Raw genomic sequence first — 72,089 nt, 5'->3', positions numbered from 1 at the left:
TCTAGAAAAATCTAAAAGACAACGCTCACAACACCGTGAAACAACATGAGGTTGGCCGTATCTATTATACAACTCACGCCACACCATACTGTACGCTCGAGACTTGTTTCGTTCACTGGCAAGATGCTTCACCTTTTCATATACAGATTTACTGCAATGTTGGAACAGATAAACCAATCGAAGATCATCATCATACACTTTATTTGCCACATGGACCTCAAATCGATTTACAAAGGCCCAATAGTCCATGGGGTCACCTTCGAATTTCTCCACAGAGGGTTTGGGGAGAAATCGATCTCCAACTTCAATATGACGACACTGAGGTACAACCGGATCCATGTGATGAGACTGAGGCACAACAGGATCGATATGGGGAGACTGAGATACGACAGGATCAATGTGAGAAGACTTCTTACTCTTTGATTGATAGCAGTCTAGGGTGACATAACTACTCCTTTGAGACATGCTATCCCACAATTCAGCCTCAGCTTCTGCCATTTCTATATTTCTTTTTATCTGATTTCTTTGCATTTCCAATCCTTCTCTTTTCTCAGCTTCTTCCTCATCGAGGTGCTTCAAAGCGAGTTTGGCCAATTCAACTTTTATGCGGCCTTCTTTACGTTTAATACTAATTGAACTATGACTAGAATGATGGCTTTTGATTGAGTGAGCCTGAGAAACACCCTCAACCGAGATTTTGGATTTTGAAGCCCTCCCTGTGGAATGCACCGCTACCTCCGAACCAGGCCCATCTGTCCTACCCAACACTTCCCCCGAACCACGCTCTTTTTCAGTCATTTGATCAGCCATGGCGCCCAAACAGATAAATTACACAAAATACACAATAAGCTACCAAAAGCGCAAGAGTATCAATATAAAGGCACAAGAATAAATTATTGTTCAATCCGCAAGAGAAAGATACCTCTTCGTTTTTGATGAAAAGTTTGTACACTGAACGAAGGACACCTCTTCTTATCGACCAAGGTTGTAAACTGAGCGAAGGACACCTCTTCGTCTCGATAAAAAAGTTTGTAAACTGTATCAGCTTCGCGCACAGCGCCGTGGAGCGTCACGCTCGCGTTCTGATAAGATTCTCTTTTTTGTGAGTAAACGCAACCTGGCAACACCGGACACACTCAGTAGATTTTTGCAGGACGGTTTACTGTGGAATAATAATACAACGAACATAAATACATAAAACAACGAATTAAGCGGTTACCACCAAACATGCCAGTGCACTTACCAAACTTTTATGTGCTCCACACGTACTGATCACAATCATTGAATCACATGACAATTCACAGCCTAATTGTCTTGAAAAACATGAATACAAAATAATTAGGCTAACTGTGCAGTGCACTGAAACCGAACACACACGGATTTCACTAACAAAAACTACTGTACAATAAGTTCACTATAAACTTAAGAATTCCCTTACTACCTCAAATCGGCTGCTGATATTTACAGATAAAAAACTGCACATAAAAATATTAGCTAACTTGCTTACAAAACAATTCTGTCATGGTAAACTTCGGAAGGTTTCGCAGCAGCAAACGACGACTAAAATGTGGTAACCGCAACTACGGAACAATAATAAAAAATAAAGGGCGTAAAATCTCATACAAATGTTGTAATATGGCGGCTCGTTTCATCCAACATTATCTGATGAAAGTCCCATTTTAAATCCAACTTACTGAAAACAGTACTACCATTGAGTTGATACAACAGTTCTTCAACAGTGGGAATTGGATGTCTCTCTCTAACTATAGCCTGATTGGCTTGTCGCATATCAACACAAATGCGAATGTCACCATCACTCTTAGGTATGACTACCAATGGAGAGATCCAACTTGATGGTCCTTCTGGGACTTCTTCTATAATATCAGCATCAAGCAGTTTATTTAACGTTACATCTACCTTTTCTCTCATCGGAAATGGTATTCTTCGAACAGGTTGAGCTACTGGCTTAAGAGAATCATCAATATGCAATTTTAACTCATAATCTTTTAACAAGCCAACACCAGTAAATAAACCATCATACTTAGACACAATGTCATTATCAACTTGAGGTTCAACATTATTAGCACCAGATTTAACACCATTTACATGTATTGGACCAACATGCAACAAACCTAAAGTCTCTGCAGTGTCTTTGCCCAATAGTCTGTGTCCATCGGTATCTGCTACAACAAAATCAGCAACACATACTTTTTGTGTAACTTTTGATTCAACTTTTGCCGTAAATGTTCCTAATGTTGGAATTGGCTTCTTACTTCCATACGTGTACAATGTTTTAGCAGATTTCCTTGTTGTTGCATTAATATAACATGTCTTCAGCCATTCCCAAGTTTGCTTGTTCACAATGTTGCATGATGCACCGGAATCAACTAACATGTCTCCCACAGACACACCACCAATGTTTAAACTTACACTGCACAGCCCATGTGTTGAAATTTTCATTGAAAAGACATTAGTTGATGCTCCAAATTCATTTTCACCCAATCCTGAATTATCTATTTGATCGGCATTAGATTTTAAAAAGGTTTTAGATTTTGCATTTCTTTGTTGATAAAACTGTGTTGTATTCCTTACTTTTGATCTGCATTTCTTTTGAAAATGTCCCAGATTTCCACATTTGTGGCACTTCTTCCCTCTTGCAGGGCACTGCCTGTCAAGTTTGAAATGACCAAATAATCCACATGCAAAACACTCTTGTGTGTCTTTTCCCTGTTTTGACTTAATGTTACTCTTTCTTTGTATAGGAACTGAATTTACTTCATGCTGCATGCTTGGTTCTAATGATTTTCTTTCCATCATCTTAACCTGTGAATTAACTGCTTCATGTGCTCTAGCAATAGCTAATATATCATTTAACTGCACATCTCCTTTTTCCAAAAACTTTCGTCGTATATAAATGATTGGAATGACATTTATCAATTACTTGATCACGAAGTTGGGTATCCAATGAATCACCAAATTCACACATAGCTGCCTGTTGTCGCAGTCTGCAAACAAATTTGTTCACCGGCTCATCATGTTTTTGCATCAATTGCAAAAACATGATGAGCATGATGATGAGCAAAACATGATGAGCAAAAACATGCAAAAACAAAAACATGGCGTTCAAAAGGTACATTAGCCTTAGGAAGAAAATGATCATCCAACAATGTTAAAGTCTCTTGAAGAGTTTTACCTTCATTGTCTGGAACCAAAGAAAAATAAATTTCTTCCACATCCACACCAGCAGTGTGCAGCAGCAGAGCCTGTTTTTGTTCATCACTGGTGACACCTTTTCCAGTGATATACAATGAAAACGCCCGTTTCCATCGCTTCCAACGTTGTCCCTGGCTTTGTGCATCACCATTGACATCAAAGGGTAATACAGCTGACACCTCGCAGGTAACTGCAGCTCAATTCATGATGCTCACTAGTAGTTTGGACAACACGATAAGAACAATTCACTGTCTGCTTGGACCTCTTGAACTAATAGGCTACAGATTTAAATATTTTCCTCGTCGCCAAATGTCATATTCTGTCTGTTTACTGGTGTATTATATACAGAAACAACATGCACTTCCACTTTGATTAATTACTCACAACAGAATGTACCAGGGTTGCCAGATCCAAAATAGCTTTGCCTGCCAAATGTTTCATAAAAACTGCCAAAAAACTGCCAAATTTTTCAGGGTTTCAAAAAAAACTGCCAAAAAAAATGCCAAACTGTTAGTGTTAGAAGTTACTTGTCCTGTTAGTCAGAAAGGTCATACACCATACTATTTGGTGCTACATATAGCTCTGTCTGATGGTATAGGCCTACTGTCTCAATTTACCTTGATAAACCACTTAGTATGAATAATAAAACACAAACTGCATGTATCAAGCTAAATTAAAACAAACTTTCAAAGGTTGTACGCGGCCACATAGTTGGAGGTGGAGCTATCAAGCATCAACCAAGCGCAATCAGAGGAAGGTGATAAAGACCAAGTGGCCTTGTAGTGGATGTTTTTACAAGTGGATTTGGAGCTATTCTGGCATCCGATGGGTTTTCACATGCATTTATAATATCAAACAGCTGTCTGAAACTTTTGTATTGCAAATATTCTGTTTGAATAAGCTTAACTGAAGGTGATCTACAGTGGCGTATCTAGGGGGGGTGGGGGGACAGACCACCCCGGGCGGCACGTCTGGGGGCGGCACTTGCAGACTAAAATTTTAGATTTTGATTATAATCTGATAAAAAAACGCATTTCATTTACATCTGCTTTTTCACATGCCATATATAATAGACTGCATGTACGGTACTGGTGAGGAACTTCCGGTACCAATTCAGCAGCTCAAGTCAACGAAATTCCTGGTAGGTTGCACAGTGACCGTGTGCTCTTTGAGACAGTAGCCTCCCGTATAGGTTTATAGCCTACTGCCTATCTGTATGTCGACATGTTCAGCCCAGCCAGCCATTCATACACAGTACCGTACAGCATACCGGTAGGCCAAATACGTTCCGGTTCAAATTTCTACAAGACCTCTGACCTAAGCTATGCTTTCAACTCATACGGTCCGACTGCGCATCATTAACCATACCCTGTTAACACTTACTATTGGCAAGAAAATAAATGTCAAATCCGCATCCCTCCAGCTGCCCAGTCCAACTCCAACTTTGGTTGGTGAATGGTGACTGGTGTGACTGGCCAGTGGCCTCTGGTCTGGAGCTTCCATTTCAATAAATTAGGAATCGGAGTTTCCAGTCCATAAATTAAAGTTTTTTGATGGACTTTCATTAATAAAAGTTTTTTAAAAAACTGTAGTGGTGAGTTGTACCGGTACCGTAATAATTACAAAAAAATGCCAGACACAAAAATAAAAAATGCCAAAAAAATGCCAAACTGCCAAACGTAATTTTCTCCTGCCAAACGCTTTCAAAAAACGCCAAATTTGTGAAATTTGGCAGGAAAAACGCCAATATGGCAACCCTGGAATGTACTTCCGGGATACTTGCCAGGGTTGCCAAAAGATATTCTGGTAACCGGTCATAAGCATAACATAATAATCACATTTCAATACACTACACATGGCACTAAAACTGCGTTCAGCATTGATCGAGATGAGCGCGATTGTTCGATAAATGCACAAAAGTTTGTGTATTTCCGAAAGATATGTCTTTGCTGCTTGTTTAGAACAGGGCCGTAAATACTTGTTTGCGCGACCGTGAATCTTCGCGGCCCAAACGTTTCAGAAGCATATAATTTTGCGCAAAATACTTTGCAATTTAATATCAATTTCAATACGATCGTCCCCGCTTATTAAGCTCACATAGGGACCGGACAATTTTGGGCTTATTGAGCGTGGAGAATTTTCTACCACTCCTGTACCTTCAGTATATCAGGAATGGACCAAATTGGGCTTAATAAGCGAGTGGACTTATTAACCGTGGGCTTTGTCGTCGTGTGAGCCTCTGGGACCGAGGGTCTATCCTTTTACCACCCAAAATCCATGATGTTCCCGGACTACACCGGAAGGCTACTAGAGAGCAGCCAGTCTTTGGTTTCATCATCCAAGACGCGTAGAGCTTCCACTCCATTAGGTGTCTTGGTAGCCTGCAGTCATTGATGATGTGGTCTGCGGTCTGTTCCTCGGCACCACATTCACAGGAGGAGGAAGAGGCCATTCACCATTGGTGCATGGTTGAGCGGAAAAGCCCGACGCCCGCACGAAGACTGTTGAGGCGCACCCATGCCTGTCTTTGTAGTGTCAGGCTTATGGAGCATGTGTCGGCGTAGGAAATGAACGAATGGTTTCTGGTGCTAGCCTACTTGACTTCCGTTCAGAATTCCATTTATGGTCCGCCCAAGTGGCCGCAGAGATGTTTTTTCATCAGCTTCGTTGATCAGAAGTTCTGGCACGATTAATTATCTTGATTTCAGTCGACGGGGTGCTCGTTTGGGAGATCAGAGATCTTGTGGTGGAGAAGATGATTATGGCTTCAAGATCAAGCGGCGCTGGTTCGACTCTCGGGGTGTGCGCTTGAGCAACGCACGTTAAGGACTGCTCTCCATTCAGCGGCATTTAATGGATGGAATAGTTCCACGGCAACAAGACTTCAACAATCGGAAACTTCACTCTGTCAATCTCGGTGACCGGGCCTGCGTCAGTGATTCAAAGCCTCTACAAGTATGCGAAACTGCCAGGATTAAGTTCTGCAAGAAGCTTTCCCAGTCCGAGGATAAAGATTCAATCAATCAATCAGTGCCCGTCGACCGAGAGACAGAATGGTTTATTCGCCACAAAGCTCAGTCGGTTGGATGCCAGCAAGAACGGGGAGATTGTTCAATGGTGTGGGGCGCAGGCATCCGGTCACTGTGCGCAGGCAGTGGCGTAACTACCCATTGGATCTTGTGGATAAATCCAGGGGCGGCACGTTGCTAGAGGGCGGCAAAATGTGATAACGTTTTAAAGTTTAAACGAACAAAGACAGTCACATTAATTTATTCTCGGAGAGACTCAGATTTAAACGACATAAGTTAACCCTGATCTAAGTGAAGCCAAAAAATTAAACAAGTTATGCCTATAGGCCTAAACTAATTTGCAACTTTTTTAGATTGAGCCTCACCATGTGGTAGCCTATTTGTGATGGTTTAATGATACGGTACTCATGCTGTTGAAGTAATGATAAAATGTCGGTTGTAACTTGTAAGGTATAGCATTGTTCAGTCAATTTAGCTTTGGTCGGTAGTTAAGTTCAGATTAGTTTTAAGTTTATTTCAGTTTCGTGCAAAAATCCAAGGACGGTATATTGCGTTGCTACGCCACTGTGCGCAGGGCGCTGTTTATGGCAATGTTGTGGCAGTGAGCACTGCAGCACCAAACAGGTGCACAGTACTCTGCTGAAGAGTAGACAAGGGCTAAGGCTGCTATACGCAAAGTGTCATCTCTCGTCCCCCAGCTGGATCCTGCCAGGCACTTGAGTACTGAGTAGCCCAGCGCAGTTTGTCAGTTTCTTGCGCAGCGACACCAAATGGTGGTGGTAGGTGCGCGATCTGTCTAGTGACACTCCAAGAATTTTTGGTTCGCGGCAGAAGGACAGAGGTTTTCCATTGTTCTGAACATGTAGCTTACGATCAGCTTACCGATTGTTTAGGTGGAAAGCTGCTGCCACAGTTTTGGTTTCGCTGAGTTTCAGCCGCCAATTCTGGAGATAAGCTGAGAGAGTTTTCATGTCATGGATCAAGGTGTCTTCTAGGCTTTATAACTGTGGGCTTAATAAGAGAGGACTAGGCTACTGTAGGCTACTACTTTGGAAAGTAGAAATTTTCTTGTACAAAATTGTACGAAACTCAGCACGTCAAAGAGTAGGCCTATATGATTGTAGGCCTATTTATTTTTGACATACAAGTTATATTTATAGTAAGTTTAAACCCTTTTGCGACCCACTGTGGATGGTCTCGCGACCCAAATTTGGGTGGCGACCCACTATTTGCAGATCCCTGGTTTAGAACCTCGCATATCGTAGACAATTTAGGCTAAAAGCGAATAACAGAAATCGTTACCGGTATATTGCAATATGTAGCCTATTTATTTAGTTTGTTTTTGTAATGTTGACAATTTGAAGTTTGTTTTGTTTGTTGGTTTATATAATTATTATGTACTGCCAGAGATGTACGTATACGCCGCATACTTGCGGCGTAGACTTTTTAATTACGCTAACGCTTGCGGCCACATTTTTTTGGATAGTTTGCACTTGAGGCTACGCCGTAAAGTTTTCGCGGTTTTTTAGCGCATAACGTCAACGCATACTTTTTAATATATTTTTTTTTCGCTACAACACGCCAATACCTTCCAGCGCTGCAGTTGAAAAAATGTTTTCAATGGGCAAAGACATATTGGAACCAAAACACAGCAAAATGTCAGATGAACACTTTCAGATGCTTGTGTTTCTTCGTGGAAATTCAAAATAAAACTTGTTTGTTTCGAGTGGTTTATAGCGTGTGAATGTTTGAAACCTAGCAAACAAAATTAGTTTACGCTAGTATATGCGCTGACGCCGACTCCGCCAACTTTTTTTTACAAGTTACGTTGACGCATACGGCGTATACTTTTTCGAACGTTTGCGTTTACGCTGACGGCGTCAATATTTTTTGTATGCGCGTACATCACTGTGTACTGCTTCTTCCTATGTTTTGATTGCTTGCTTGTGGACACGCCAAGAAGAAAGTGTTATCAAAAAGTCCATATTTTTGGATTTGGGAACCCCCCCTTGAAAATGTCTGGCTACGGGCCTGGGGGAGATACATTCAAAAGTCATTTTGGCAAGTTAATTAAATTATAACCTGGTGAGACGAAGCACCATTGTTTCGATTCAGTGGGCACGTTTCAACATCTGTTCACGATTATATCGCACACAAAACGCACTTATGTCAATAATTCAACTGTATTTGCGAAACGACCACAGAAAGACAAGTAAAAAAATCCATGCTTTTATCAAGTCTGAGCTGTATCAAAAATGACCTTAACTTGCAATTGAGAATTGAATGATTGCAAAGTTTGCTTGTGAACTTTAGAACTTTATTAACGAATTTGAATATATTTATCCTTAATTTAGTGTTAATAAAATTGTGGATTCACAAAACACATAGTTTTGTTTTTGTAGAAAATGAACCTCACATCCAAAAAACAAACAGAATTCATATTTTAGAAAGAATGCGTTTGAGATAAGCACAACCTTTCCGCGTTATTCCACTAGCTCTGTTCATGACATCACGTAGTCCTCGTTAGTATAGTGGTAAGTATCCCCGCCTGTCACGCGGGAGACCGGGGTTCGATTTCCCGACGGGGAGATACATTCAAAAGTCAATTTGTCAATTCTGATTGAATTTTTTAGGTATATAGGCTACTGCTAAATTAAATTGTTTTTATAGCTCAATTAACTTTAACACTAGAATTACCAGGATTTTTTACACCCTAGAATTACCACGGTGTCCCATAGGACACCTTCAGTAATGCAGCGTTTTTCTGTCTAACTGCTAACTTTGTAACTATTATTATGCATTCTAAATGAAAGCAGGTTTCCCAGAAACACATTTGCATCCAACTTGTATTGTTGAAAACCTATTTCCAACAAAAAAAGCATAAGAAACAATCACTTTATGGGACACGGCTTAGCAATCTTAGACTAGTCTACAGTCTACATATACTACATAGTCTACAGTCTACAGATCATAGTATCATTTGCAACACCCGCTGAATTTTACAAAAACAACTTTTAAATCATTTTGCGAACACTTTCCGGTTTCCACAGGTAGGATTCTGACACTTGGAACAAGTAACTGTTGTTGCATTGTCACAGCCTCTTCTATAGCATTTCCTGCGTTTTCTTGACCCAGGTGTCATGACAATAGTTGTGTTGTTTTGTAGTTGGTAGCACAAACATTCAATGAGCTCGAGTATAAAGTATCTTCGTGATATATGGTTATCAGTCGACTTTATAAAAAGAGCACATGCGTTGATTGCCGCTATATCGAGCATGTTACCCTATACAGCTAATGGCAAGTTTGCCACCTCCGGGAAACTGATCGCGTACTGTACAAACGAGCCATTTGATCAAAAACGGCGACGCCGACTTTTGCTCTCATTGTAGAGACCGATCACACATGGCTTTTTACCTTAGCAGCCATGGTGGTGTCCACATCTGGCGTAGAATGCATGGTGGATAACCAGTGGCGCCGCCAGACCTTCAACAATGGGGGAGCAAAATATTGACAGTGCAAGACAGTAGCGTAGTCGAAAATTTTGAAAGGGTGGAGTGTTGACAGCCGGCGGGCGAAGCCCGATGGCGTGTTTGCCGAAGGCGACACTTAGCGGCGGGGGGTCTGGGGGGCCTCCCCCAGAAAATTTTGAAAAAATACTTTCAGTTTGGTGCATTCTGAGAGCATTTTCAACAAAATTGTGGGTATGAATATTTCTGTAAAATGGTGCTGTCCGGTGGCATAGCAAAAAGATAAGATCATGTTTTCTTCGGCATTTTTCGGATATAAAGCTAAAGCTAAGTCTTTTCTATGTTTTCTTGTTGCTAATTCCAGACTGAGATATTTGAATGTTTGGTATTGGAAAAACTCGCTCTTTTAATGCAGTTTCGTTTAAAATTAGGCAAACTTTGTCTTAGAGACATAGGTTGATTCATGGTTGATTGCTTTTTTTGCGAGGTTTTACAGTTTTATTATTTATCAATTTTCTCCTTGGTTGATTCAAAAAGCGATCTTATTCCGGTAAGACACTAACTTTTATGCTCTGAAGTCAACCCAAAGTTTAGAAAATGTAACGTCATAGAGGTCATACATCTTGATGAGTGTCAAACAAAAAGCTTTGAGACAATGAAGTTACTTTAGGCTATTTCTGATATATTCAAGTTTTGTATAACGAATAGCAGTTTAGATGTTAATCTAGATCGAACAAGCGATCTCAGCAGTTGCAGATGGCTTGCATCCTTGCACAGTTTGACGAGAAATTACATCATAGGCTGAAGCTTTTCTTGCAAACAATGTATTAACATCCGTAAATTCAATTTGAAAGGTTGAAACCCCCGATCCCCCCTCCCTTGGCTACGCCACTGGTGCAAGACAGTGGTACATTATTTAATTTCTCTTATTTTCTACCAGGCTGGAAAAAATGTTTAGCTTTCCGGGAATTTGTTTTTTAGAGAAAAAATTTCCCGCGGCTTACAATCACGATAATGAGAACCTTATATTTTACTGATCTCCAGAGCTGACGTAAACCTTAAAAGTCATGTCGACATATTCTTGATGCCCCCCTTATCGAAAATTGTTCTTTGTAATACCGCTTTGAAGGAGGATTACGACTATGAACAAAAGAATAAATTTTAAACTTAATTTTGAATTGAAAAGACATGACGTAATGTCTTCCAACCTTAGTTATATATTTTTTCATTACGTAACGTCTTGTAGGAATAAATTGAAAATCAGTATGATCACTCAAAATGAAAGCAATGGGACTACGAATCCTCACTAAACCAATCAATCAATGGTTTTGTTGCACCGAAGATGACAACCTTATATTTTACTGATCTCCGGAACTGACGTAAACCTTAAGGCATAGATCTGTTGACTCAATGCAAACCCTTTAAAGGTTGCGGTGGCTGTCAATTCAACTTTTTTGTATCAACAGTTGTATCTCTAAAACCACTGAGGCTGCGACTACGAGATTTCTTGACTTTTACTAACTTTTATTCACCTCTATTGAGCTGAAATTTTGAGCGAATAAAGGTTATAAATTGAAAGATATAAGGCATTTCTCAGCACATCCTCTGAAATATTTCATATTCTATTGTGAAACATTTTCCCACCAGCTGGATGAAAGTAATTAATTTGGCCCATGTCTCGTTAATCCTAACTGTTTCACAGCGTGAAGGGCATTGGCTGTATGTAAAATAATGCAAAAAAAATTAATCACAACGTTACAATGCACGTTAATCATTACTCTACCCAAAAAATAATGTGTAAACTCACGCTACAAATTACACTCATAAGTGACCTCAACATTTCAACGTATATGAGCAGTTCTAAAATTCACATAGTTTTAATTTTCGGATTTGCTCAGGGTGAATAATTTTACAAAGTGAATCCCAAACTTTGAAACCGTGCCAACATAACAGAGATATCACTCCTAAAGCATAAGAAGAATCGACAGCCCCCCTCTCCCCAAACTGAGCAAGACTCCAGGAGCCCAACCTTCTAAGGGTTAAAAGTCATGTCGACTTATTCTTGATGCCCCCCTTATCGAAAACTATTTTTTGTTGTACCGCTTTGAAGGTGGATTACGACTATGAACAAAAGAATAAATTTTAAACTTCAATTTTTATTGAAAATACATGACGTCATGTCTTCCAACCTTATCCCATTTTTTTCATTACGTAATATTTACCACCACCAAACCACTTTTGACGATCGAATTTGTTAATTTATTATTCGGTAAAATGTTTAGATGATATCACGTCATTACGCCGATTTAGGATATAATTTCATTCATGACGTCGTATGGATGAAAAACTTTTACAAGTTTTATACTCTGCTGAGATTAAAGAAGAAACATAAATGATAAATATTGGAGAAATTGAATCTCCTTTACAACTTAAGAATCGAACAACTCAAAACTGCTGAAACAAAACGTTTTGTTTAAGAGAAAGAATCACCGCAAGCAACCAATGCCAAAATGCGCGCGGAAGAAGTCATGGGAGTGTTTTTTTTTTTTTGGGAGTGAGGTATCAAAAATTTAAATGGGAGTGTGAGTGTAAAAAAAAAAATGGGAGTGTAAAAAGGTATCAAAAATTTAACAGGTTGTTATTTTTGTACATCAATGTGACTTTAGTTAAAACTTTAAAAAGTCTATATCTTTGCTTCAGTAGAAAATCTTTTTATCTACTGTACAATTTAGTCATCAAGGTTTTCCATACTTTTTTTTAAAGAGAGTGCTTTTACCCCCCCTTCTTGCAACTTGAGTTGACTTACTTGAGGTTGGGATCCAAATATTAAAAAAAAATATTAATATGTATTAATAAAAAAAAAAATTAAAAAGATGATGCCCAAAACATTGGAGGGGCAGCAACTAAAATTTTATTGCCTTTTGCCACGACCTACATGTGTGAGACAGCATTTTTAGCTCTTACCAACATGAAGACAAAATACAGGTCCAGACTTTCCGTGGACCCTGACTTACGAGTTTGTCTTTCACAAATAACTCCGAAAATTTATGACTTAGGGAACGTTCAAATATTATGTAACGCTTTTTTTCCGAATTTTTTACCCCCCCCTCCCCCATGTAACGCCAACGTAACGTTTTTTTTTAAACCCCCCTCTTCCATGTAACGCTTTTTCACTACGAATTCAGCACAAAAAACTACCATTCCGTACTCGAAAGCGTGCGCTACGTAACGTTTTGCTTGAACCCCCTCCCCCCCGGTGTGACGCTAACGTTGCATAAACTTTGCATAAACCCTCCCTTCCCCTAGAAGGAGTTACGTAATATTTGAACGTTCCCTTATGCAATAAGAAGCAATCTCATCCGTGCCATTGATGTTGTCAGTTTTTTAATTAAACAAAATTCGGTTTTATTCATTTTAACTTTTGTATTGGGGGTCCGCGAATAAACAGATTTACAAATAGTGGTCCGTGGCCCAAAACAGTTTGGGAAACCCTGCTATAGGACACCTTGGTAATTCTAGTGTTAAATTTGTATTTCACACTAAAATGCAAAAATAACAAAAAGAGATTAAATATCAGTTATTTTGTTTGTCTTTTCTCAATACGATATTTGTTGCTGGTTTATTGATAAAATTCGCTCAAACGTTGGTTCGATTATATTCAAGGCAACAAGTAAATTATCTTCCAGTTGCAGACTATTTCTGTACTTATTCTTGATAGGCTATACATCATGGTGGAAAAGCCACTTTCATAGTGATAAGTTGTTGAGAAGGAAATTAACACTGGCATGACTTGTTTGTTTGTTTATCTTTATCCTGCATTGCGGGAAAGCGGACTTGAGCGCTATGCATCGGTGTACGCCTTCTGACGTACAACTGACCCACGCTGCAGCCGACGGCAATGTCTGTTTCCAGTTGTCTACTCTATTTATGACTTAACCCTTACGAGGTTGGGCTCCCTGGAGTCTTGCTCAGTTTGGGGGGGGGCTGTCGATTCTTCTTATGCTTTAGGAGTGATATCTCTGTTATTTTTTAAGGTACGGTTTCAAACTTTGGGATTCACTTTGTAAAATTATTTACGCTGAGCATATCCGAAAATTAAACCTATGTGAATTTTAGAACTGCTCATAGACGTTGAAATGTTGAGGTGACTTATGACTTTTGGATTATTTTGCGATTAAAGCGATTGTAGCGTGAGTTTACACATTATTTTTTGATAGAGTAATGAAGAACATGCATTGCAATGTTGTGATTAAATTTTTTTTACATAATCTCAATTTGAATCTATATTTTTCATGCAAAATAATAACTTTTCCCACGCTCAAAATAAACCTCGCTACTTGACTAAAAGAACAATGCTTCATCTATTACATGCAGTAATGAGATTTCTGAACGCGTGTCACACCAATTTGGATTATGATCTTGTGACCTCGGTTCCAAGAACAGCAACTCCTACGCTTTATTAACAAATGTAGACCAGCTGAAGAAGCAGGGTCGCGTTTATCAAATACTATTATGTAATCCACGAAACGAATGGAAGATCATGCAACAAAAAACGCGGTTTAAATGCAATGTATTGTAGTTGCAACAGCGTCTCTCAATGTAAGTTCAATGTAAACTCGGCTACATACAAGGCTAGTACTAGGAGTAAGATTACCCGATAAAGTCGATGATGCTCTACGTAAACAGAAGTCAGAAAGAAATTCAAAATAAAACAGTTACGGTTCATTAATAAACAGAACGTCACAACGCTTTTCACCAAAAGGAAAATCTGTAATGCCTCGGGTCATTTTCTTGTGGATTCAATAAGCTCTCTAAGATTTATATGCCACACACTAAAATCCAAACAATATTTCGATTTATTCAAAGTAGTATTTATTATGCGTCAAATCATTGTGAACCTGGAGAAATACTTTACAAAGAATTAGCTGCCTAATGGGCGTTTATGCGATAAAAATGTCAGTTTGGCAGCAAAATATTGATAAGTATTTTGATTTGGTTACAGCAATACCGGACTGCAGCAATTGGCACAAGGCTCTTGCAGCAACGTTTTTCAACTTGATTCAATGGTAAAGCAACCTGTGTTCTGTCAGGTTATGTACACACAAGTTCAGAAATATTTAGGAATATGCAATGAGGCACATTGAAATTACAAGTGACTGCACATTTACAGTTCGATAATACGAGCAATTGAATACAAGCTAATACAATCATTTCGACGTGGATTCAACATTGCAAGACAATGTGAACATGCGCGGGTTTGCAATTAGATTACTTCTCTTCTATCCTTGTTTGTATAAAAGTCATAAAATCAGTCGTTGTATCCGTGCTAAAATTCAGCTATGTTCAAACCGCATTATATTGATATTTTCTAAATAGAAAATGGATTTATAAAATATGAATACAATACTGTTTCAGCATATAAAAATGCTGAATTTTACATCCAGTATTACGATTAGTTTTATGACCCACTTTTTATACAAAGAAGGATAGATGATTTTGATAAGCAATCAAATTGCAAAACCGCGCATGTTTACAAATATTCAACGTCTTGATATGTTGAATCAACCTAAAAATAGCTATCTGTCTAATGAAAGGAAAAACTTTCATTGAGCTCCGCGTTTTATTTAGGCTGTGGTTGAAGCCAATGTTTATAAAACCGCAATCATTCAAATAGTTTATTCTGCCCAAAAGCAAGCTTGACATACTCGTGTGGAATGTGCAGGGCATAAAGGCTTTTCACAGCACTGACATTGGCCACGGTTTTTTGGTAGTTTATTTTTTCTGGCTTTGGCACCTTCTCCCATAATAGCGTGTTTGCATACGTCGCATCTACGTCGTGTCGACGATAGTTGGGGCAGAGTGGCCCTTCTGCCGCTTGGAGTTGTTGTTGAAGGTTGTTTCCCTATTACTGCTTCAATCTTATGTATGGTGTGATAGTTCAGGCCCTGGAGAGATCGCGACTTTATGAATGGCTTCACGAGTTCCATGGCCAGTTCCCAACCGAAGTCGAAGGATTTTCGCTTGCGTGGATCAGTCCCTTCATTTAGTGCTAAAACTGTAGATGCGTTGACGCGGCAAGTATCCAAAAAATAAGCAAACGCAGTAGTTGTCCACCGTGGGGACTTCGCTTTGCACGTGAATGAACCCATCCTTTGGTCGATGATATCGGTGCCACCCTTTGTGAAGTCGTAAAGCTTATACAAGCCTGGCTTCTTTTTGCCGTCATCCTTGGTAATCCCCAATAGAGGTTGCATGGTCGTCAACATCAAAACATTCCGCATGCCAGAACTCTTCGTTTTTACTACATAAGAATGTAGACTAAGATCAGCCCCACTCGTCTGCCAATAAATTTCGTACGTAAATTTCTCCCTACCACTCACTTGCTTCACTTCCAGGGGTATTCCTCTACGTATAGCGTTGAGGGTTCCCACTGACGTTATACCCCTGTCAAGCAACCACTGCGCGAGTGGTATGGAGGTGTACAAGCGGTCATACGAAATATTCCGACCTTGAAGGTCACCGTGTTGTTCCAGGCTCATCACCATTCCTTTTACCACTTCTTCTGTTCCACGAACGTAAAAATGAAATGGCTCTTCCTTCGGTTTACCTGAATAGACCGATGCCGTAAATGTGTATGGGAATCTGCTGGCGTTTACCGACTTGAACAGAAGGCCATATTTCGCAGGCTTGTTTGGATTATATTGCTTGAAGGCAATTTGTGTCCTCATGGGGTATAGCGTTTCGTCCAACGACAAGTAGTCACCTGGAATGACATGTTTGCCGCAGTTTTCGTTAAACATTTCGAAAATGACTCGAAATGCGGCAAACCGGTCATTCTTCCAACGTTGCGGCCTAGTATTTTGGTCGTCAAACGAAATGTTCGAAAATAAAAATTTAAAGCGGTTCTTGCTCATTGTTGCACTAAACACGGGATGCCCTTGCAGTTGATTGAACAATACATCCGTGGAATGACCAGCCTGTCCTAAAAGCCCCCGAAAATACCCCAATCCAACAAAGGCCAGCATCTCCTCGCTGTTGGTTGGGCCAAAATAGCAGTACCTGCTGTCATGTAAAATTCTCTCTGGCAATTGAGAAATGAGTGTGGCAATTTTTCTATTTGTTTCTTGAACAATAATGTTCAAAATGTTTAAAGAAAAAAATAGTTCCCATGCTTGCCGAGGAGTCTTGGCTTCTTTGGCTTCTCCTCTAACACCAGTCGGGCCAGATATAATGTTAGCCCGGCCCCTTCTCCCATTGTGCACCGGTCTCGCATTAGACCAAGTAATGCTGACGCCGCCCTCTTGTCTGTTCTTTGGCTTTTCTACAAAAGTTGTATAAGACTTCAGTGTGTCGGGAAACTCAACAGCATCGTAGTTGTTCATGTCGAGAGAGGAATCTATGCTGTTCACCAGTCTTTTCGATGTTATAATCCGTCGTGGTGGCGCAAACTCCGGTTGAACATCGCCCATGGAAGGTAACTGGTCGTCAATCTCGATCGGAATCGCTGTTGCGGAAGTTGACGGAGAAGAATCCGCTTCTTCATCTGAATCGGAGTGCCATAAATCCTCCAAATCATCCGCCTGGCTTTCGTCGTCAGAATCCAGTAAAACATGTTGCAATATTTCTTCAGCACTGAATCCTTGCCTTGCCATGTTTTATTTAAAAGTGAAAAGGACGTAATTTTTTTAATAATGGCGTTGAAATACTAAAGAAAATGTATAATGAAACAAATTGTTAGTCACGTAGAAACTAGTTAGAAAAAAACTTTTACACAGAATTATAAAAGTCAAGAATAAACCAAAACTTTGCAATATAATAAATTCTCAGACCGTTGTCAAAAATTGTGAAGTGCACTTTACATATTTACTGATGATGAAACTATATGAATGCTATGGTTATCTATGATGATTCAGATTAGCTTCTTGAGCAATGCTTCACGTTTATGATAAACTACACGTAGAAGGGAAATCCAACAGGCGTTTGCACAATTTCGTCGTTTAGCGACGTAGATTCGACGAAAGCGGCGTAATAATTATTAGGCCTACCTGGTATCAATATTGGCTGTTTCTGCAATGTTGCGTTATGACCATGAACGCCACGTGGCTTGAAAAACAACATTATAACGCTGAATGAAACCATGTGCATGAAGCTGATAATTTATCTAATAAAATAATCTCTGATGTAAATTCAACGATTGGGCAATGGTATGTCTCAACAAAATTACCAAATATTCCATCATTTTGACGGCTAGAATGCATTGTTGAACCTAAACCGAAAAATATAGATGCGCTGTTCATCCATAATTTTTGATATTTTTTTATATGTTTAGTGAAAATAAGCTGTCATTCTTGTTATTATATTGAAAATTAAAAAAAAGTTTGCAAAACGTCTATATTACCATGAATGCGGTTTCATCTATTTTGATTGTCCCTTGCTGTAGGCGTACTTAGGCAAGTTGTAATTATCACAATCTAACTTTTCCCAACTATGAGCACTATATCTCGATGCGCATTTGTGTATTGTGTAAAATTTTGATGGTGTCCAAAAATCAAATATTATTTACAAAATAACTCGATCTCTTAGAATATCCTCATATGTCACATCAACAAATACTTTCCTGACTTACAAATAGGCCTAACTAAGGTAATAAAGAAACATTCTACTAACGGACAATTCAGTGATAAAAAAAATCCAAAAGTTTGATATTTCTTGCAAATGCAAACAATATAAGTTTTTCATAACAAGATGAAGTTCAATAGCATTACAAGAATTCCATCACCATAATTCAAAAAGAACCTTTCCATTACTTGGGTTGACCCTTGCAATTAATCCGCATATGGGTTATGTTATGTACCACTATGGTTCACCATACTGCCGATTGCCTAAAGCAGGGGTCACCAACCTTTTTTGCATGCGGGCCACTTTGGCACTAAGGAGAGCTGTGGCGGGCCGCACTAATAAAATGTTAGGTAAGTTGACTTTTATGCTAGAAAAGAACGCATTTCGCACCCAGTATCCAGCGTTACATGTTGTTCATATTTATGTTAGAATACCGCAGCAATAAAATTAATCGAACAACGCTACTGCCAGGCCAAGCTCCTTTTACAACACTTTTGACTTTTTTAACAATGCCTAATAAACGAGGCCACTTGTTTTGTGCACTTATAGCGAGGCGAGCGGTTTCATCAGAATATACATCGCCAAGCAAGAGTGGTGTTGTTACTTCGCTTCGCAAAAGATATCTTGCAATTAACAGTTTCAGTAAACAAGGAAATGTTTGACACATCGCAATACAGGCAACAATAGTGACCTGCAAACGTATCAGCGAAAAATAGGCTGCAATAACAGGGAAAAAGAAACCAGGTACCATGAAACAAACGCTTGTGGAAATCACCGAAAAATCGTAATTCTATCGTAATTCATGAACAGTCTTCCCTCTAAAAAAGCAATGAGTTGGTTTTTCATTCTTTTTGTGAGAGTCTATAAAACCGTCTTTCTTTGATTACTAGACAACTGTCACTTGCGGTGCTTATCAGCGTGGCAAGAATTTGTTGATTAACAACATTTTGCAATACTTGCTTTGGCAGTAGCCTACATATACTATAATTGGAACGATACACAGAAGATTAGCATGGCTTCTGCGCAAGGATGACACGCAAAATCGTGAAGCGTTCCATATTTCTTAAAAAAAAAACGTTTTGCAGTAGAAGCTAAATATTTTCATAATACAACCAGAAAAAGTCTCTAAATTTATATATAATATTTTGCCAATTTATTATAAATTGAGTTGGCACACCGACCTATTTTGCAAACAAAAACTTGCATAAAGAGAACACTGCTCGTGAAGCACAATAACGGTGAAACTCGCACTAGTGTTTACATGACATTTGCAAACTTAAAATAAGCAACCCTATGCTCACAGACAATTTCGAAGTTCAAAAACAGACGTTTTAATCAACCACTGGGACAGTGTGGCTGGACATCGCATTGGAATAACTTTAAGCAATCCCCACCTAGCTAGAACTAAGTTATAATCTGATTGGTTGGTCGGTGGAATCGTATGCAATGCGAATTTATGCTTCCCGGAAAGTATTTTTTGCCTTCGTGCTCTTTAACTCCTCAAGAAAAGTATTTTTGGTTATACTGGTACGCTGATACCTTCCGCGGGCCGCAGCGATACAGCGTGGCGGGCCGCATGCGGCCCGCGGGCCGCCATTTGGTGACCCCTGGCCTAAAGCATGAAAAAAGTTGCATCTGTCTGCGGTTATAAGTTATATTTTTTTCTAAATTGAACTAAAACAGCTATTCGCATTATGAAACAGTTGGATAAGTGCCATAAATCAAACTATGGAATAAGTTTGTTTCCCTATAAAAACGCCTGCCTGCAAGATGATACCATGTTCATAAAAATTACTCGATGTAGCCTGCATAACGCAATATACTTTATGATATTATATTTTCTGATTATACATTTCCAGTCCTTGTCACAGACTGCATAATGCTCACTCATTCACTTTCAATGTAACTGAAAATAGTTGTTAGATAAAACCTATATATCACACGCGCTATCAAGTAAAAGCGTTCTATTTTACATTGATTCGATTGGCTCAATATGAGATGGCTACTTCTAAACTACACTTATGAAGGCAGAGTCTGCAATTACTTGAATTTTTGCAGGTGTGACCTACAATAAATAATGCGATTAATCGAATACAATTCTCACACAACTCGTGAATATGTCTAGTCAATCAGCGCTGACATAATGCTGGATGATGCATTATTGTTTATTGAATAATTTAGTAAATATGCGTAACTTCATCTGTTTGTTATTGTGAGACGAAACTAGGAAGAATGGAAATAGAAATGGATAAAATAAAGGTATTTTTATTCAATGTAAACGCGCTGCCGCGTGTCATTATCTAACTAAAATATCTCTCGCCGCTAGCCTATCTCGATTCACCGTTTTCTGACGTCACGTCCATTCGACAACAAACGATTTCTTTCATGCATTCTCAGTTCAGGTTGGCAGTTACCCGCCTTTCCGTCGATTCAACATTGCAAGACGTCGCATAAGTTCATATCTTTAGTTTGGTAAACAGAGATAATATTTCATTGTGACATTGCTATGTAAACTTATATTTCACATGAGACAACTTGACAAGTAAATATACAAGTTTTCACAATTTACGACGAGTTATAGCACATGGAAATGTTACGCTACAATTGCTTTGGGAGGTACTGCATTGTGGTTTAGTTTATCAGTGACAGTGAACCTGGTACAAGAAGCCTCGAATATATTGATTCAACTAAGCTGCATCACGTATAAACGTGGTGGAACGATCGTCCTTTTCACAAAAGCGTGATGTTCTGGTTTATCCTACACAAATGAGAAGCGTATTGCATTTCAAATCTTTACATGTCGACTTGGAAATAAATGTTTACAAGTATATGTGAGAAGCTTTGGGAACATCGACGCCTTTTCTGCTTTTGATAGTGTGTCGGACAAAAGGAAAGATTTGAAACCAAAATCATGATATGTTACAGCGCAGCTTCTACAGTAGCTAAATTTCTAATTATTCAAAAAAGCGTTGTGGCCCAAACAGTACAATCTAAAACCAGTCCACAACGTTGAATATGTCACGAGAAAGGAAAATGCAATCAAAAGAAACCAGCCAATCACTTTCAATACTTATCTCACATTTTATATCAAATCTACTCCAAATGACGCTGAGTCATTGCAATAACGTTGTAGCCTATGCTTTGTTTGATTGAAAGGACATCATTTTCTGCGAAAAACAATTGTCGCGCTAGATGTATTGTCACCAAGTCTTATGTTTAATTTTACGCAATTTCAACCGCAAGCGACGGTAAATCATCGTATCAAAGTTGAAGCTTTTCCTGTATCGACGTCGCTTATAAGCCGTGGTGAGAACAAAAGATCCACGCATTCTGCCAATTTCCTTCACGCTGTGAAGCAGTTAGGATTAACGAGACATGGACCAAATTAATTACTTTCATCCAACTGGTGGGAAAGTTTTGAACAATAGAATATGAAATATTTCAGAGGATGTGCTGAGAAATGCCTTATATCTCTCAATTTATAACCTTTATTCGCTCAAAATTTCAGCTCAATAGAGGTGAATGAAAGTTAGGAAAAGTCAAGAAATCTCGTAGTCGCAGCCTCAGTGGTTTTAGAGATACAACTGTTGATGCAAAAAAGTTGAATTGACAGCCCCCCCCCCAACCTTCAAACAGTTAAATTTGGTACTACCCATTACTCGAAATCGATCACTGGGTAAAGACAATTATCGTAAAGTTTCTTGCCCAGAGGAACAACAGCAAGTGCGGGTGGCTGGAGTCGAACATGCAGGCTCTCGACTGCGAGCCCAACGCGCTAACCACTCGGCCATTGCTGCCGACTTCCACAGCAAGACTTGGAAAGGCTTTCATAACAACACACCAAAAATCTTACAAGTTTGATCTGGTCAAATAGCAGTTTAAATTTTTGACAGCGTTACATTTTGATGACGTTTTCCTTCAAATTATCATCATCCGACATTTTTGATCAGAAAGAAATGGATTTATAATCCAATGCTGGAAATAATTCAATTCACCAGCAGAAAAGTAACTATCGAAGGAATCAACCAGCATCTTTAAATGGGAAATTGATAGAAATTGGTCTAAACTTGTAAAAATATTTTTCTAAACATTTTATCCAAGAATAAAATTAGGCTATCATATTTGAGATTTTTTCTATTGTAGACTTAATGTCTAAACTTGTTTCGTAAATGGTTTGGTCACTGCGTCCTGACGCACAGCCGATTTCTGTGCCCAAACACTGTATTTTACACTTTAGTTCTAGAGGTGGATAGTAGACCGTTTGTAGCAGATTTACAGCAAGACTACATTGAATGATCTACATTTTACATAAAGGTGTTGCAACCGCGCCATATTTTAAACTGATAGTTCTGCTTAAAAGCTTTAGTATCATGCACGTTATAACGTCCGCGTTTTGTCGCTTCTGCCTTTTTCTAAACCTCTGCTATGTTTGGCACGTATTGTTTTTCGTTGTGATGCTCAGAAATAAAAACAAACTGAACTGAATGCCTCCTTTACCTGTGTATTTTTTTCTTAACTTTGTGCTTTTTTATGTATTGCTGGCAGCAGCAAGTAAAAAAATACATATTAGGCCGATTATGAGACAATGAGGCTTCTCACTAAAGAACAACAATTATTTGTGGATAATCGTTTTTTTTATCAAAGCAAAGACCGTAATAGCATAATAACATTTACAATTCCAAAATAAACTGTACTGTGAAATCTGTTTGAAAAGCTGCTCTGTGGCCCAAGGTTCTTCGCACGCCTAGATGTTCAATCTCGTACCCCCAATGGGTACGAGTATTCCCGGTTGGAAACCCCTGGTCTAATCAGTTGTTTACATAAATCTTATGTTGTGCTCAGATATTTTTTCCAAATGAAAATTGTATGAAAACTGTTTGATGCAAGTCAGCAGCATTGAGAAATATTAAAGCTTCGGAGTTCCTCAGGCATCGAGATCTCGTAACGCATCAGTTTTTTTGAGACGCATCTTCTATTGACGAGTGACTCCCCATTGTCAAGCTGCATCAAAATTAAAGTTTAACGTGTTTGAATGTAACATTAACAACCATACTTAAAAAACTTCGAAACTTTGTAGCCGTTTATGAATTGCAGTTCATTGTTTACTGGCATACATTGCCAACCTCTGCCAGTTCATGAAGTTCAACCCAGCTCTCGCTGTACCGTTCCTTCCTCGACTCCTCTTGCTAGTGGACCTACTAAGGAACGTGCACTTTGCAAATCACTTGCAATAAGTTCAGTTTAGCCTGAAATATCACGCATGGACCAAGAAGCGTTTCACAGTAGAACAAAAATATAGTGTTCATTAAGTGCTTGCTTGATTAAAAGAACCGTACTCCTTGGACAGAACGTTTGCTTAGATGTTGGATATACTCATGGAGGTCTAATGACTTTTTTGGATGTTTTAAGGTTTATCACAATGCTTGTATTTACTACCAATATTGCATAGGTTATCCAAACTTCATTTTTACTGCTGTAAGTACAGAGATGTGCGTATACGCCGCAAATTCTACGTCGTAGACTTGCGGCGTAGACTTTTTGTTCACGTTAACGCTTACGGCCACATTGTTTTGGATAGTTGTCGCTTGAGGCTACGCCGTAAAGTTTTCGCGGTTTTTTAGCGTATAGCGTCAACAAATACTTTTAATGTATATTTTTCACTACAACACGCCAATACAGTACCTTCCAGCGCTGCAGTTGAAAAAATGTTTTCAATGGGCAAAGACATATTGGAACCAAAACACAGCAAAACGTCAGATGAACACTTTCAGATGCTTGTGTTTCTTCGTGGAAATTCAAAATAAAACTTGTTTGTTTCGAGTGGTTTATACCGTGTGAATGTTTAGCACCTAGCAAACAAAATTAGTTTACGATAGTGTATGCGCTGACGCTGACGCCGCCAACTTTTTTACAAGTTACGTTGACGCATACGGCGTATGGGTTTTCGAACGTTTGCGTTTACGCTGACGGCGTAAATATCTTTTATATGCGCGTACACTGTGTAAGTATATGAAAGTAAAGTAGAGTAGTCCAGAATTTCTTTTATTCATTTCTGTAATAAAAAAAAACTGTGTAAGTATATGAAAGTAAAGTAGAGTAGTCCAGAATTTCTTTTATTCATTTCTGTAATAAAAAAAAAACTCTTAATGAGCTCAAAATGCCGCTTGATAAGCCTAATTTTCGATATTATTTTCTTGAAACGGTAAAAACGCATTACAATTGGCCAGTAGCGTAGCCAGGAATTTTGAAAGGGGGGGGTTTGACCTGGTTTGACCACCCAGCGGCGGGGGGTCTGGGGGGCTTCCCCCAGAAAATTTTAAAAAATTGCTTTGAATTTGGTGCATTCTGAGAGCATTTTCAACAAAAATGTGGGTACGAATATTCCTGTAAAATGGTGCTGTCGGGTAGCATAGCAAAAGGATAAGATCATGTTTTCTTCGGCATTTTTCGGAAATAAAACTAAGTCTCTGTGTTTTCTTGTTGCTAATTCCTGGCTGAGATGTTTGAATGTTTGGTATTGGCAAAACTCGCTCTTTTAATGCAATTTTGTTTAAAATTAGGCAATTTTTTTTAGACTGAAAGCATCATTCTCAATATCGTGACGTCACACGCATGCCAAAGGGGGGGTTGTAACCACCAAAACCCCCCCTTGGCTACGCCACTGCAATTGGCTATTTATGCCTATGAGAGTGGCAGAAATTCGTCCCCGCTTAATATGCCCACCCGCTTAATCAGCCCAAAATCAGCCGATCTGTCAAAATCGCCTTTGAAACTGATAGTTAGCGCAGCAGAACACTACTGACAGAAGAAAATCACTTTCGCAGAACTACTTTTGTTCATGCATTTAAGAGCTTATGTAATTTTACTTGAAGTAAACTCCTTTTAAATCCAATAATTCGTCATGAGTTCCAATCTCCACAACTGCTCCATCATCAATGACAGCGATCTGATCAGCGTTTATGATTGTGGAAAGACGATGAGCGATGATGATGCTTGTCCGTCCTCGTCTAGCCACATCTAGTGCTTCTTGGACGACCTTGATTAAATAAAAACATGGAAGTGAGAAATTGATTTTGTCTGCAATATGACAACCTTTTGTCTTTGAAAGTTGGAAAGAGTCTTTCCTGCTTTTTAATTTAAGGAATTTTAAAAGCAAACAAACTTATAAGCGTCTACTTAGCAATCTAACTGCATTCTTTGCAATGAAAACGGGAAGGAAAACTGCTGTTGCTATAAGAAAATTAATATAAATAAACCAAACACCTTTTCGCTTTCTGTGTCAAGAGCAGATGTAGCTTCATCAAGAAGAAGTATCTTTGGGTTTCTTAGAAGAGCTCTTGCGATTGCAATTCGTTGTTTTTGGCCACCAGATAATTTTCCACCTTTTTCACCAACAATTGTGTCATATCCCTGGGTCACAAAGCAACATAGCATTGAATGAAATTGTTTACCAAAGATCATATATAAAAATATGACGCTCTATTGAGATCAAAATCAGAAAATGTATCAGGCAATGAAGCATGGGTTCTCAATGAAACTCTGTTAGGTTAAACTTTATATGTGACGTAAGTAATTTCAGTAAAATAATAAAAACAGTTCAGTTTGTTTTTATTTCTGACCAACACAGCGAAAAATGATATATGCAAAACATAACAGAGGTTAAGAATAAGGTAGAAGCGACAAAACGCGGACGTTATAACGTGACCTTTTTGGGTTAGCCTACGCATAATTTGTTTCGTAAATAATATTGAAATGAAATACCAGGAAGCAAAGAATCGGTTTAAACTAATACGCAGAAGATAACGTGCTTCAAGAACTTACTTGAGGCAAGTCAGATACAAAATCATGAATATTTGCATTCATTGCAGCATCCACTACATCTGAGGTGGCTGATGTTTTGCTACCTTCGCCATAACTAAACACAAAAATGAGTCAGTTGAAGCACATATAAAAGAAAACAACGAATAAAATAAACTAATCCAGTTGGTGGCGATCTAAATTGAATGCATTTATGACAAAGAATCACTTTTCAGATTGAAAGAAAATAATTTGGTTTTATTGCACTACAACTAGAAAATAGTCTTATGTAGATCAGAGAGCAATGCTTCTCTGGCCAGGGTTCGAATTTAAAACAACCATGTTTCTTAATTACATTGACAAGCTTACATATTTACAAAATTAGAAGTCGTATATAGGTAGTCGAACAAATGCATGGAAATGAATTCAAAGGTGTGAAAAACTAACTGGAAAAAGCGATCTGGTAGTAAAACACTTCCTCAAATGGGCGATCTACCTAATAATCAGAAGCAATCACTGCGAAAACAAATCAATAATTTTTTTTTTAACTCTACTCGAAACCTTAAAATCTTTTGGCCAGGCTATCACTCACAACAGTATTTCAATAAAAAAAAATTATGTTGCAGACCATTAAAGCTGTCGTCCATTAGGATCAGTACAGTGCTCATCAGTAGGCCTACAACTGGATTGAAACGAAAAAAAATTGCAATTTAAATTGGTAACATATCAGTGCAACTATACTTTGCCTTTCCATGGAGAAAAAGCCTCACAAAACTACGATAGTCAAACTCTAACACCGCTCGTCATAGCACATGACTAGGGAATGGTGTTCTGAAAGCTAGTGCAAACCGCTACTACCTCAGTACCCCAGTGAACCCGCAGAATCAGGCTAAAACAAGTCGTATGTATCTACACATGTGCAATACTTAGCAAGACACGGCTAGTTGTTCATTCGAATTGGGATACTCACCGTATGTTTTCTTGAATTGTCTGGTCAAACAAATCCGGCTCCTGAGACACTAATCCGATCTGTTCACGCAGCCATGCAACGTTTAGTTCCTTTACGTCAACATCATCTAAAGTCTGTTGAAAATAATTATACAGTAGCCTACGTGAAAAGGTGATGTAGTTTTTAGTTAATTTTTAACATTTACCCTATTCTACCAAAATGACAGGCACGGAGTGAAGAATGTTGTTGAGTGTGATGCAACAAATTATGAGTCTAACTTGGTTTTCAAGTTGTTTTTTGCAACTCAAAAGTTTATGAATCGGTTTTGTTATCTCCTGACTTGCTTGTTATGTAAACTATACTTGAAAAGTTTACATTTACTTGTCCACATGCACCAACTCTAAAATGTACCAACATAAAAAATATCAGACAACATACAATTTTTCCATTTTGTGGGTCATAGAATCTTTCAATCAATTGAACGGTCGTAGACTTTCCACTTCCTGACTGACCAACCAAAGCCAAGGTTTGTCCTGGCTTGACAACAATATCAACATTCTTCAGCACAGGACAATCCGGACGAGTTGGATAAGAGAATTTTACATCTTTAAATGAAATTGCTCCTTTGCAGGAGTCCTGTAAATTTCATTTGTTTGAAAAAGTCAAAAACATGTCTTATTATAGGTTCGGGAGAGAGTTTGCTTTTTTGTACCAAAGACAGACAACACATAACAATACAACATTAAACTATCAGATGATAATTTAACTTAGTTTGCACCAGAAGAACATCTTGTTAACTTATCAAATAAACTGTTAAAATTTATGTTATGAACCTGAAAAAAATATTTAAAATCATAAATGTGAAGAGCAACGTTTGAGAAAACTTTTTGGAAAGTTTCAAAAAGCACATTTGACAAACTAATGTTGTTGTGCACGTGCTGATACAACGTGCACCTAGAAAAGGTTTTGTCCCAAAATAGTTTTCAACATCAGTGCTATCTATAACTTTTTACCAGCAGCAATTTTATGTGTCTCTTGTATTTACTTATAAATGCAACGAATGCGACCAAAAACATAATACTAGTAAACTTAACAAAGAAACGAAACGCACGAGCAACTCAGCGTTTATAATAAAGAAAAAAAATTATTGCTTGCTATTACTGTAGTATAGAAATATTGAGTAAGAACCTTACTGGTGAAGCGCCCTTTTCGCTGTAAGAGTCGATTCGTGAAATCCTGTCCAGCAACGCAAATATCCTACGTGTAGATATTTTAGCTTCTGCGTAATTCGGAAGCAAATATCCATTTCGACTTAAAGCTGTCCCGCCGTGTAGGACAGTGGCGACAACACTAGAAAAATAAATGTTAGTACAGTAGCCTATGTCAGCGAGCAAATATTATCGCCTGGGATTGCTGCATGGTGGGAAATAATCGACAACTGCAGGCTTTCATCGAGAGATTACATTACTGGACGAGCAACTCCAACTTTACTATTGGCTTGCTTCCAACTAAAAACCTTAAATTACTTCAAACCAACTTCCCATCTCTCATATAACCAATAAAAGGTACAATATTTGTGAATCAGAATAAACTTAACATTTCTAGTGTGGCGGATAAGCCAAAAGAAGATGTAGTTTCGCATTCCTATGATGTAACTTTATACTTTCACCGCACATTGCCCACAGAACCATTGTGTGGGACAACATTCAGGATTTTGTGACGATATTTGGTGCTCATTGTTACGTTCCTTCAATTAATCAGCTTAATCATTTAACGTGAAAAATTTATCTGAGGTAAAAACTCTACTAATATATCATATAACACCAACACTGGAGTTTATATATCACAGGGAATCTGAATTTAACAAGATGTTCTTATGTCTTGCTTGCAGCATGAATCGGTGCTTTGCATAATTCTATGAACCAACCAAATATACTCTATATTGGTTTGTAGGAAGTGGCTGATCACTTTTAGACAATCCTTGCATATTTGTTCCAAGAAATTCATTGTGACAGATAAAATAGACTTTGCTTGTTTTGAACTTTGCAAGTTTTTCTAGATCGAAGTTCAGGAAACAATCTCTTTAAACAAGAGTCACGGATTTGGAAGAACAGTTTACTCATTTGTCAATTTTAGAACGTAGCCTATATGTACAACGACGTTTAACCTTTTATAAGACGACTACACATCGCATAGATATGTGTATTGCTTACACAAACATATCTCTGAAATATACTTGTCCACGCGCGATCATGAATACTCCCAAGGCATTGGTCAAAGCAATTGCGAATATTAACGAACACCTGTGGAATGCGTATATCAAGGCCTTGACAACAGCTTTGCGTATTTCTGACCTGCAATTAAAAAGATTTAGAACTGGGTGAAAAAAAGTGTCAAACACAAGCTATAACATTGCTTTACTCCCTTGAGGTTTTCTTACTAGAAAATTAAAAAGTCTTAATTTAACACCATTTACAGTTGCCTGCAATGCAAAACAAAAATCTTCATGCAAGCTATATGCAAAATCAACTGCATACAACAAAATCGTTTGGAATGTGTATAAATAAGTTGGATTATACTTGAAGAGTTGTTTGGTGGTAAAAAACTTGAACATTGAGAGTAGAATGTTGTTCCTATAGCTCGAAGCCGCAGTTCTTCGTTTGAAGGAATTCGTTTATGTCTTATATAAAGCTCTTTCTTTAATTTGAATTCTTCTCATTAGCCAAATTTAAATTTCGTTTTTTTTTTCTACTATAAACACTTTACCACATTTAGGTTTATTTTATTCTGACGATACCAGCTCAGTGGCCGAGCGAATTCGCCTTCGGCTTTAGTGCTGGTAGATCTGAAGTCGATTTCAGGTCGGGTCAAACCGAAGAAGTTACAAACGGTACCGATTGTGTTTTTTCTTGCATACGGCAGTAAGAATTAATCGGGCAATAATGTGATGACGTCGTAAACCTCATATGAAATTAAAAACGAGCTATGTCACTAAAAGACCTTAGCTGTTGTAAAGCGACAATAAATGAAAGTAAAACCACAACATTATTAATATTATTTTAACGATAACTCCCGAAGGGAGTCAGACGAAAAAGTTCAACTTCGAGCGATGATAACACTCTTTTCGCAATTTTGGATTATTCTGTACAGTACAGTAGGCTACATGTTGCATTTGATAGAAATCAATTTTAACAGAGGCCCTACACATTTACACAATCAATCTTTCTTGTACTTACTTGTCATTCTTATGTAACTCATCCCCATAAAGCTCGAGAATTTTATATTCCTTTGTCAACGAAGCAACTGTACGGATATTGCTGATTGATTCGAGGGCTGTTGTAGCTAAATAAAAGTTTGATTTAAAATTAATTGAATCAGTTTACAGCTTAGACCTATATTAAGTACTCAATAAAAATAAACATGTATTTTAACGAGTCAGTATTTTCAATTACAACAATGTGCTGCACAAACGAGCTTTGCATTTCAGTCATGGCAACATAGCCTACATTTTTATGGGGTGCCATAGGGAATTACGTCACTAGTTGTACCAGCATAATTTTGACAAAAAATATTTCCTTGAAAACAAAAATAAACATTTGAAAATTGTATAACTTTGGATAAAAGGTGATTATATTTTAATCTATAAGTCACAAATGATCGACAAATTAATGTTAAATTTGATTGAATAAAATAATTCAAAATCAAAAGAAGATAGACTGTAGTGTTTTTAACTCATTCAACAAGAGTCAAACAAAAATGTTTCTACTTGTATTTAAAATCGCAAGAATCCTTTCAAAATGCGTGCAACCAAATATATTGCGAAACTAAACGAGAAGCGCTGATGAACAAAAACGCAAAAGAGAAGACCTAAGGAGAACGAAAGCAAGGTGCATTTTTTCAACGAAAACAAACCAAAATACACAATAGAAACAAAAATATTTTAGAACTCCTTTGACGAAACACTGTGTATTCGTCAAGTAAATACACAACAGATAAAATTAGTGAATTTGAAATAAGCATGAGCCAGTTCCAGCACTCATGAACAATACTCAATTATTTTCTATTGTACAAGATAGGCTATGCCTACCATTCAAAACAAGACTTCGCAAGAACACTGTCACATCACATCGATGCCTTTTTTCCAACACTGTAGTTAAGAAACTAACTTAGAAATGGGGCAATTAATATAATAGGAGAAATTACAACAAGAAAAAATTTAATCACCAGTTGCACGTGCCCTTAGTTCTTCAAGTGCAAATGCACTGGTTAAAAATTAATTGCAATTTTGAAAAAGATTGAACTTGGCAAGAAACTTGCTTTATGATGCAGTAAATAGCTAAATTGAAATTAAAATCGCACATATCCAGCTTTCGGAAAATCCTCAAGGCTCCATGAAATTATAAGGTGTTTTACAGTATTTTATACAATTTGGCGGGTTGATTATGTTTATATTATATATAGCCTACTGTAAGTCAGTGACGATCGGTGAGGGAAAGCAAGGAAAGCAGTGCTTACCTGAGCGAAAACTATGCAAAATATAATGACTGAATTCTAGGTTTAACTTCTTATTATTTTTATCACGTCTATTTTAACTTGAAAATTACTGTATTCGTGACTAGAATTACTCGTAACGCTTGTGAGTAGTCTAAGTCCTCACCAAACCGCATGTCTTGCCTATAAATGCCAATTAACGCAAACGCTCCTGTCAGAAACAACCACTGAGGCTCCAAGGGAAGCAACTATCAAAGTTGCTTTTCCCAGGTTTAAAAATGTCAAAAAACGCCTTCGTTTTGTCCAATCCTCACTCGTTTTGCTTTGCAAAACGTCACCAGCTGCTTAGCCAATCAGATGTGTTATGGTTAGTTTTGCTTTCCCAGTGACGTCAATGCGTACATTAGCCAGACTACCTAGTCAGAATGGTCTCTCGTCACGGTACACAGCACAGCATCATAATGCCGAAAAGATTGTTGCTGTTTTTTTATGTCTCCTCGCCATGTACTTTAGCCTACTTGCTTTCATAGTCATGCCTTTTCCCTTTTTATAGCGCTGATATAACGTTACTTCGCCAATGAACGTTCAGGTGCGGATGCAATATTTAGTTCGTTAAGCTTCTATACGAAGGAGGCAAACTTATCCAGCTTTTTGTACAAATTGCTTGCGGTTGTAATGTTTAGGCCTAAGTGTTAGTTTTTGTAGTGTAGGCCTAACTGAATATCTAAGAATGAACATTCATGACGAATTAAATATTTTAAACCATAAACAGACATACCTAAGCAACAACACTACATTTAACATTATAAAAACAAAAAACAACAAGCGAACGTTTTTGGCTAGTCATATAGCCCTTTTCAAGCCTATAAGAAAAATACATTATTGAAAGAAATGCTAAAGAATCATATAGTATCACAGCAAAAAATATGGTCAAATCTAAACATTTGAGACAAATCTATTGGTCAAATCTAAACGTCAAATCTAAACATTGCTTCTGTCTTTCTTGCGTAATCTGCCTGAGTCCTTGTCTGAACAATCAATTATTTTTACCTCTGAAATACTTGACCCGTTGCGCTGTGTAATTTTCAGTTATCATTTTGTGTGAGTGAGGCAGTTTCTCAAATGTTTAGATTTGACCATATTTTTTGCTGTGATACTATATGATTCTTTAGCATTTCTTTCAATAATGTATTTTTCTTATAGGCTTGAAAAGGGCTATATGACTAGCCGAAAACGTTCGCTTGTTGTTTTTTGTTTTTATAATGTTAAATGTAGTGTTGTTGCTTAGTTATGTTTGTTTATGGTTTAAAAGAGTTACCTCTCTACCCAAATTGAATTAAATATTTAGACAACTATTATTCCATGTCTAACACAGGATTTTGGTCCTGCAACGTTAAAATTAAGATTGTTCATGACTTCTAAACATTAAGTGGATGTATGGTCACGACATAGACGAAGCACAATTTGACAGATTTTTATTTTTGATTTGTTTTGGAAATGCTCTCAGAGCGCACCAAATTGGAAGTGTTTTTCAAAAACTTCTGGGGGAGGCTCCCCAGACCCCCCGCTGGGAGTGTTGCCTTCCGCAACACGCCTTCGGGCTTCGCCCGACGGTTACGCCCTTCGTGCCTACTACCTTGCTGCAGCATATTTCCAAGTTGCTTTCCCAACGGTTTAAGCCACCGAACGTCACTGTTGTAATTGTACTTTACGTATTTTATTTACTGTTGCCGGGCTAGGTTGCCGATGATGTAACTTGTTTATGATACACTTTAGTGCAAAGTATCGTAATATCTTTGTTATGTTTAATTATAATGATGGTAAACTTGATAACCTAATGTAGCATGCTTTTGCACTAGAAGAGTGTAATTTGAAAAGTGCCTCAGACCAAAATTCAAAAATTAAGTTTTCTAATGTGAGACAAGATTTAATTCCTTTTCAAACGAAAATTTTGCATGGAGTGAAATCTGTGAAATTTAGAAGAGGTCGTCGACATTTTCTCGTGCTGACATTTTGCAACAATGTTTATGTAACTACCAAAAGCACTTGTCCGAAGCTAACTCTAATTTAGCAAATTATGACTGAGGCACTTTTAAAACTACGCTCTAACATTATTTCTCATTCCTCCAGTGACAACTGCAAACTAAAATCAGTAGCAGAGCAGCAGTACAAAACTCAGAAAACAAGTATCAATCAATCAATTAAACAAGTTCATTTTGAAGTAGCTCCACATTCATTTCAAGGCACAATAGTAGCCTAAATATAACACATTAATTCTATTCATATGAAACCTACAGTACACCATGGAGGCATCGCAAAAACCTGAGATTATCCCAGTAAAGGTGCCCTTACTAAAGTAATTACCTACTCATCAAGCAGAGCAAACAAAGTAGCAGCAATAAAGCACACCTTACAAACATTGCTTGCTCTACAGTGCAGTAGTGGGACAGTTTTACGTGATATTGTGAATGGTCATGTTTATAATAAAGCCGGACATACATGCAAAACGATTGTCAAATAACGATAGGGGAGATGTGGGATTCTTGAACCAAAAATTGGGTTTAACAAGGCTAAAAAGTTTGTTTCTTGAAAAAACTCTAAAAAAATTACATTTAAGCTTACTTTACATAATTATGGTAAGCATGACCTTGAATGTTTTACTTTTGCTTTTATTTGTAATGAATTTGGAAGGATTGTAATATCTTGAGAAAATTGGTTTAAAGAGCCGTGGAACCTTCAAATCTCCCGTCTGGGACGTTTGAACTACGTTAGTGAAAACACATTTACAATAAATAATAAACCCAAAAGATGCATTTGTTTATAGTATAAGTACATTTCAAGCAACATTTTTAAAAAAATGTTTGTTGTGACATTGCTTCAATTCAAACCTGTAGAATTGTTATTTTAATTATCAACCAATATTTCCCTTACTTAGGGTACAGCTAGATTATTTTAGTAAAAGATGTTGTAGAATTTGCTAAGGATAGGCTATGTATATGTACCGCTTACCTGCTGTTTCTCTATGAAGTTTACCTTTTACTTCTATCTGGGAATTAACCTTTCTAAATATAATCTTGAAAACCATCTCTAGAGGTACAAAAGCAATGTTTGCCAAAGTCAGTTGCCAACTGTGTGCCAGTGCAATTCCAACTGCAGTAACTAAACACATAAACAATCAAGCAAGTTTACAGTCTCGAACGACATTAACAATAGTCGTACGAGGCAGATTCTCTCAATATGCGCAACACGACTTAGATCGTTTTCACAACCGCAATCTTTCATGAGACATTTAATTTCGCTTCATGCTCTTCGCTTTTGCCTTGGCTTTTGGCTCTTGTCGCTTTAGCGGCGCTATAAAGAAATCAAGGGACATTTTTTTGTCCAATGACAATTGCAGTCTTACAGAAATAATGCAGTAATAATGCGATTACATCAGGAAACAATATTCCAGCATAGTATTCTCCAGAATAGTCAAAACGACAAAAGGAAGTAAGAGCTACGAAATAATGTGAAACAAAAGCTTATTGGGCTGCTGGATGGGGACTCTAACACTCTAAAACAACGGTTCTCAACCGGGGTCCGCAAAACGTCTTTCAGGGGGTCAGTGAAAGTTTCCGAATTTGCAGCCTGATTGATATATTACGACATTCAAAAACTATTAGTGATTTACAAATGTAGATTCAAACGAACTGTTATAGGCTGATGCTGCGGGTTCGCTGCGGTAGCAGTAGCTAGCATTAGTATTCGGAACACAGTTCCCTAGTCATGTCCAATGACAAATGATGTTAGAGTTATTGTGTTCTGGAACCTGTGTTCCGAAGCTAATACAAACCCCTGCTACCGCAGCATCAGCCTTATGAAGTAAATAACGATCATGCTGCAAAACGCGAAACTCAATTTATTGTTTTTATTTGCGTATTTACAATAATTCTCAAACAACTATGCGTCGTGACGCGCTGGTGCGTGTTGTGAATTTCAAAGGGTATCACACAAAGGTTTAGTTTCCTGATGAAGAAAACGTCATGTGAAAGAGTGAAAACTTCTCATTAGGCTATGTGTATGTTTATGTGTATGTTCAATTCCTTTGAGACAGTAGATTGTTGATCAATGCTTAACTTTGTAATCTTTGTAACTTTGTAACATTTGTAATCAACAAATTATTGATTACAAATGAAAAAAATGATAAATTCTTTGTAAAGGTCACAAACTTTCCATTAATTTTTCATAAAATTTATGAAAAAACATTATATCATCATATAAATAAGCCAACATTTTGCTCATAACATAACTTCGAACCAGTCTGCATCGGCTCCTGCGCGTCATCGTGACGTGTTCGGCTTTCTTTAACTTTTGTCGGACTGGGTTTTTCCATGGGCTGGCGGGCTCATGTGAAGCCACTTCAAATAGCAGATCTTGTACTTCAAACAGTAAATCAGCCTCTTTTACATAGATTCAACGTATTTGAGCCTTCAATCATTATAAAACGACTTCTTTAAAAACTAGTTATGAACCAACAAAATTTTGCCCGCTTTTGAGACTTCTTCAAGGCATATGTGAACTGATGTGAAACGAATTCAGCTTGGCAATTCAACCGGCATCGAGTAATCAGCTTCTGTTACATGGATTCAATGTGTCCAGGCCTTGAATCAGTTTGAACAGACTTTTCTCAAAACTGCTTGTAAACAGACCTGCTTTTCGTTGATAAAGCAGCAACATGACAATGATTTATCGAAGCCAAACTATTTCTAGTTAGTAACAGAAGTTTTAGGTATTTCTCTGAAGTAATACAAGCTGTATGCGACCATAAAGGCTTTTCCGAAGTTAAGCAACAATAAATTGCGTCTGCACACGCTTGCCGATGCTGGGCACGCAAACGCGTAAAGTCATCAATCGTCATAAGTGCGTCGCGAGTTCAGAAAATTCTTTTCAAGAAGTGTGTCGCTTTGAAACTTATGAAACACTTGTTTCCGTTCGGAGTAGAGATGTACTGAAATCGCAGATGAAATTTTTGTAGAGGTCTGCGACTGGTGCAGGGCACCAAGAAGGGTCCACCAAGATTGAAAGGTTAAGAACCACTGCTCTAGACAGCAATAACGAGACAATAAAGTCGCCAAATTAAATACACACTTTTCTTTTCAAGTTGAAATTTCCAAAGGGAGAGTAGACTAAGTTTATAAATACCATTACATTGATAATGTATTTCTCGTATTTGGCCGACACATAAAAAACTATCTTCTGGATCCAAACAATCGCATAAAAAAACGAAACGATTGCAACCGTTATCGGAAACAAAGGACCATTGAAGAAAACACTTACATGGGTACAGTGTAGCGTTTACAAAGCATGGTCACAGAGTCTGCCGTCAGGCAGATGCGAATGCTACAAACATTGTGGCACTAAATTTCACCTTTCCAATAAACACCCTTCTAAAAGTTTTTCTTCAGAGATAGCTTGAAACCTTGCAACCAAACAAACCCCGGAACCTGATTTTAACCAACCCGGGTGATTTACCTTTAGGTAGAGGAACCTAACACCATCAACAGCCAGGATTTAAAAATAACCCCTGCGCCCTGAAAACTTCTATTAACGGTACTGATGAGAGATAGGTTCCCCATATACAAATCCCATATCGAAAAACTAAGAGTTAAAGTGGCTTTTCGAAATAATATCTTACAGAAACTGGAAAACTCTGATTAGGGTGCCCTTCCAGATACAATGCGGTCAACACTGCTTTAGCCTTATGCTATTCGATTGCAGAATAATTATGCCTGTCCAGTGTGGGAACGCTCGGCACATGCCAAGAAAATCAATCCCATGTTGAACCAAAGCTGCTGTTTGATTACAGGCTGTCTCAAACCTACCAACATCACGTTGCTACTCATTCTGTCTGGAATTGCTCCTCCCAACATTAGAAGAAGCGTGACCATCAGAAAAGAAAGATCTTGTCAGGACATGGATTGAGACACCCACTACATGGCCAAACCCCAGCACGCAGACGATTGAAGTCAATAAAATGTTTCCTTGCTTCAGTTGTCCCACTGGGTCAAGATGAGGTTGCCACCAACGTGCAGGTTCAACTGTAGGAGGAGCTGGAAGCCGGGCTGACACCGGCCAATATGGAGTTTTCTCCCACAGAAGGCCTTCCTCTCTGAAAGCACGAACCCTGGAAGTATTGGCGATGCCTTTATGGTAACATTTATTTTAGGTCTATTTTATTTAAGGTATAAAAATGCTTCAGAGCCACCTGCAACCGACTCTATAGCGCCTCATAGCGAATGCAAAAAGCCGAATGCCAAAAATTAAATGTTATGACAACGTCAATGATCCCCAGCTGCGATGATGGCGGTGATCTCTAGCAAACAAAAAGCAAGACAAGGCTACATTTGCATCAAGTCAATCGGCATGGTCTGCTTTTCAACAGAAAAAGTCAGACAAACAATGAATGCCTGCTATGGTTTGCAACGGTGCTCACAAACAAAACAACGAATTCTTTATGCGGTGGACTCTTCTATTACGGCACAAACTCAGACATTCTTTTTCGGAAGGCGGTAGAACAACGCAGAATCACGTCGCGACACGATACCACAGACACAACACCGCATCATTATCACAAACACTCAACATACTTATTTTGTACGATATCATTCAGTACCGTTTTTAACTCCTTAAATTTGAATTAAACCTGGTAGGCTACCCTTGGTTCCAATTTAGCCCAAATTTGGGGGGCTTCTGTAGCGATCGATTATTTCATCATATAAGTTTCCCTTTCTTTTACTATTGTAAACTAGTTTAACTTAAATTTATTTCCTAAACATTCTGTAATTTTCCATGCAACTGCTCCCGAAGAAAATAGGAAAAAGGGAACAGAAAATAAAGTGATTTGTTCGCATTTGGCGAGAGCTCAATCAGACCAGCTCAAGCTGAGGTCAGTTCCGAAAAGGGAAAATAGATTATGTAGTATGTAACAATTTGGACGACTGTTGAAATGTGAAAATTCGTAACCTTTGTTACGTTATTCTACAATGTTTAAATTCATTTTTGCTATAAACCTACAACATTATATGAACACCTTCTGATAACTAAAAATTATAATTCGAATACCGATAATAATTGTGTGGAAATTAGTTCATGGAGTCAGATAGCTAAATTAGATAAGTTAGATAGAATATTTATTAGGTAGTCAGACAGCCTTAATATTAATTCAAATATAAACAAAATATCCTTATACGTTAAATATAACCTAAATAAATTGTTACCACACCTTAACCACTTAAGCACTGGCATTGGAAGATGTAGGCCTAACACGATAATGCGACACTAGGGGTATTCCTTAAGAAGTACAAGATTTAAATGTGGATAGAGGTAAACAGTGCAACATCTCTTAGAATTCCCTGTTCTAAAAGCAAGCTGCTCTACACATGATTTAGGCGAGTTCAACGATAGAGCAAGAGCTTGCGTGATGCTCTGAGCTACAGCCGTTGTCCATGTGACACACGAAGAAGAAGATCAGAGATATGTTTTTCTGTCTACAAATTATGGCTAGTTGCCTTAGTTTTATAGCAAGTTTAGATAGCAACCTACAAAATTACAGTTTTCATTTTAACTCTGATTATTTTTCAAATTTTCCTTTTATTCCACTAACCGAATGATGAGATGTTGATCACAACTAAGCCCAGCCTTGTCCCCGTTGCGCCTTTTACCAGTGATGCGTCTCTGCTCATTCTTGCACTGAGAGCGCCAGATGTGTTCCTCGGATCGTCAAAGAAAGCCATTTCTTGTCGCAAGATTGTTTCCAAAATTCGTTTTCGCATTCTTATAGTCAATTCAACTCCAGATTTAGCAAAAAGAACTGCCTGCCAACATTGAAAAGCAAAAACATGCAAGCCAGAATGAGCATCAGTCAATCTGTCATTTAGTAGGTTAAATTAGGGCATGATGGTCTTTCGTAGAACAAAAAGAAGTTAAGAATAAAAATATAGATAAAATATAGACACATTAAAGTATTGTTTATAGTGGCTAGAACATTAAATCATTTATTGTATGATTGTTTCTCTGAATGGAGAAAATCTCTTTCCACAACACAACCTTCCCTAAGTGCTTTAGAAAGATTACATTATCATCAGCTCTGTATTAACAGAGATGTCTCTATAGGCTATCCGTTTAAGGAAACCTGCCTGAAACCTGAAAACAGTTTCGTATAGACAGTAAAAGTTTTACAAACAAAGGTGTGAAAAGTATAAAGTTTTATCCATATACTTTCAATCAATCAACAATAAATTTGCTGTCTAAGTAAAGATTAAAGAACAATAGCCTAAGCTAAGGTATTAAAACAAACATAATCTAAGTTTTCTCAGTTATGTTTGTTTAATAGTTTGAAAAAGTAACCTCTCTACCCAAACTGTATAGTAAGATATTACCTTGACAGGAAAACCAAAAAATGATCCAAATGCTAATGCAACCATTATTTGGAACAGGAATGTCCCTTGCCTGAGTTGTTCTTGAGGAGAAGCAATGGCGAAGTAACCAATGAATTGCGCGTGTATCCAACCGCTTATAGGAAGTATAGAACCATTCAGGAATGCCAACACACAGCCACCTATAAGAGACAATAAAGTTTGATGTTGATGTGGTTTCACACTTAAAATAGTTAATTTTATTGAGTAAACGGTTTATCACACATTTCAAAATGATAAAAATAAATAAATCAAACAACAAAAATATTTTTCTATATTATAACCTAGCCTACTGCTTTTGCATTAATACAGTGGGCTAAACTCTTTGATGTTGTTTGATTTGATTGAATCTTTATCCTCTTAGTTACTGAGAAAGGTTCTTGCAGAGCTAAATCCTGGTAGTTTCGCATACTTCTAGAGCAGTGGCTCCCAACTTTTTTTTTTTGGCGGACCCCTTTGGTACCTTCGAAGTAGTTGCGGACCCTTAAAAAAAATTATCTGAAATTTTGGTATATCGCTTCTCCTATAATGGAATCAAATGTTTCATAAGTTTCGAGGCGATACACTTAGAAAAAGTTGCTGAATTCGCAACGCACTTATGACGATTGATGACATTGACGAAGTTATGTTATGAGTAAGGCAACCAATTTTTTGACATAAAACCTTGAAATTTTGACTTTTTAATTTACAAATTTTGACCGAATTTTGACCAATATCTTTCCGCGTTTGCAACTCAAATGCGAAATTTCAAAGCATATTAGACACCACCATCATGGAAGCCTTCCACAATATCTCTTACTTTTGGTAGACTTCTTGAATAATAGAAAGAAGCTTTCAACCAAGTGCCCCATCTAGTTACAGTTGGCTGTGGAGGTTGGCCAATGGTAGTAAAACTAGCTCTTCTTGACCTGTTTTTAATGGTCACTGCTTTAACCATGGCAACCAACTCATCAACAGTAGGGTAGTTGGCTAATATTCAATCGCCAGTAGTGGGCGAAACAAGATTATTACCGCAGAAATTGCAACAAATGGATTATTACGTCAAAAAACAACAGAATTTGCAACACAAAATCAGTACCTGTGTAACTTCAATAAAATATCAATAGAGAGAAGAAACACTATGGTACGTTAAAAGAAAATTTTGACCTAACCATAAAATTTGACTTTTTTTTTACTTAATAACTTTGAAACCTCTCTTCGTGTCAGCCTGAAATTTAGTTTATGGACGTTTTATAAAGTTTGAACAAGGCAAAAAAATTTTGACTTTATTGACTTTTGGTTGCCCTAGTTATGAGCTATTTGTTGGCACACAGCACCAAGAATCAGTAATTTATATGTTGATTAGACGTTTTTCAATAAATTTTATCAAAAATCAATAGAATTTTGCGACCGTTACAAACAATTTCTCCCTGTTTTCATTTCTAATCAATATTAATTCGTTATAATCTTTGTCATTGCAAAACTGTAAGTGGTGATAAACTGCTGACTAACGTTTGCATTTCTAAGTTAAGCATTAATCAATAGACTGCTGTCTCAAAATAATTAAGTTGAACAAAGCCTTATTAAAATATTAATTCATTTATATGATATTTTTTTCGTTAAGAAACCAAACCTTTAAACTTTTAAACGGACATCGCACAAGTTCGTTGGGAAGTACAATTTGAAAATAACGGTAATAAACAAATAAAGCGCAACCAACCAATTTTTAAATTTCGTAATTTATCAATCATACTGCAAATTCGGAAACTTTCACGGACCCCCTGAAATCGCTTCGCTGACCCACGGTTAAGAACCACTGCTCTAGAGGCTTTGATGCACTGACGCAGGCCCGGCTACCGAGATTGACCGAGTGAAGTTTCCGATTGTTGAAGTCTTGTTACCGGGGAATTATTCCATCCATTGGATGCCGCTGAATGGAGAGCAGTCCTTAGAATGCGTTGCTCAAGCGCACAACCCGAGAGTCGAACCGGCGCAGCTTGATCTTGAAGCTTGTTCGTTCCGGAAGTCACGCGCTAACCAACTGAGCTATCAGGCGGAGTTTCTCTTTTCTGTAATTTTTTTGCCTTAACCTATACGGTTTGCTGTTTGCACTTGAACCAAATTACTGCATATTCATCAAAGATCTTCTTTCTCCAACATAGATGTTTAAAAGCTTAGAACCGTATGAGGGATACATGAAGAGATACTTCCACATGAGTTGAAGTAAATTAAAACATTGAATAGCCTACTAAAACACATTTTAACTGTGGGATTGGTTCTTACTTTAGAACTGTTTTCATGTAAGTAAATGTATTTACTTGCTATGTACAACCATTCTGGCTTATTCATTGACATTACTCTTGAAAATGAAAACTTTGGTAGATTTTTAAGTTCTTGCTGCAATTGCGATTCCACTTTAATTGTTTGCTTCGTTGAGTAAATCGGGATTTCATGTTGGGTTTCTAAGAAAATATTCCTTGTATAAAGATATGTAAATCTATAGAATTAGCTGTAAACTAATTGAGCAATTTACGTGACATTAACTTTTCGTTGGAGAAGATACGTGTCTTTGGCTGTTGTATAATGTTGGCAGTTGCACTGCCTTACAAACGATTGCAATCGCTAGTGTGGGTTTATCAACGAAAATAACATTGTACAGTGTCCATTTGTAGTTAAAATAGTGTTTTGTACAAAGCAATCCATTTATAACAATTATAACAATTATAACAATCCAATTATAACAACAATCAACGAAGAAAATGTATCAACTGTTAAAGTAAAATAACAAGGGGCCTTGTATCTTGATTTCAAAGCTAAGCCTAGAATGAAACGTTGCAACATTCATGCAAACTTTACAGTAGAACCACACAAGCCCACTAGTAAGTATTTGATTCCTACCAAAGCTTAACAGTCTGCTAGTTATTTGTAGCCATAATCGCACCTCGTTTATCCAAAATTCTAAAAACTGGAAATTCTATCGAAACTACTGTAGAACTGATAGCTACAAATTTATTTCCATTATTATAGCCCTTTAGGTCGGACACATTCATGTTTTAATCCGGCAGAAAAATTTATTAATCCTAATTCTGTAAAAGAAGTCATTTTATAATAGCAATAACAGATAGGGGAAGGTTTGGTTAGTTGAGCCGGCTAACGGTTGATCCATCCGGTTTTATCGCAACGTCGTGCATGATTAGTCAACCGTTTCATAACGAAAATATGGAAAAACTTGAAGTCCATCAGCACATGTAGTTTTAGGGATTTTCTTCAAGCAGAAAAATTGTGAATCAGTTAAATGTAAAATGGTAGGTAAAAGTAGTTTTGAGAAAAATAGGAAATGTGTTATTTTTTCCTACGATGTTTCATCGTTGTCTTAATGGAAATACTGGGATAGGTGAGGGTAACTTACTCTTTGTTTTAATAGTTCTCGTTGCTTGATTAGCCAGTTGGTTCTTGGCAATTTTTCATGAATTTTGAAAATGGCGGCGATGTTAACAGTTGAGCCACTTGCAATGTTCACGGTTGAGCCATGCCTTTATCATAAGGAATGTAGTTTATGAGCCGATGGTCCTTACGTACTGCCCTAATTTTGTTGTACTGTAATGTAATTGATGCGTAGAACTGGTGTCTTAGCCGGGGGCGGTCCACTACCCCCCTTAAACTTCCATAAGAGTAGTTTTTTCTGTAAAGCGCCAGTTTGAGGGTAATTTTTTTAGCACTCCCCCCCTTATATTTTTCTCGATAGCAACGCCACTGGTTGCTAATGTTCGTTTTCTTCACAAAGTTCGCGAAATCGTTTCAGAAAGGTAAAAGCACCTTCGTGCAAAGTTTCCTATTCAATGATTCTCGGTGTTTTCAGAAATATAAATTTCTGTTCGTTCAGTGTTCACTGTTCTTTCATTTTAAGACACTAGACACAATACACAGTTTAAACTTTTTTTGATTGTTTATTTGCAAGATGTTCAAGAGAAGAGTTTATTGTGTTTGATGCAGATTGAGCTCTGTTTTGGGATATCTTTTCGAAGTGAAATAATGGTGGATCAACCGTGAACAACGGGTGGCTCAACCGTGAAATTTAGGGTATCATTTGAGCCGGCTAAATTTCAATTTTAAAATGCCGATAAATGATATAAATCGGGGTCAGTCGCAAACACAAACTTGTTCACAAGAACCGCATAAGACTGAAATTTATCATGATGGATTCGGATTTTTGGTAAAGTTTGTCGTTAAATTTTTATTGCAGAAAAATCGATTTCTGGCTCAACTAACTAGACCTTCCCCTAACATACTTTTTTATGAGTGTAGGCTACTGTACTGTAGAATAAGTTTCAGTGATGATGTCGATCTTTATCAATTTAGTCATCACCGAGTTTTCAGGTTGTTGGAGCTAGAATTTTGCCGAAAACATTTGAACTTTCCTTATTTGTTAGCTTTGTATTGTTGAAATAACGTTATTCAATCCCGTTAGTTGTCTACTATCTGTTTGTTTCTTTGCTTTTAAGATCTGTTTGTAACCTTAATCTTTTTACAAAATTAAAACGAGATTCAAAGCTTGAAAATGAACCATGATAACTTATGATTTTCAATCGTCTTGTTTGTTCGGACTGCTTTTTATATCTTGAGAAAAATGATGCCAATTGTTTCGGTTAGTTATTTTAGATACCGGTACCTTGGTAAAATGACCATCGTGACAAAACAAAGTAATCTAGATGAACCAGATGACAATATATATGAAGCTTGCTTCAACGAAGGAAAGAAAGCATTCGAAAAAATACCTGACTTGTGTCGGTGTCTATCAATGACGTCATCTTTTGCAGCATCACTCTCTTGATCAACTTTAGACTGGGCGCTATAGAGAGAAAAATAAACACCATTTTTGTTCTTCATAAGCTCATCATGAGATCCTACTTCCACTACTTGTCCCCTTCGCATGGCAATTATGTTGTCAGCTCCTCTAATAGTTGACAAGCGATGAGCTACTATGATCGTTGTACGTCCTGTTGATCAAATATCTTACAATCAAGCACATGTCAAAGTTTAATTGTAATTTCAAATTAACCTCGAAAGATTTATTCATTCCCTTGCTCATTTGTGTTATAATGTTGCCACCCAATGCAATGATATTTGAAATGAAATCAGTTTGAAAACGTAATCAGTCGGCATAACAAAAACTAGGTTATACAACATTAAAAAACAGCAATAATAAACGTATATTATATAATAATAATATAAACAAATAATCAATAAAATCAACATTCTGTCACCGGCTTAAAACAGCCAGAAAACCGTTGAGTGGTGGCCAATCGTCCATATCAACGCAAGTGCAGTAAAGAATACCTTTGTTATAAAATCTGCCTTGGCAAAATTACAATATATCCTTGACGTCCACTAAACACTTGCTAATTTTCTGGTCAATGAAGTTTACCTAAAACAGGTATTTTGCGGAAAGAGATTGCATGTTTGACAGACTGAAAACTTATGCCAAAACAAGGATGTTGATCAGAATGATCACCTCAACAATACTTCAGAGAAATGAAGTTAATTAAAGTACAAGAATATGAAAAAGATAAAAGGACATTCACTAGCTAGCCTATTAAAGAAAGATTTTTGCGATTGATCAGACTTTTAATGAAACAGTTCTCTTGTATCAGCTACTCACCCGTGGCGGCCTTTTCTAAAGCTGCTTGAACCAATGACTCGCTTTCTCTATCCAACGCTGATGTAGCTTCATCCAGGAGCAAGATTTTTGGATTTCTAGCGATCGCCCTTGCAATTGCTATTCTCTGTTTCTGTCCTCCACTTAACTGTCCTCCACCTTCACCCACCAGTGTGTTGAATTTCTGTAAGAAAAAATTAATGTAAATCTAAAAGTTCGTGATGAAATCAAATAAGCAGACGACATTGCCGAAAAAAGCTTGCAATGGAACTTTCATCATTTTGGCAAGAAGTAAAGTTCACCCTTGTTTGAGATCATCAGTGGTAAAGATCCATGTTGTCTTGAGCAGGAATCGAATGCCGACTTGATGGAAATAGTTTCGTTAGATTCCAGCCAAACAATTTCCATCAAGTCGGCATTCGATTCCTGCTCAAGACAACATGAATATGCATCACTGATGATCCCAAGCTAGGTTGAAACTCGAGTATGGCGTCTTGCATATTCGTTCGATCGGGACATTTATGATGTTATCACATTTGGAAGTAATTGTAATTGAAGCTGTAATTTGAAAACTTCAGAACAATGTAATTATAATTAAAAAAATTGATATTTTAATTGTTATGTAATTGAACTGAAAACTGTGTAATTGATCCAACTCTGCTTGAGATGAGAGTTTTTGCGCAGTGACACCCAAATGATGGCGGTACATTAGCAATTTTGTGATGACCTGAAGTCCTGTAGTTTGGAGCAGAAAAATATTGACAAAGTAATAACATAAAAAGATTTAGGCTGCAATGACTAAATTACAGAATTTAGGCAATTTTTTCCCTTGTCATCATGGGATGTAAAAACTTTTGATCAGTCATATGTCACGAGCGAAGGAAATCCTTGCACATCAAAAATAATTATAGGCCTAAATGAATATATTGTGCGAAACTTTGAAACAGATTAGGATTATCTAATAAAGTTGCCTACTTTGGGATAAGTTGTTTTTCTGCAGTGTGATATAAGAACGCACCGTGCATTAAATTTTAAGGATACTATACATTTTAGAAGTTTGGAAGACAATGATTGCCAACGTCTGTATCAGATCAGGCGCATAATCATCATAATACATTTCAAGTACAGTACACAACCGCAGTGAGTGTGAGATCTTGTGTAAGCAGTGAGCTGACCGACAATAGCCTTAGCCATTACGCCACGACGACAAATTTACAAAATGTTTTAGGCTACCTTAGGAAATTTCATGATGAAGTTATAAGCGTTTGCTTGTTTTGAAGCTTCGACTACTTCTTCATCAGTTATTCCTTCACGTCCCCAACGAATGTTTTCTGCAATCGTTGTAGCAAAAAGCACAGGCTCCTGAGAGACAACTCCAATTGTATCCCGATATTTTCGTAGATGCAACTTCCTTATGTCTTGGCCACCAATTGTTATTTCTCCACTCTAATGAAACAATTTTTTTCATTAAACGTTGCGAACGAGTGACTTATGATGTAGCATGTAGATTTAACAGAGTAAACCTGAACTAAAGGTTTTTTTTCTTTCACTTTCATTTTATCAATCAAGCCCATACTCTTGAATCTTGATGGTTTCATAAATGCAGGTCACGGCAATGCATTATCACATCACTGCCTCTTTTGTTATTGAATAAAGTTAACATATGAATGTAAAATAATTATCCTACTTAGGCCATGTTATTTGATTTCATTTATATTTACGTGCTTCAAAATGTAGATACTAACAACCTATTTTAACCATCGATGACTTACTAACTACCTGTTTACATTTACTTGATTTGGTGTTATACAATACAAAGCAACTTGGAAGAAAAATGTTAGGTTTGTTAAAATACAAATAAGCTTATAACCACGAAACCAAGGGAAAACTCTTGTAACCACGAATAATAACTATATTTTCCAATAACTACTTACGAATAGCCTACTTAGCCTTATAATAGCTGAGTCAAACAAAAGTCATGAAATACCAATGGATTCCAACATTTTGCAAAATAAGCCAGAATCAAGTTTTCTAAAAACGGATATCCTACAGTTTGACATTTTGTACGTACAGATGCATCTAACCGCAATAATGAAATACGGCTACAGCCATTAGCATAGCGTGACTCATTTGATTGTGGGGAGGGGCACTACGAAAGCACAAATATTTAACTTGACATGAAAATTTAGCCACAGACAATTTTGGTTGTTTAATATTCCAAATTTTATGTGTATAATACTCCAGCACTTATATGCAACATGTTTCGTTGCGCCACATGCTGACGATCAGTGTGACTACTAGTACTACCGGTACCTTTCCAGCAATTTTAAAACTTTGAAGTGGTTGTATTTCAGAAACTGATTTTATCTATTTGTAGCTGGCTAGCTTGTAAGAGGTTGGGCAGGCTCTGACTTGATAATTAACTTACAGTAGCCCAACGTTTCTCAAAGTGGGCGAAATCGCCCCCCTGGGGGCGATTTCGAGCGCCATGGGGGCGAAAAAATCAAAGGGGGTCAATCGGGGGGCGAAAATACTCGAATGGGGCGAATTTATTAAACCACCAATAACAGTCCAACGCGCAAACCATTTACTACAAATAGATGAATTAAAAGAATAACAATCTTCTTGCATCTTTTACATTTAAAACCATCTCCGGATCTGCATGTCACTTTCTTCATCTTTGCACATCTTTCATAAATGAATGTAAAACATAAAAACAGTAACAATGATGATGATGGCGTATGAGCGATCTTTCCAGGCTAGATTGGAGGGCAGGAAATCTTCAGCCAATCAGCAGTCTCGTCGTCCAGGACCCTCAGACCATGCGCACCGTGTGGAGGCCGGTGGGTTAGGCAGTGGTGGATGACATGGTCTGCGGTCTGTTCAGTGGCACCACACTCGCATTCTGATGAAGGAGCCAGGCCCCACTTGTGCATGTCCGAACGAAAGCGGCCGACGCCAGTTCGCAGGCGGTTAAGCCTGACCCACGCAAGCCTTGCGAGAGACATCCCTGGTGGACGGGGATCGGCGTCGGGTATGAAGTCACGGAGCGTGAAGGTGTGATTTTGCCACTCCGTGTTCCACATATGGTTCGTCCAGTGTGCCGCACTTAAACCAAGTTCTTCTGCATTCTTAAGTAGTTGTTGTGCGGCAGGCACAAAGGGGCGTCTTGATTTCAGCCGCTGCTTTATAGGTGGTGGTCTCTTGAATGTTGCATGGAGGAGATGGTCGGGGTCTAAAGCTCGGCGAGCGAGAGAAATCGTGGCTCCTTTACGGCGTAGCTCAGCGGGTTGGATGCCTGCTAGGATGGGTAGGCAGTCCGTTGCAGTGGGACGCAGGCATCCAGTCACAGTAACAATAAAAACAGGTGATAAAAGATCTACCATCCTCTTCAACGAAATGCGTAAGCTGCTTGGTTATGACAATGCTCACAATATTACAGCTAATGCCAATCTTAAAAATTTATTCTTGGAGAGTATGCCTTCACAGAATATTCATCCAACTTGACCGACAATGTATCGCTGCTGCTGCTTGGATAGTGCGTTTTGTTCGTAATATGAAAACAATAAGAAATGATTTTTGCGCTCAATCTTTCTACAGATATTCGGGAATCAAGCATCTTTAATGCAGTGAAAAACTTCTACGAAGAGAAGGGGATTCCACTGAAGAAAATTCTACAATGCACAACTGATGGTGCTCCGGCAATGGTTGGAAAGCATCGAGGGTTCATTGCACTGATGAAAAGAGCAATTCCTGGACTTATTGCAATACATTGTGTAACTTATCGTTGCGCGAAAAAAAAAAATTCACCGTCAGTATTTGGTTGCCCGTAATCTAGTCCTGAGCTGCATGAATCACTGAATATTGTGATAAAATGCGTCAATAAAATAAAAGCGCATGCTCTCAACGACAGATTATTTCGTTTACTTTGTTGCCAAAATGATGAACAATTTGAATGTTTTTTATTGCATTGTATAGTATTGCATACCGCGGTAAGATGGCTTTCAAAAGGTGCTTGTTTGAGCCGCTTTTGTGCCCTTTTTGTGTTAGTTACCGTATCGAATTCCTATCAAGCACTGACGCTACATTAGCTAAAGATGTGATACCCTTAAAGAATGACATCGCATATTTGGCGGACATTTTCAATGCCATAAACGAAAGTTGGCCTAAGCAAAAAGGCCTAAGCTTCAGGCAGAAATGATAACTCTCATCAAGTGCAAAAGCGTGATTATAGCCTACCTCATTTATTTCAAAGCTATCTTTATTCAAACAAAATTTGGTCAAAATGTCTTAACTCAGTTTCCCAATTTGAGCGAGAATGTTATTACAAAAGAACAACGGCAAAAATACTGCTCACATTTAGACATGCTTCATAAAGACATGAAACTTCGCTTTGCAGATCTCGTGGACCTCCATGTTCCAAACTGGGGGGTACAACTATTTTCTACCGAACCCACAGATACTGTAGAAGTGGAACTTCAAGAGCAGTTCATTGATATGCAAACAGATGATGAGTCAAGAGTGAAATTCAGAAATGATCGATACGATTTGTTGTGGTGCCAGGTTGCTGGAAAATATGAGCTTCTCTGGAAACGGGGACGCTCTCTAAGTCCCCGTCTGGAAAGAAGCTAGAATGTCGATTTTGTCGTTTCCTACTTCATACATATGGTTGAAAAGAGGTTTTCGGCTGTAACATTAATGATTTCAAAGCAAAGAAATCACTTGCTAGTTCATAAACGGGATGATCTTCGACTCTATCTTACGAAGATGTCGCCAAACATTTCAAAACTTTATAAAAGTTGGCAAGCTCATCCATCCCATTGAACATTATCATGTTACTGTCAATTTCGTTGATTAAATTCCCAAAACTAAATTTGTCTATCACTTTATTATCAATGTTTATTTTACTTGACAGAATTAGGGGGGCAAAATTTTATTTCAATAACGAAAAGGGGGCGATGAACTAAAAAAGTTTGAGAAACACTGCAGTAGCCTATATTATTACCACCAAGATAATGATGAGATGTTATCTCCGTGGTAACGGTAGAACTGCGAGCATTACGTTTTGCAAACCATACCGGTGTAGCCTTCGCGTTAGCCGTTAAGACTTTTTCAATGGTGTGCACTTTGCACCGTTGTGTCTAACGGTGGTACACTTCAACTCACAGTTGTTTGTTTTTTTGAGTTTATGATTAAGTTTATATTTTTCTAAGTTTATATAGGCCGAGTAAGAGTTTATTTCATGTAAGTTAGAATGCTTTTAAAGGATTAATACTGGTACCGGTACCCTACGCATTGCTATTGGAATCGATTGACTGTTCCCGTGAACTTTGAGCCTAAAAACACTTTATCTTTTCATGCAATACCAATAGACGTGTAGCCTACCAATCCTTGAGCTAAAAGTTTCATTTGAAATAAGCCTTACGGTCGATAAGAAATTAATAAATCACCGTATTGTCCTTTTCAATTATACATTAAACAATAATGAAAGAGAGCGAGATAAAAGATAACCTTAACTGGCCACCGAAGTGGAAATTGCTCACACAGTACTTTCTAAGTAGAAAGTTATAAGATGATTTTATATTATCCTACTCCAATAAACTCACTGAGCTGTTGTAGAACCTCTGAATCAATTGAACAATTGTACTTTTTCCAGCTCCGCTCTCTCCAATTATGGCGACACGTTGTCCACATTTCACATTAAAAGAAACTTCTTTTAGTGCCTGAAAGAGTTGGCGTTATTAAGCTCGTTTTCAATCATATTGGCTAAACATTATAACTATGAAAAGTTAATCAATCGTCCTGTTGAAATTAATTCACATAGGCACACAAAAGTTACATACCGTTGCACCAGGACGTGTCGGGTATTCAAAATTAACATGATCAAAGACTATGTCTCCACTTTTTGGATTTGGCTCGGCGCCATCCTCAGAGAAAATGTCAATGTCTGGCTTTCGATCAATGCATTGAAACACTTTGAAAGCAGCAACTTTTGCGTCAATTGTATGTTGAAAGATACTGATTGCCTGTTAATTAAAATTGTACTGTTATAAGTAATGGAAATATATTTTGGTTGAAGGCTATTGATTGTTTTCCAGGTTTTCCATATAGCCTACATTAATAAAATGTGCTTTGTTATTGTAGGCTACGCATACTTAGCATCCAGACTTTTTTAGGCTTGTACACTTAGTAGGCTACTTAGTAGCCTACTTAGTGGATTGTCACATCTACCATCTTGGTTTGTGATTGGAAATTATTAGACGTTAAGAAAACCTTTCAATTTTATTTTTTTGAATATGAATATATATGTAGGGATTAAAAAATTAGGTTGCTTAAACGGAAAGGCAACATTCGCATACAATTTCCAGCAACATCATGAGTCACGATCCAGCAAGACTGGCCGAGTTCAACGATGGAGCAAGAGTTTGCGTGAGGTTGTGTATTAGGCTGTGTGATACACAAAGATGTTGCTTGCTCATACCAAACCGCGCTTTCACACATTGAATTGACGCTCATAGTAATCAGCCCTTTGGCAGAACTGTGAACTATTGATACTAGTGAGCGAGAGATCTAATAATTTGCATATATTGTATCATATTTTGCAAAAGCATCTTCAAATGTCTTCAAGAGCTTTTTCCAAATTACGCAAATTTTGTAACACTTTTCCGTTTTACAACACACCATTGTGAAACGGCGCATACTTTGAAAACCCAGCTACGACTAAAGTGACTTATCCAAAGATGCAACAACTTTATGAAAGGGCGGTTAGAATAATAGTTGGACCTACATATTGCAACCAGAATCAGCTTTTAAACGACGCTTCAATTTCCCAGCTATTCTCCCTATACTGTATTGTAGGGTTTAGGCTGTAAGAGAGGAACAAAATCCAAAATCAGTTGTAAGAGGAATGCATTAATAAGGTTAGGAACCACTGTTCCAAGCATTTCAAAGATCTGAGCTCAATATATTTAGAGCAAAATTGCCCAGCATGAAATTGTTTTCAGCGGTGGATTACGTAAGGAGTTAGCTTCAGTAATATAACAAGTACCTGACCAATAGCTGCTGAAGCCAACATGACACCAGAAAAAGATGTAACAAAATCTGAAAGTCGAATCTCTTGAGCAATTACTAGTCTGCTGCCAAACCAATACACCACTCCCCAGACCAAAATGGTTAAAGAATTAATGGTTCCGACGAAACAACCGAACAAGAATCCTCGTTTGATTTCGATTGGTCTGACAGAGTTTAAGTTTTTTGAATATCTGAAATAATTATACCAAACAATATGTTTTCAAACTGCGCATTATCAACAAAAATGTGTCAGAATAAACATGTTCATGATCAAGATAACTTTTTATGGTCAAGTACTTTTGTAATTTTCATTGCGGAACTGTTTTACTCAACCTTTGAAAACTGATTAAACTATGTCAGGATTCAGCAGACGTATGGAAAGCAATTGATAGTTTTACACATGCCTACTCTTGTTATGTACGGCATAGCCTACATTATTCTAATCTTTATTCTGTTCATTCAAAGTCCTATCACATTCCAATGTTTTCTCATAATTTCTTTTATGCTATAATTTGCTAGATCGCAATTATAGTGTATATGTAGAACTCCATAATATTCGTCATTAGAGACTTAGCCTACTTTTACAGCCCTTGACTAAAAGTTTTTAGAAACGTTTTCACAAATTTATCAAATTCTCACTCACCTTTTCATTTCTTTTTTCTGACAACCGAAAGCAGTTACTGTTTTTATGGATGATAATATTTCTTTTGAAATTGAACCTGCTTTTGCATAAGCTTGTCTTTCCTTCTTTGCATAGACAAACGTAACCTAATGCAACACCTCTATCAATTCATCACACACTTAGTCGAGAATATAATAGGGTAGGTACAAATAGTTTCTCTCTTTTTTAATAGTCTATAATATCCTTATTGTCACACACAAACCCACCACACTCCCCCAATCATGATTATTGTATGGCCAGAGATTTGATATTATAGCCTAGGCTACTTATTTCGAAGACAATGAAGTAGCGCTATTTTTGTAAGTTAATTGACTTTAGTTCAAATTGTACCGCTACGACAACAGTAGCCTACTGTAGCCTGCAGTAGTCTTCTAATGTAGCTTGTAGCAGTGGCGGATTTAGAACGTAAATTATGGGTGGGCCTAGGAAATATCTTGGTGGGCCTTCACCAATAATGCCACGGCGGGCCAGCATACAAAAACTTAGTGTTACCGGAGCTTCTACACAAGGCGGAGTCTCCTAGGTTTCGAGTTAAAAAAGTTGATTATATCATCATCATCCGAACTGTCAATGAGTTGTCTCTCAAAAGACAAAAGTGTCAAGTTGTTAAGGCGTCCAGTCAGCGTAGATGATCTCAAGCGCGTTTGGACCCTGTTTGTTGAGGAGAAAAGTCTCTCAACGCTGTAGGACGTTGAAGGCAGTGTTATGATGGTCCTTAAAACACTGTTCGACTTAGGGTGATTCATAAATTGAAATTTTTTTTAATTCAATGGGGCACCCTCTTGTATCGTGTCAATACCTGAAAAAATAATCCTGTCAAATTTTTAGAGCAATAGAAAGCATTTTTAAGGTTGCCACCGACTTTGAAAGCTGCACATAATACGCACATGGGTCATTCCATGTCAACTCAACAGGGTGTGCAAGCTCGATTCTCTTAAGATTTTCTTGAAATTTACACTAAAGTTTTATATTGATGTATAATGAACACAAAAAAAATTTCAGCTTATTATTTCAAGACGTTTAGAAATTACAGCCCTTCAAAGTCACCAAGGTCCCTCAAAATGCGTTCGCATGTAAATTTTCCTCCATGTTTGGGTCTTCATAACTTTTAATCTAAAGCATTTACAAAGCTGAAATTTGGTATTCTGATTAAGAAGCAGCCCTAGTATTCATATCTACCACCAAAATTGCTACTTTCAAATTAGTTTTAGATATAGAACCTTTCAAAAATTGAAATTTTTTACATTTGAAAATTTTTTATCAATTTTTGATGTCTGCTATCTCCCAAACCAATAGTCACAGAACTACCATTTTGCATATCATTTATCTATGCTAGTTGATAATTAGCCCCCATGAGACTGACACCAAACAAATGTGAAATTATTGAAGTTTGGAGGGTGTAAAGATGGTTCGGGCTTCATTTTTGCACCCTCCAAACTTCAATAATTTCACATTTGTTTAGTATCAGTCTCATGGGGGTTAATTATCAACTAGTATAGATTAATGATATGCAAAATGGTAGTTCTGTGACTATTGGTTTGGGAGATAGCGGACATCAAAAATTGATAAAAAAAATTCAAATGTAAAAAATTTCAATTTTTAAAAGGTTCTATATCTAAAACTAATTGGAAAGTAGCAATGTTGGTAATAGATATGAAAACTAGGGCTGCTTCTTAATCAGAATATCAAATTTCAGCTTTGTAAATGCTTTAGATTAAAAGTTATGAAGACCCAAACATGGAGGAAAATTTACATGCGAACGCATTTTGAGGGACCTTGGTGACTTTGAAGAGCTATAATTTTTAAACGTCTTGAGATAATGAGCTGAAATTTTTTTTGTGTTCGTTATACATCAATATGAAACTGTAGTGTAAATTTCAAGAAAATCGAAAAGGGTCGAGCTTGCACACCCTGTTGAGTTGACATGGAATGACCCATTTGTGTATTATGTGCATTGTGCAGCTTTCAAAGTCGGTAGCAACCTTAAAAATGCTTTCGATTGCCCTAAAAATTTGACAGAATTATTTTTTCAGGTATTGACACGATACAAGAGGGTGCCCCATTGAATTAAAAAAAAAATCAATTTATGAATCACCCTAGACTGTTCGTGTTCGGAAAATGTCACCAGGCTGTCCAGTACTTCTATTAATGTAAGAAAGTTTCCCCCATCCATTTTCCGTCTGATGTGTTGAATAAACACAGCATGTTCAGCATCTGCGATCTCAATGCCATACACCGCACACGGACCATTTAGAATGTTGTTTTTTTCGCCGAAAGTGGCAGATCCAGGTGCGAAAAAGGCCGTTGCTCTCATTAATCCATATGTGTCGTCCATAAAGCGGCAGTTTAACTCCGTTATCTGCCTGTCAAGAATACAGTTCCACAGCGCCCTTAAATCCTCATTGCTCTTGACAGCCGACGTTTTTCCCAGCGTTGGGTGACAACAGACTTGTGAAACTTCGAAGGCGGCTTGCGTTCACGAGAAGCAACCACTCCCCAGTTAGTTATCTCATGTTTTACCATCAGTTTGAGCACGTCACCAAAGTCACCCTTCGAATCCTCGCGGAAAGTTGCATATGTAGCCTACTTGGTTGTTCTAGTGTTAAACAGTAATACAGTATATTTTTTTTCATGAATCTGATTTTGGGTGGGCCCACTGTGAATCTGGGTGGGCCTGTACCAATCAGGCCCACCCGGTAGATCCGCCCCTGGCTTGTAGTAAGCTACGCTACGCACGAACTGTAGCCTTTCTTCACCCATGAGCCATCCAAATAAAGATAATTTGCCCAATTTGTAAAAGCAGTAGGTAGCCTATATGACCATTGACCAATGTGAACCACATTGTTAAACCATAAACAGTTGACCATATAATTTTAGACTGGGTTTAGATTACTCGGTGTCTATAATACATTACACCAATGCGGTTATCCCACCATGCAAAAACAGGCTTCAAAATTATGAGATGAATGCATGAGAATGTGTCAATCAAAATGTCTACCAGGAATAATTCAACTTCCTTTGTTATTCCGTAAATTATCCAGTCTCACCTTATTGAGTAAAACGGTAGAAACACCGATTGCAGGAGCTATGCTCAGAACGACTAATCCAATCTTCCAAGTATATACCAAAGCTATTGTCAGTCCCACAATGCTTCGGACTATATGTTGAAAAATTAAGGAAAGATTTGACCCGATGCCATCCTTGATAATGGCCACATTGCTGGGGATATAAAACATATATTGTTCTCAAACTTTTAAAGTAAAATTTCACTTGCATATAGGTACTCAAAAAAGTATGGAACTGACAAAGTTATATTGAAATTTAAAGATAGCTGTATGTGCTATATACTTGCACATAAAAGCTTTCAAAAAAGACTATAAGACTATGCAGAAATAAAATCTTTGGATTAGAAAAAAGCGTTTAGCACAACATAGCCTAGCCTAGAGTAAGCCTATGTAGTTTCATCCGTTTTTGATTTAGAGCCTGCTGGTGTTTATCGCAATTGAATATAGTTGTAGTCTACCACAGACAAACAAAGCACAACAACATAATAGAGTTGAGCAGGGCTGTGTGAGCACCATCTTGCTCCCTCCCAAAATCCACTACTGGGCCACCTATATTTAGTGATGGCTTTCAAAAATAGGACAGGAAAGCGTTAGATTATGGCCGCAAACTCTTTCAAGAAAAAATCAACACTCATCATTTCAGCAAAGAGTAAAAAACTTTCGGATTTTTTAGAAAAAGTGGTAGCCTAAATATGCTGAAAATGCAGTAGCGGATCTGAAAAAAGTTGAGGAAGGACCAAAATTTTACAAATCAAAATTGATAAAATAAATAAAAAATGCAAAACTTAATGTTATCAAACCAAATGATAAGTTTAAGTTACCTCCATACATGAAATTTGTTTAAATTATTTTGCATTGTGATTTTGAAAATTATTTTACAACACCTGTCACCTGGCACTAACAAAATTCTAAAAAAATGCGTTTAATGACAAATCTAATCTTGGTTTAGTTGCTTTTTAGCAGTGATGTACGCGCATACAAAAACGCCGTCATTGACATTGTACTGACGCCGCCAGCATAAACGCAAACGTTCGAAAAACCATACGCCGTATGCGTCAACGTAACTGGTAAAAAAAGTTGGCGGCATCAGTGTCAGCGCATACACTTGCGTAAACTAATTTTGTTTGCTAGGTGCCAAACATTCACACGGTATAAACCACTGGAAACAAACAAGTTTTATTTTGAATTTCCACGAAGAAACACAAGCATCTGAAAGTGTTCATCTGACATTTTGCTGTGTTTTGGTTCCAATATGTCTTTGGTTCCAATATGTTTTAGTTCCAATATGTTCCAATTAGAAAGTAGGCCTATGCGTTGACGCTATGCGCTAAAAAACCGCGAAAACTTTACGGCGTAGCCTCAAGCGCAAAATATCCACAAAAATGTGGCCGCAAGCGTTAGCGCAAACAAAAAGTCTACGCCGCAAGTATGCGGCGTAGAATTTGCGGCGTATACGTACATCTCTGCTTTTTAGCATAATGTTTTTTTTAGATGCACACTTTCTAAAACCAATAAATAAATACCATATAAACACCAGTAAATAGGCACCAGTAAAATACCATAGAAATACCGTGGCTGTAACTAAAAGTCATGTTGTAAGCTATGTCGCCAATTCATCAAATTACAATTGGATTTTGGTAGAAGGTTTGGTTCAAAATTTAAGTTAGGCCTGGTATTTAAACAAAATCAGTCATGACCACAGCATAGGCGTAGCCAGGGGGGGGCGAACGGGGCCATGGCCCCCCCCAAATTTTCAAAGTTTGGATTCCGAAGTTGAACCCTTTGTTGAAAATATAATATAATTTGTATAAATTTATATTGTTTTCCAAGACATCTGGCTATTAACACCCCCCAGGACTTGTTTTAGACACACAGAAAGACACCAATAAATTTTGCAAATCGTAAATCGCGCAAAGTTTACGCGATTTACGCTTATTTTAACTAATCTGTGGAAGCAATTTCAGAATCGCTTACTCTGTAGGGTTTTTGTGTAGCTGAGTTTTTTGTGTTCTCTAATTTTAGCCGCAGTTTTTGCCCGTTTGTGTGTAGATAAGAGCTACCTTTAATAAGTTAATAGCTGTTTATCTGCTAATAAGTTTCATACAAATATTACCCTGAAAGTGTTTCCAGAAAGCGTTATAATCCATTATTTAAGTGTAATTTTGCAAAAATTTTCCGGGGGAGCATGCCCCCGGACCCCCCTAGAATACGCGTGCCTTTGGCACGCTCTAACCCCCACCAGCTTTATTGCTTTCCTTGCTTAACCCACCAGGATGCACCACTGCACATCAGGTGGCGATGTCTTAAATCAAACATTTTGTCGTTCTCTTCAATTCATCAAATATTTGGCCCCCCCCAAAAATTTTTTCTGGCTACGCCACTGGACCACAGAGAGATTTCAATAATTTACTTCTTGAAAATTTTATAGCTTAGTAAGGCGTAGCCTTTCAGTAGACCAGAATTTCAAAAATCTGTCTAAGTGTCCCCACCTTCACCTATAGTATTTTCAGGGCACATGTTACTTTATAGTCTATCTCAAACAACATGGAAATTTATCAATTTATTTGTTTATTAACTGGGATATTTGTTTCTTTCGGAAAGTTGCATAATTTTGTTAGTTTTCAATGGGACAGAAAAACTCTTTAGGCGACTCCCTTAATCCACTTTTGAAACTGCACATGCTCATCATCGCTGATTATACAAATGAAATGTGGTTGAGAGAGCAAAGCGAGAAAAGTTTGCAAAAATGGAAAAAAATGAATTAATAATTATAAAATAAAAATAAAAATAAATTAAAAATGTTAGCTTACAAGTGAAATTAAAAGCCGAAAAACGCTCCACTTAATATGCGTGGGCCCCGAGGCGGAGGTGGGCCCCCAACCGAGTGTTTACGAAGCAGTTAATACGGCCTTGCATGATTTAAGCGTTTGATTATCGAGGTTCTGTAGAAATTTTTTTCTTTTTTAAGCAGTCAAAATAAAATTAAGCAGACTAAACTGAGTAGGCCCCTAAACAGCCGGCAGGCACGGGGGGCGGTTAACATGGCCCTGGAGTTGAGCATTCCTATTGTACATCACACGTATTTACAAATAGTTTTCACAGTCGAACGTTTTCGGCTTAATCTAAGTCCTCATTAGAAATTTGAAAATATTTGTAACAAATGCAATAAATTTTAACTTTCAACGTAGCTATAGTAGCTAACAGAATATACAATGAGAAATACGCAGAGATCGAATACCAGCACAAAAAGAAAAACAACTATTGAGAAAATAAAGAGACAGAGGAAAACCACATTAAGTTACATTATGGCTGACACAATAAACTACAAGTGGATGTGCAACACATTTTTCCAGCATTCCTATGGGAGAGTGAGAGAAACTACATATTTTACCTCATTAGCATTGTTTTTAATTGGTTGGCAGATTCCATGTCATGATATGCAATTTCTTGACCCAAAATAGACTTGAAAAGATCAAGCTGAAGTTTGAGGGCTTGTCTGAGAAAAGTGAAAAAGGCACAGTAAATAACTGAAGGTTAAACATCACCATATGTGTCTTATAAAAGACTAAGCTCAAGCCTATAGGCCTACTGACTATCACTGCTTGTTGCGAAAAGCAAATTTGATAGCTCAGTAGATGTGAAAATTGTAAAATAAACGTTTTAGAAATTCAAGCATATAAGGTTAAGAAAAAATGTTAATAAAAAACTATAGTTGTATCTGGCATGTTGGCTACTGACAAAAACTGTATTAAAAATTGTTCTAAAAAAAAAGAAAAATCTGTTACAAATTAACCTCCACCATCTTTGAATTATAAAGTGATGCTAATGTTTGTAATCTTTGTTCTACTTTTTTTTATGTTCGGTAAATGACAATTTATAAATTATGATATGGGATCCATCCTCTATGGAATGCAACCGAACGAATGAACATATCTAGAAAATAGAACAGCCCAGCTTAGTTGGTAGAGAAATATATTTCTAACTAGCCTATACAAGAAAAAGAATAATTTACAATATAATTAGTAGCTTATTATACGATAGTATAATTAATTTACCTTTGAGCCTGTCTTGTCCATGTATACGAATGGATGAAACCAGCAACAAACCCAGAAAAAGCCAATCCGATCAAGAAAAACACATTTTTAAAAGCCATAGCTTCAAAGTTGTTGAGTTTTGGTAAAATCTCTTCATTCCATTCCCTTTAAAATCAGTCTAAGCTAAACGAAGTAGGTTACCCTACGCTTACTTTTTCAACGAATATTTTAAAAGTTTAAATCATTTTTTTTTTAAATAAGCATGCTTTATAATCAGGTATTAGAATGCTATTATTTGGAATGGACGGTAAGCAGCTTCTCGCGCTCCACTCTGTTATTAACATCTGCACCTAAGAAGATACGAAAAGAAACTTTCCAACAAAAAGCTTCCACCCAAACGGCACAGCTGAAGGAAACAATGGTGAGCAGAGGCAATGCCTCTGACAAGTTCAGACACTCTGCCACCATGCAGCTTAACATAGAAAGGGACATAACAAGCAAGATTAAAGTTGTGGAGCAGCTTGTCCTTACCAACCGGGAACTCGTCATCTTCCTCCAAGAGACCCAATGCACTTCTGCAGATACATTAGCTATACCCAACTACACGCTAGCCGGGTTTACCCTAAGCAGGAAGCACGGCATTTCCACGTTTGCGCATGAGCGCTTGATCATCAATCTCCAACTGATGCCGAGATTGAGTGGGCGAGCATATGCATTATGCATGTCATACTACAATATCGTCAACATCTACAAACCACTCCCCCCTCCGTCTGGCGAATCTTGCCACCATATGTTCCAGTGTTCTCTTCTCTTAGCCTCTACTCTGGTATGGGCCGCTGCAAGTCATCTTGTCCTCCTATACAACGCAACAGAACCGGCCAGTTTTTACTCAGGTTGCCAGGAAACTATGATTCACCCTGGTGTGGCCTTTTTGAGTGTCAACAGCTTTTTTCAGGCATACGTGTGCTTGAGAAGTTCCCGCTTCCTAATACCGACCGTCTCTCATTACCGCTACGAATCTCATAGTAGGCTATCTGTCTTTAGTGAATATATCATAAAAATATCCTACCCAGTTTTACACCATTCGCGGCTATTCAATGACAAATGATTTGATTGAATAGTCATATATGAGATTATTATATAAAGGCTAAGGTCTCATACTCAGGTGCTAAACCTCGGAAAACGATAAGTACTCATTGTGCTAGCCATCTTCACTAATGAGATTAGGTTAGCCAGTTATTTTTTTTCGGCTACCTTTCCTTCAGCAACAACGCTCATCCAATTACATAGAGGCCTAAAGGCAGTGCTGTGTTAAGCCCTTGGTGGGCCCCGGGGCCAAAATAATTTTGGGCCCCTTATCGGCAAGCAGACTTATGATAATATAGTGTGTATGTTAACTGCACTGATATGGAAAGGTGGTTCACTTCACTAGACTTTCTCACCAGTTGAGAAAACAATACAAATGTAAATAAGAGCAAACACAGGTCCATCAAGTCATAGCTACACCTTTGCTCGCAATGAAAGCCAAAAGTGTTAACGATTTCTAAACATACTGGCAACGGTCATGAAGCATAGGGGTCATTCAACCCAGATCTTGTATTAGTATATATCACACAGTAGAAGTTAGCATAAAAATTTGACATGCTTATCACATTGAGTTCATACAATTTTTTATATCGGACAAGAATTGACAAAATTATGAGAATTTTTAATTGGTTAATTACATTTGAAAGCAATTTTTTCCAAAAATTACAATTGGCATCTGAAATTTCACTAACCTATTATTTTTAAATGTATAGCCATAACATAGCAAAACAGTTTAACACTTTGCTCCTCAAAGGGAGGCCAGATTTGGCCCCCCCCTCATATTTCCTTTAATTATTTGAAGCACAGTAACGCCATGCACTTGGTTTTTCTTGACTTTTCCTAAAATTGCCAGGCGGATCTGATGATATTAAATTTGATGCTAAAAGTTGTGCAGTTTTCTTGTAAATTCAAGATTTTGGTGAATTTTTGCTATTTCTAGCTAACTTCCAGCAAAGCGTGAAATGGATTACATTGCGATGACAAGCCATAAGCTCATAATTGCTTCGTGCATCGATATGCGCGAGCAGAGAGAAGCATCCTCTTGCTTTCTTTTGTTTGGTTTGACCTCAATAATACAAAGCGCGTTATTTCTTATGCTACAAAGAAAAGCCAGTGATTGCAAAGCTGTTAATTAGAAACAATAATAGCAAGCTTTTTTGCGTTATCAGCTCTACAAAGAAGAATAGCAATCCACGATCAAAATAGTAGGCTATGGAGGCCACAAACTATTCAAAACAGTTGTTTCAAGCAGATAATATTCATTGACGAATAAAAAACGTTACAATAAGAAATCTTCTCTTGGATAAAGACACGAAAACCTGGTTTCGAAATAAACGTTCTATGGAAATGCTCTCATTGACAAAACTTGCAATTGAGGAAATGTATCACTGCAAATGCTTTTGGGAGAAGCCGGAGAAATAGCGTTTTTGCAAACAGTAATTGTGAGATACACTCAAAATTATGAGATAGGCTCCATTTACACGTAGCAGCTAACTCGATGGCGTCCCTTCACTGCTTTATGTCGCCTACTTGTTGTTATGTCCTGTATTTTTGTTTCACAGTGCACTGTGTTTTGTTCCAAAGAGCGCAAAATAAAGATGATAATGCCTCATCTACATTACAAAATATTTTGTAATGTAGGCCTACAAACAAAATGTACAATGTACACAATGTACATTACAAAATATTTTGTACTGTAGACGAGGCATAAATTTAGGCGTCACATAAGACAAACAACAAATCAGCTTTCTTCATCATTGATTCAACATCTGAATACGTTGCGCCAATGTATAAGAGGCCGGCTATTGTGAAGACCCGCCATTTATAAACGATCCGATTATACCAGAAGTGGGACAAACTAGTGGATCAAAGAATGAATAAATAATGCTGAGAAAACTAAATCTAAGTGACGAACAATACCGATGTCTTCATTTATCTTGGAAAAATGCTGCCTAAACTTATCAACAAAAAATACAGTAAATAACGGCAAGGATCCCGAAAGCAGAATTTGCTCGACTTTGGCATGAATTTAGTCAGACATCTACAGTAATAATTCCACACATACAATAACGGGCTCTCAACTGCTGTAAGATACATAATAATCAACCTGGTTCTGGGCGATTTGTGTAACAGTTTAGGGGAAGACACTACTTGAAATGATGCACCACACAAAAGATTTTCAATGAAGACTGAGTCTAAAAACCGATGTGGATAGTGCTGCACAATAACTTCAAGTTTAGGACAGAAGAGGCACAAAATATCACGATAAAAATAAAGACCTTGTGGGAAGTTTTCGAGAATCATAACACGATGCAAATACCATAAACGCTTAGTTTGCATGCTGCTCTAAGCTGGCCGGCAACCACAAAGGTAGACAATAGCCTACAGGCAGTTTATAATTCGATAACAGCGCAATAAACATTATAAATACGTAAACCGACACTTTTCTTTTACAAACGTTTTACGTCTAATAGTAAATTTTCCCCCAACAATTTTTTGTGAAGCACTTGCAAACCACGGTTTTGTAAAATAATTCATCATTATTATTTTTTACTTCTCGGATATTGTAAAACGTCATCAGCAAAATCACAAAAAAAATTTCATTACTTCAATGTAGTAGGCCTAAGAATTTTTTATAGAACTGTAACCACGTTGTTTCAACAAAGAAGCCATTTTTTAGCAATGTAAAGTTATAGAAAATAATTTGCAATCATGCAAATGGTTGGAAAGAATCTAGGAAGTCTTCTCACAATCTGGCACAAAATGATTATGTTTATTGTATCTCAGTAAAATGTTTTACGACAAACTTTGAAGCTTCGTTATAATCATTTTTATCTTTGAAGTCAAACGTTATTTTTTTTTGGCCAGAAACATAATTACTGCCTTGCTGACGTTGTCGCTTTTACGCGTATTTTTAGTGCTTCAAACAATAAGGACCCAGTCAGCAATCCAGTCCTTTTACATTGATTCAACATTTGTAAACGTTAAATTTATGTAGATTTGCTGACTGTGGGTTATTTCACATTTCCTTTGTTTACGCATGTTCCTCAATTCGCTGTTGCATTATTTCGACGCTGGCTGACTAAAAATGTATTTTCAAATTGATTGACACAATCTTCAATAAAAAGTGAGCTTCGAACTTAGCTTTGTTGATGTAAATGCTGTATTTTTTGTGGATGTAATTTATGAGTCATGTTTATAAACACCCGTAAGCGAAATGACTTATGATGTGGCCTGCATGATATTTGTGATGCGACTTGACACAAATCCACAATTTCAAAAGCACCTAATTTGAATTTAGAAATTTCAGATTATTTCAACAACTTGTTCAATTGTCTTCTCTCTACTAAAAATATTCATACTACAAACTCAATTGTAGACCTAAAATACACAAACGAAGATGTAAACAGCTATTCAAGCAGGCTAAGGTGTTACTTATGAGAAATTTGGTTCCATAAAACGAGAAGCTAGCCATGAGTTTCGGAATGCATTAGTTTAGGATAAAAATGTAAGACAACAAACGCAGTTTTGTTTTTTTTCAAATTCGTGTAACAATATTACTCTGATTGTAACTATTTTAGAATCAGCGAGTAGCTTACAATAAGATTTGCTCGCAAGTCGTAAATTCTAATCAATGCAATGATTCGGCACACCGCACACACACTTCGTGCGTTCGATCGAGCTCTTTGTTATTTAGAAGTTTGCATGAAATCGGATTAGCACGGTTAATTGAAGGCGGCAAGTTAAATCAAAATTGTCGTTTTTGGGTACCTTTGCAAAAATTGAAATATCAAGTTTAACATATAAAATTTTAAAATAATGAGTTTTCAAACTTATAGACAAATGATTTGCTTTCACACCAGTGCAACTTCTGTTGAAATAGCATCAGCGGATAACTCGTAACAGCTGATTGAATTTGATCCAAAAACGGCCCCCCCTTGAGCAGTTAACTTCCCAAAAAACGTTGAAAAGCAAAGGGTTAAAGTGCAAAAAATAAAGTGAATTTACAAATGCTTTAACAAACAACATTTTAACACTTTCACCAAGTGGTAATTATGTTTTGCCTTATAGGATTACTGGGGTGGAGGCTGACTTGGTGACCTCATAAGGTCTTTCGCTTCCTTCCTCTCTCACATTTATGTAATGTACCAGTGCATTTGGTGTAATATTTTGTGAAAAAACATAAACCAGTGATTGATTGATTAAACCACTCACCATTACAATACTTTCAAAAAGCTACCCAAGTAGCCTACCCATTCAAACTGCTAACATGAAAACTCAAGTGTACTCAAAACTCAAATGTGCATAATCAGGAACTTTAGTATGATAAAAACAGTAGTTACCAATCTAGTGATATACTTTCAATTCACAACAGAACAGTAGTAATTTATAACAGCACAGAATGGCGTACCGGTACATGGTTTATTAACTAGGCCTACTCACACAAGATACATTATTATTAGAAACCTGTTGTTAATCATGCTATATTTCACTAAAACATTTTTTTTATTAATTGCTTTATTCTTGGAACATTGTGGTTGTTGAATTTAAGAAGCACAATTATTATGAGCAGCAGTTGCTGTAATCTAACTGTTGAATTAACTTTACTACATGTAATTATTTTTTTCATATGCAAACACCATTGTCCATTGGTCATGCTAAAAACAACTGTTATTGGAATGGTGCATGGGCATGAATGCTGACTTATGTAGATGAAGTTTAATAACTTTATCACATGTTGCAACTACTTCACAGGAATCACAGCATACATAAGAAAATGACTATGAACTTTAACAAAACGGAGCAATATTTACAGTGCAACACTAGTTAAGCAGTTTCTAGGTAAGGTCTAACAGCTTCATTACTCACTGACAACTTTGCAGTACTCAGAAAGCCTTCATAGGTTACTGGTGCTTAATGAAATGTTGTAATGCTTACTGCACAATAACTACTACCTAGTTAAACTTTTATAACTTCATAAACAACCATCAACCCAGCAGTGTACAGAACACAGCAGAAATATAATTTATAGTAAACACAGGTCTATCAAGTTATTTCATCTTTGCTTGGAATGAAAGAAATGAAATATAAAGCAGTAACGATTTGAAATCACAAACAAAATCCTGGCAACTGTCATAAAATACTTATTATACTGGTATGTAAATGTAGCCTATGCTGGTTACACTTGCCGATAGCTACCGTATCTCTGTAAAGTCAGGGATATTTATAATTACGGGATTGTAAATGCTGAAAATGAAATGCTAATTAATCTATGAGAAATGCTATTTTGTTTACTGTTTACAATTTTTTAGCAGTAAACAAAATATGACTGCAGAAATGGAATAGGCTACAAATAAGACAAACATTTTTATGGCCTACATCTAAAGGCAGGTGAATTGAATATTACACTACTCAATGTCCGCTGTTCGCTTATTACTTGCTGACCTTTGAGGTCAGTTTTTGAATTGTTTGCCTTACTTTTGGTGGTTGTTCTTCAGCATGTGGCCTGCTGGTCACTTTATCTGGTTCTTACCACAGCAATTAAAGACATGGGTAAAGATCGCATTAAATGCTTCATGGTTTCTGGTACATTCAAGGTTTAACATTTGGCTCAACATAACTTTTGAAAAAAAAACTATGCAAAGAGCTTTGAGAAAAACATTCCCTTGTTTGGAACATCTGCAAAACTTTTGCAGCACGTCTGCACCATTGGTAATCATAGTAAACGAATGTACTTCAATGGCAATAATGGCAAAGTAAAGTTTGCTTGGTTCTGACAAGCCTCCATGGTCAGCCATTTCAAAAAATTCCTCTTTGAGAGTTTTGTTTATCTGAAATCTTCAAAGCAAGAATGTCGCTAGTTCAAACAAGACATCTTCTTTATGAAATGCTGAATGAAATCTTGGTACATAGCAATGCTACACCATTCTAGAACTAGACTACCAGTTGTAAACCAGTAACATTCACTTTGAAGTTAAGCTTAAGAAAACAAAACACCCTGTAAAACCAAATCGTTAAGCCAAAAGTGCAACAGCCTTAATGCAGCTTATGACACTTCAAAAAAGACTTTTACCTTGCAAGTTATACCAGTAGATGTAGAAAAATACTTTATTGTTAAAAGGGGTATCAATAGACCAACCAAACTTTCAGCTAGTCCAGTATTACAAAAAGTATTTCATGTGACTTGTTTAGTTATTGGCAGACTTCAAAATCAATCGTACCTCACTCTTAAAGTTTATGCTAAAGAGAAGCTAACCTACAAAACATGAACGCTTTCACCTTACCCGGTATGCTAAAGAAAGGTTTCAATCTATGCTTTTGCAAAATTTAGACAAGGCATTGCAATAAAGTTATGCAAATGTCTTACATAATTTTCCCATTTATGACAACCAATTTAAAATGAGCTGTCTACTTCGTGGTTTAACAGTAGCTTACAAAGTATGGTGATCCTACCAGTGTATAAAGTGGTTTCAGTTCAACAGTTGCCAATTCCAAAGTTCTACCACAAAATACGAAAAAATAAACAGCCAAAATAATTAAAACACATTTATCTTAAACACACCTTTGTGGGAATTGGGCCCGTCTTGACTTCAAGTATTCAATTGCAACCAACCTGTTTTATATCAAATACAGACCTAATTTTACTAATGTTGTCATATTTTAACTTTTCTTTAAGATAATGTGGTGTTTTTAGAGATGTTTTGGTATAAGGGCACAGCATCTCATTGGTACCGGGCCTAAATTATCTTCTTAATGGACAAGTAGGCTACACGCAGTAAACTTTAACTAAAAAACACATTGTTACTGAAACGCAAAAGTCTATTACCTGTGGGCCCCCTGAAATTCCATTACAAAATAACTACAACACATTTATTTTAAACACACCTTTGTGGGAATTGGGCCCTACTTGATTTCAAGTATTCAATTGCAACCAATCTGATTTGTTTCAAATACAAATGATTTTACTAATGTTGTCGCAGAGACGCAGACTATTTTAACTTTGATTCAAGATAATATGGTGATTTTTGAGATATTTTGGTACAAGGGCCCAGGCCCGGCATCTCATTGGTATGGGACCTAAATTATCTTCTCAATGGAAGTACACGCAGTAAACTTTAGCAGCTAAAAACATGACACTGACGCGAAAAAAGTCTATTACTTGTGGGCCCCCTGAGATGGTGGGCCCGGGGGCCGGGCCCCCCTTGGCCCCCCCCCTTGACACAGCACTGCCTAAAGGTGTACAGTATATTTCGACATCCTGCATGGGCTAGTTGTTGAACTGGAGTTGTGTCATCAAGAAGCGAGGACTTTATCAATCTATAAATGCAGGTAGTTGGCCAGACGATTAATGAAGTACGAAGTGTAAAACCAAATCTAAAATGTTTGATCTGTTAAACGGTAGCATCTGAATAGGAAGACCCCGGTGTCAGATTGTTCTCCTCAAGTAAGCACAAACATGGCAAGTTTCTCAACCTTTGAGTGTCGCAATTGTGGCGTGGAGAGATAGATTGCAAAATCACATCATTAGCTGCATAATCTACACTTTCCCAAGCGTAGCTTGTGGTGGGCATGATTTCAGTGATAAAAACGAAACAATAGCCGCTCGTCACCTGCTTAACCATTCATTCCGCGTCATCGGGAGAGAGCCCCACAACTCCTGGACTGCCGAAGAAGATTCATACAAAAAGCATGCAATTCGGTATAATTTTACTTACGATATGTTCAATGTTGTAAAATTATTCTGGAAGCAAGTGTGATAGTCCAAACTACACTGATTATATCTTCCGTATACTGTAATCAAATTTGCTATATTGCCGATAAATATTCCCTGGCAAGGCACAACAATTCCATCAGCGATTGCACCTAATGAGCCCAACACCATATAGAGATAGTCCCACCAGTCAGCATATCGAAACTGCAAAAGCAAAAAGCTCAGTTGTGTTACGAAAAGCAGGACTCTGAAATTGGAATCGAAATCGGGGGGATTTGGCTTGTCCTGGGTCGAAATCGTTATAAAAATTATGTTCTCCCTATTGCGTTCTCAAACTATACCAGAAAATAAAAGTTAGAAAACGAATAAGGTTGTTCACTGGCACCAATTCACTCAGTTGGTTAGCCTGCTTGAAAAAGGCTAACATGAGTAGCCTATGGCTGTAAACGTTTGTAATTTTTTAGTTTATTTTCTTGTTATTATATTACGTTAAATGCCCTGTGGTTGTTGGGTTTTATTTGTCTATAAAACTAATGTACCGTACATTTAACGAATAATCCTTCCAAACACAGCTATGCAGTATAGCTTACGGCTATTCGAATTGTACAATTATTTTAAGTAAATTTCAATGATTTTTCTTCTTTTTGATGAAGATTTGTCAGAGCTATTTGAACTGGTAAGAAGTTGTAAACAAATTTGAAAGTTGTGTGAATATGCTACAACGTGTAAATAAACTATATCCGATATTATCGACCATATCTTGAAAACTTCATGCTATAAGTTAGTGTAAAAAGAATCTCTATCACAGAACAACTTTCAAAGTCAACAACCTTGCTTTCACATTGTAGGTCAACACCTGTAATAGCTTCTATATCCTTAAGATTCCTAGGTATTTTACATACCAGTACGGTAAGTTTTAATTACAATTCCAAGTAAGGCCATTCCAGAAGACTGATTTTTTTTGATATTAGAACCGTATGATGTCACAAAATATCTTTGCATGCTGTGATATTAAACGTCAAATACTGGTTGATCAGTTGTAGGCTACGAGGAACCTACCAAAGAAACCAAAGAAACTTCTGTTTTTTGCTCGTAAAAATCATCATCTGTTTTACTTTCTAGTTTAGACTTCTTTTTCCTGTTCCAAAATTTATTCATTTTTGATTGGCTTGATCTGAAAAATTGATGGCGATATTATATGAAAGAAAAAGTTTTGGTGATTCAAAATTGCAACAATTTGTTGCCCATGATCCGTTTCTTTTTTGAGTACCAAGCACATAAGTTACAGGATATTGAATCCATGACTACAGATTCGGATGTGGACTTACTAATCAGCGAGTGGCTCATGTCAACCTAATTAGCCTATATCTCAAAACTACTTCTCGGGTGCCGAATCAAGTAGTCCACTTCAGTTCATGTCGGCTGCATTGCCGAGTGGTGAGAGCCCTGGAACGACGTTCGAAAGGGCGCCGGTTCGACACCGCTTAAGAGCATGTGGCTGTGTCTTTGGTAAGACACTTAAAGACATGCCTGAAGGTTGTTACGAAGATTGACTTCCTTGCCTTCCCGTCCACTTAATCTAAATTTTCAATCACCGGGTGTAAACCTGGATGCGACAAACAAAAAGATCTTCAGTTTATCAGGCCCGCATGTAGTAGCCAACTGTACTTCCATGTGCGTGGCAACGGAAGTTGAACGGAAGACTTTGTGAATGTAATTGTTTCGTTTTTTTTTTATAGATAACTGGCACTTCATTGGGGGTTGGAGGTGTAGGCTTAAGGGAGTGTAGGCTATAGGTTTTATAAAGTCACTCAAACCCCTATCGAACGAAAATGGAAGACGCCATACTCGAATTTCACCCTTGTTTGGGATCATCAGTGGTGCATACCCATGTGTCTTGTGCAATGCTTATGACTTGCAAGGCAAAATCGTAGTTGTGAGGTTCTTCGCGTGGAGGTTATTAGCTTGATGGATTCATGCGTCTCTGCGTACTGGGACAAACCGAAGTGTCCTTTCTTGCATTGAACGGAATAACACTGCAGTTAACAACAGCTGCTTCAATGTCGAGATATAGCCGAGTGGTTAAGAACGGCATAATAGATACCGTAGTAATTTCAACGAAGGTTTGATTCCCACTGAAGACAAAAATTCTAAAAATTCCCATCAAGTTGGAAGTTCGATTTCGATCAACTGAAGACAACATGGATAATTATGCATCACTGATCACACCAAACAAAGGTGAAACCCGAGTATGGCGTCTTCCATTCACGTTCCTTCGGGGCCTCAATATCCAGGGGTTGAAAGTTTAGATTAAATGGTTGGGAAGACAAGGAAACCAATCTTTGTGTCCACCTTCAGACATGTCATTAAGTATCCTCCAAAAGACACACAGCATCATCCTCTTGAGCAGTATCAAACTGGCGCCCTATCTAGTGCCGCACAAGGGTTCTTACCACTCAGCTGCAGCCTAAATGTTGTTACTTTAATTGAAAAAATAAATAAAGGAAAGATGATGCAATCAAATTAATTGAAAACATGGTTTACTCTCAGGCTGAAGGTAGCTGCAAACATGACAATTCCCCGTAAGACCCGATGACACCGCCAACCAATCAGAACATGTTTAAGTGACTACTGTCCAGTTGTGGCCCTTTTAGCATTCAATCAGAGAGTTGATCCGTACTTTGAACTTTGTTTAGTAATTACAGACAAAAAAAGAGTTGTGGTTTGGGTGGGAATCGAGCACACGTCATCGAAATGACTACAACTGTCTCAACCCTACACGCCAGT

At 37.5% G+C, this 72,089-nt stretch overlaps 1 protein-coding gene and 1 non-coding gene across 2 annotated transcripts; one reads left to right on the top strand and one right to left on the bottom strand.

The window, feature by feature from the left end:
* The first annotated feature begins 19,288 nt into the window (after nucleotides 1–19,288).
* On the top strand, nucleotides 19,289–19,392 carry LOC145781477 (U6 spliceosomal RNA). The gene has a single exon (XR_014290767.1). It is a non-coding gene; the product is annotated as a U6 spliceosomal RNA (small nuclear RNA).
* Nucleotides 19,393–20,826: 1,434 nt separating this feature from the next.
* On the bottom strand, nucleotides 20,827–60,707 carry LOC145780811 (ATP-dependent translocase ABCB1-like). Its single transcript, XM_082592453.1, has 20 exons — nucleotides 60,527–60,707; nucleotides 59,863–59,967; nucleotides 56,454–56,625; nucleotides 53,368–53,492; nucleotides 52,702–52,915; nucleotides 51,497–51,679; nucleotides 51,260–51,376; nucleotides 46,887–47,099; nucleotides 45,657–45,837; nucleotides 44,773–44,994; nucleotides 34,575–34,724; nucleotides 30,311–30,416; nucleotides 29,288–29,428; nucleotides 28,268–28,424; nucleotides 27,513–27,710; nucleotides 27,096–27,208; nucleotides 26,150–26,243; nucleotides 25,592–25,738; nucleotides 25,195–25,364; nucleotides 20,827–23,329 (listed from the first exon to the last, which is right to left on the bottom strand). The coding sequence occupies exons 1-20, from the start codon at nucleotides 60,622–60,624 to the stop codon at nucleotides 23,278–23,280; spliced, it is 2,958 nt and encodes a 985-aa protein (XP_082448579.1). The 5' UTR covers nucleotides 60,625–60,707; the 3' UTR covers nucleotides 20,827–23,277.
* Nucleotides 60,708–72,089: the final 11,382 nt, after the last annotated feature.

Source organism: Aplidium turbinatum, chromosome 12 (assembly GCF_918807975.1).
Source record: "Aplidium turbinatum chromosome 12, kaAplTurb1.1, whole genome shotgun sequence".
Classification (NCBI taxonomy): Eukaryota; Metazoa; Chordata; class Ascidiacea; order Aplousobranchia; family Polyclinidae; genus Aplidium; species Aplidium turbinatum.
This window is presented reverse-complemented; position numbering and strand designations above follow the sequence as displayed.

What these genes read in the sequence shown, in the direction of transcription:
- LOC145780811 (XM_082592453.1), bottom strand. Translation starts at nt 60,624, where the DNA reads ATGGCTTTTAAAAATGTGTTTTTCTTGATCGGATTGGCTTTTTCTGGG. An exon ending in CTACCGTTTTACTCAATAAG is followed by an intron (nt 53,493 to 56,453) that starts GTGAGACTGGAT and finishes GTGTTGCATTAG; the next exon opens with GTTACGTTTGTCTATGCAAA. An exon ending in ACAATTCAAGAAAACATACG is followed by an intron (nt 26,244 to 27,095) that starts GTGAGTATCCCA and finishes TTTTGTGTTTAG; the next exon opens with TTATGGCGAAGGTAGCAAAA.